Consider the following 56522-nt stretch of genomic DNA (forward strand, 5'->3'; position numbering starts at 1 on the left):
CACGTACTGTTGACTGATGACGTGGCGCAATCCTGAGCGTTCAAAATATTTTTAATCCAATGACCATGAATTACTCAGTGTATTTATAAAAAGGGGGGTCCCTAATTTGGCATCCCTGAATTCATTTTTGAGCTCCATTTTCTATAATTCCTTCTCCATCTTGTACTTTCTACGTATTTTAATAAATTCTCATTTTACCCCTAATTCAATTATGAGTAGCTAATTTTCTTTCAAGCTTGGGTTGAAGGTGAAGTCTCAACATGTGCCATGGGCTTTATTTGATAAATTTACTTTCTCTTCCCCTCTAATTATTGTGGATGTTTTGACTTTTCGTCAACAAATAGTAATAATCTTGTCTAGATACCGCACTGGTTTAATCGACTCCCTAATACAAGGTTATTACTATTTTGCACGATAAGCCCTTAGCACCATATTAATTAGAGTGTGGTTCATGAGGAGTGGAAACACCCCTCATGATTTAATTGACATTAATAAGGAATATTTAGCCCATGGTGCATGTTGATGTAGATCCAGATACCCAAGTACTCAATTTCAATAGTTTTCTCTTCAATTTATTCCCGCCATTTTAATTTAAATTTTAGGATAATCTAAGTCACTTTCACCACAAATCTAACCGCCCACTTAGAAAATTAATTCTACACATAATTAAAATCCACTTCTTCGTGGGATTGACACTCGTCACCATTAATCTATTCTACAATAGATTCATGCACTTGCGAGTTCAATAAAATTTGCACAACAAGTACCTAGGTCACTTTTGTAAAGAATTGACCGCAGTCGTCTTTTGAGAAGTTATGTCCTCAGCATTTTGTCAAAGACTTGCCTTTTGGGCGTTTTACAAAAAGTTTTTCAAAGTACCTTGGTCTCTCTTCTATGAATTGACCTAGGGCGTTTTTTTCTATAGTTACATTATTGGCATATTATTGAAAACTCGCCTTTAGGACATTTTGCTTAGAAATTTTTTCTAAGTACCTAGGTCACTTTTGCAAAGAATGTACCTTGGTTATTTTTTTGTAAAGCCATGCGCCTAGTGTTTTGTCAAAGACTACCCTTTTGGTGGTGTTACTTAGAAATTTTTTCTAAGGACCTAGGTCATTTTTGTAAAAATGGACCTAAATATATCATTCATGTATAATGAATTACACCTGAATATTTTGTCAACGACTTGCCATTTGGGTATTTGGCTTATAAGTACTTTCTAAGGGCTTAGGTCATTTTCGTGAAAATGAACCTAGATCATTCATGCATAATGAATTACGACTTAGAATTTTGTCGTCGCCTCGCCTTTTGTGCATTTTACTTATAAATTTTTTGTAAGTACCTAGGTCAATTTTGCAAAGAATGGACCTAGATCATTTGTTTTTTAAAGCTACACCCTTGATGTTTTGTTAAAGACTCGCCTTTTGGGCATCGTACTTAGAAATTTCTTCTAAGTACCTAGGTCATTATTGTAAGAATTGACCGAGCCTAACTCTTTTTTTTTTAAAAGTTACACCCTCGACATTTTGTTGAAGACGTGCCTTTTGGGCTTTTACTTAAAAAGTTCTTTTAACTACCCAGGTCACTTCTGTAAAGAGTGGGCCTAGGTCATTTTTTGTAAAGCTATGTTCTTGGCATATTCTCGACGGCTAGCACAAAGTGCATTTTACTTAGAAATTTCTTATATGTACCTAGGTTATTATTGTGAGAATTGACCTCGGTCCCTTCTTTTAAGTTATGCCCTCGACGTTTTCTTGAAGACTTGCCACAAGGGTGTTTTACTTAGAAATTTCTTCTAAGTACCTAGGTAATTATTGTATGAATTGACGTAGGTCATTTGTTTTTTTTTTTTTAAGTTATGCTCTTTGTGTTTTGTTGAAGACTCGCCTAAAGGGCATCCAGCTACCTAGATAATTATTATAAGAACTGACCTAGGTCATTTTCTTTTTAAAGTTACGCCTCAACATTTTATCAAAGACTCGTCCTTTAAGCGTTTTGTTTAAAATTGTTTTCTAAGAACCTAACTCTGATTTTTTTAAAAATGGACTTAGGTCTTTTTTGAGCATTTTACTTAGGAATTTTTTTTGAACTAAAGGGCATTTTACTTGGAAATGTTTTCTAAAGAATTATGTCATTTTTGTAAAAATTAACCTAGGTTATTCATGTATAAGGAATTATACCTTGAGTTTTATTGACCAGTCGCTAATTGGGCATTTGACTTGGAAATTTTTTCTAAGGACCTAAGCTAATTTGGTTAAAGTAGACCTAGGTCATTCATGCATAATTAATTATACCTTGGCATTTTTTTGATGACTCCTTTTGAGCATTATTCTTAGAAACATTTTCTAAGTACATAAGTCACTCTTGCAAAGAATGGACCTAGGTTGATTTTTGTAAAGTTATGCCTTTAGTATTTTATCGAAAACTTGCTCAATGGGCATTTTACTAGAGATTTCTTTTGAGTAACTAGGTCATTATTGTAAGAACTAACCTAAGTCATTCATGCTTAATGGATTATGACTTGGCTTTTTGTCGACCACTTGCCTGTTGGGCATTTTACTGAGAAAATATTTTCTAAGTACCTATGTCACTTTTGTAAAGATTGGACATTTATGTGTAATGAATTACACCTTAACATTTTGTCGATAACTCGCTATTTAGGTGCTTCAATGAGGCATGCTATTAAGCATTTTGTCAAGACCTCTCGTTTTTGTTGATACAGCTACTTGTTAGCTAAGGGTACAGTTACAACATGGGTTTTATCTCTCATTGGATAAAGGTCAAAATTAGCTGTAAATCTTTTTAAATTTTGTGGCTAACCTACCCTTTATCGTTAAAGTTAGGCTAGATGACCGCTTTCATGTTACATAGAAAAATTTGAGTTTCACTGGTGGGGGCAAACATACTATGACTATCAATTCATTACCTGACACAACCCATAACCATTTTTGCTGGAAATGGATCTTGGCATCACTTGACCTTTCATCATTAGCCTCATGATTAGAGTAGTTGTAATTATCATTCATGCTCAAGATAAAACCACTTTGGCTTTTTGTATATGCCCCACAGATGGTGCAAACCGTTGGTGCAAATTTTTGCTTACTGTACAATGATTGATTTATGTTCTAGACTTTCTTCTAAATCACGTTTTGTGGATTATTTTCTCCTTGAGCCGAGTATCTCAAATTATGCGTCTCTTTATAGTTAATTATTCTGTTAAAAAAACTTGTGAAATGGGGCCAATATTCTAGTGATAACCCTTCAATGCTCAAGTTAGTTCCTTTTACATTATTTTTAAAGAGAGAAAATCTAGACTGAGATGGACATAGTTTGGTATTCATTTTATGTATTCATTTTATACTTTTTTTATTCTTAGCTTTAAAAGGGGGGTCTTGGCCTTTATATAGGTATCTTGAATCAATTGGAGAGATTATATGACGCTTTTTCTCCTAACAGGTGTAAGTGAAAGTTCTTGCATGAAGACACATATTCATATTAGTACACTTTACTAAAAACTATAAGTATCTAGGTTATTCTTATAGAGAATGGACGTAGATTATTATATTCAAAAAGTTTTTACCGGGCCAGTATTTTTCGTAGGCTTTTAGGCCTTTTTTTAATTTAGTCTAACAGAGGTCCCCCAAGTCTTACTTTTTAATTTTGATAATTGAGACTTTTTTAAGTATTTTTTACAAGGCTTTTCGTGGGCTTTTCCTTCTATCAAATCTCAAAATTTGAAATTTCTCTAAAGCGCCTATGCCATTAGAATTAGTCCATAAGTAGTCTCACATACTTCATTTCATGCTTTTTTAGCTCTCTTGAATCTATCTTAACTTAACAAACATTGAAAAGTGTAAAGATAGGAGTTAGTAAAAGTACCTCTTTAATTAAAAGGGCAATTAACTTTCCAAATGGTAATTGAGAATTTTCTAACAGTTTTTTGGCAAGTTGTTGCAGAGGCTTTTCGAGTCATCGATTAGAGAAGCTACGTCAAATCTTTTCAATAAAGGTTGTTGATGCTGAATGATTAGTATTAAAAATTGTTTAATTATCAAGCGATAATATGTTATTTTATGCTTATGTTATAATTTATATTTGTGTTTATGTAATATATTATGAATTATTAATTATGTTTTAAATATATTTAATTTTGTGTATTTTTATGTGTTTATTAGGAAAATTATTAATTTCACGTACTTCGAGGCTTCAAACAGATAAACGGAGGTCAAATTTGGATTCCGGAGGTCCGAAAACCTTAAGATCAGTCAAGATCGGCTTAAAATTGGGCTTGTTTAAAAAAAGTTGACTTTTCCTGTTGACCGAGCACTGATTGGATGATGAAATGAGCTTACAATAGATATGAGTGCATGGGATAACTGGCAATCTTGACTAAATCTCAACCGTTCATGATTCAATGGCCATGATTGTGCCACGTGGCAATGGTTGGTGAAGCAAGTTGGAGCATCCGAATCTTTGTATTCGGGTCGACCCAATCCACCCATTAACCCGCCAAATCTCAACCGTTCTTTGGGTAAATCGGACGAGTCAAATGATGCCATGTGTGATGTTGACTTTGGAAGTTTGACCAGCCATTGGATCTTGATCTAAGGGTTGTGAGGAGCACATGCATGAAGCCTATGATGGACCGCAAAGCACTGGATTATGAATTTATTTTTCTATAAATAGAGCCTCATTTTTATGTTTTTATCATCTCTCTACAACTCTCTTCTTCTCAAATTCTCTCCATCTCCTTGTAATCTTGATTTCCAGGTGTGTTTTTAATATTTTGTATAATTATTTTCATTAATAAAATTAGTTTTATTTCCAATTTTAGTTGTTTTTATTTCTTTTAATTATAAGTAATTCAATTTTACTACTTTTTATTTTAATTATGCTTAACTAAATAATATTAGTTAGGGGAAGGTGAAACTCTTAAGAAATAAATATGATTTAATCAAATTCTATGTTTAATTTTATAAATTAAATTATTTTCTATTTAATTTTATACATGTTTTATATTTTAAAATTTTGATTTATTGTAGACAAACAAATGAATTTGGCACAATAAATTCTTAAGATCTTAATATAAGGCATGGTGAAATGATATTTTGACTTATTGTAGACAAATTAAATTTTGGCACAATAAATACTTAATCCATCATAAAATTAAAGGGAAAATAATAATAATTTGTATAATTAATCTTTTGGGTAATTAAGCTAAAACAAATTGGCAAAAAGAATTTATTAAGTTTTATTTATTTCTAAGAGTGGATCCATAACCCTAACTAGTTCAATTCCATAGTTTCATTTAAATTAAGTTGTTTATATTCAAGTTTTAATTTCAATTTTTAGATAAAATAAAATAAACTAATTAAATCTTTTCTCTGTGGATCGACCTCGGACTCACCGAGTTATAATACAACAAGACATTCTTATACTTGGGAGTTAAAATTTACTTTTAAGTTGTGTCAAGTTTTTGGCGCCATTGCCGGGGAAAAGTTTTTTATTTGGTTTGTTTTTCCGTTTTTTATTTTTCTCTTATATGTAAAATTTCGTTTGCCCCCTTTTCCTTTTCTTAAATTCTCTTTTGTCCCCATATCTTTCATAATTCTCGTTTCACCCCAACAATTTCCGTTTCTAGCCCAATCTTCTGGTAATTACGTTCGGACCTCGACATCTTTCAACTGTTTCACTTTCATCCCAATTGCTATTCTAAACTTCTAAAAATTACAGTTTGACTATAAAATTAAAAATAATTTGCAATAGAATCCCTAGACGAAATTCCTCAACGTAATCAAGACTTGGACATATTTGGACATACTTTGGATATATTTGGACATATTTGGACTTATTTTGGACCAAACTAACTTTAACTACTAACTCTAATTACTAACTCTTAACTTACTAACTGCTAACTCCTAACTTTTATTTAATTTCAGTTATTTAATTTTCTGCATTTATTTTATTTCGTATTTATTTATTTGTTTTTGCTTTATTGGTGGGTTTAACCACCAAACTAACTACTAACTCTTAACTTTTATTTTCAGTTATTTAATTTTCAGTATTTATTTAATTTTGCATTTTTTATTTTTTTAATTGGTGGGTTCAACCACCATTTTTTATTTATTTTGCATTTATTTATTTATTTATTTTTTACTTTGTTGGTGGGTTCAACCACCATTTTTGTTATTTAATTTTCTTTTGTATACTTATATTATTTGCTTATTTATTTATTTTATTTTATTTTGTTATCAATTTGTGTAAATATGATCTTTATAACATAACCCTTGCATGAGACATTGGTCTCGATCTTCAAGTGGCAGGTTAATTCGTAGATCTCAATCTCCACCACCAATCATGGATGAGAATGAAGGCGAAAACGTTTTGGGCGAAATTAATCCTCAAATTGATCAGGGAGACAACTAATCTCAACATGGGCATGATCAGAATCAACCAAGGACTCTGAGAGACTACATGAATCCAACCAGAACCGGAGCACCGTCGTGCATAGTATTTCCTCCAGAAGCATCTCGATTCAACTTTAAACCAGGTATTATCCAACTTTTACCAACATTTCATGGTTTAGAATCTGAGAATCCGTACTTGCATCTAAGAGATTTTGAGGAAGTTTGTAATACATACACGGACCAAAATTGTAGCATGAACATAATTAGATTAAAGCTTTTTCCTTTTTCATTAAAAGATAAAGCTAAAACTTGGCTACAAAACCTTAGATCTGGATCAGTAAGAACTTGGAATAACATGCAAGAACAGTTTTTGAAAAAATTCTTTCCACTCATAGAACAAATTCTTTTAAAAGGCAAATCACTTCTTTCACTCAAAAAAATGGAGAAATATTATACCAATGTTGGGATAGGTTTAAAGAGTTGCTTAACATATGCCCACATCATGGTTTTGAAACTTGGCGATTGGTCACTTATTTCTACGAGGGCTTAATACCCCAAAGTAGACAGGTTGTTGAAATGATGTGTAATGGTGAATTTAGGGATAAAAATCCTGAAGATGCACTAGATTACCTTGACCAATTAGCTGAAAATGCACAACATTGGGATACTGTTGGAACTTTTGAATTGACAAATAAGCAACAATCATCTCCATCTAGTGGAGGAATCCATAACCTTAGGGAAGATCATGATTTACAAGCAAAATTTGCATCCCTAGTTAGGAAAGTTGAAGCTTTGGAGCATAAAAAGAGTGATCAAGTAAAATCTGTTCAAGAAATTGCATGTAACATATGTAATTCGAATGATCATTTCACTCAAGAGTGTCCCACTTTGCCTGCACTTAAAGAATGTCTAAATGATCAAGCTAATGTCATTAACACTTTCAATAAACCAAACCCATATTCACAGACTTATAATCCTGGTTGGAGAAATCATCCGAATTTCAGTTGGAGGAATAATAATAATGCACAATCTTCACAAGCACCACCTCCACAAAATTTTCAAAATCCTCAGCCTTATGCACCATATGTTCCACCACCCTGGAAAAATCTGGAAGACACAATGCATTCATTCATCAGAAAGCAAGATGTTATTAACAATCAAAATGCACAAACTTTTTCTGATTTGAAAGATACTCTTGCTAAAATTGCTTCTGCACTCACCATTCAAGAAAAAGGAAAATTTCCAGCCCAACCACAACCAAATCCTAAAATTCAACAAAATCCACCCACAGACCAAGTCAAGTCAGTTATAACTCTTCGTAGTGGTAAGGTTGTTGATAGACCTATGCCTGAACCTTATGAAAATGATGAAAATTCAAAGGGTAAGGAAGGACTAAATGAACTTACACCTAGTGAAGAAATAACTAGTGTTCCACCTGAACCACCATTTCCGCATGCATTGAATAAACCAAAGAAATCAAACCACTTTTCTGAAATTTATGAAATCTTTAAGCAAGTGAAAGTTAACATTCCTCTATTAGATGCAATCAAGCAGGTTCCTTCATATGCCAAATTTTTAAAGGACTTGTGCACTGTTAAGAGGAAATTGAAGGTAAGAAAGAGTGCTTTCATGGCCAAACAGGTAAGTACAATTCTGTCTACTAATAATAAGTTGAAATATAAAGATCCTGGTTGTCCTACCATTTCTTGTATTATTGGTAACCACAGAATTGAGCATGCTTTACTAGATCTTGGTGCTAGTGTTAATTTGCTTCCATATTCAGTTTATCTTCAACTTAATCTTGGTGAGTTAAAATCAACTTCAACTACACTTTTGCTTGCCGATAGATCAGTTAAAGTACCAAAAGGAATAGTGGAAGATGTTTTAGTACAAGTTGATAAATTTATTTATCCTGTGGATTTTATTGTCTTGGAAACTGAACCTGTTGTGAATAATTACAAACCAATTCCTGTAATTTTAGGTCGACCATTTTTAGCAACTGCTAATGCTTTGATTAATTGTAGGAATGGTTTAATGAATTTATCCTTTGGGAATATGACTTTGAAATTGAATGTTTTCAACATGTGCAGGCAACCTAATGAAGAAAATGAGAATGAAGATGATACTGATGAACAAAAGGAATTGTTTGAATCTTGTATCGAGGAAAATATTCAAAAAGGGGATTTTTCTGAACTTTCTAATGTTTGTTTAGTTAATTCAATTGAGTCAAATAAGCAACTTGAACTTGATATTTCTAATATAAATTTGTTGCTTGATTCTATGCAGACTTCGCAAAATTATGATGACGAGCCAAAATTTGAGGAGCTTGGAAGTATTGAAAAGACAGAACAACAAGAAGCACCTAAAATGGAATTGAAACCTTTGCCTGAAGGATTGAAATATGCTTTTCTTGGAGAAGAACAAACTTATCCTGTTGTGATTTCTTCTACTTTAACAAGCGACCAAGAAGATAAGTTACTAACTGTTCTTAAAAAGCATAAAAATGCAATAGGATGGACTTTAAATGACATTAAAGGCATTAATCCCTTAATCTGCACACATAGAATTAATTTGGAAGAAAATGCTAAAATATGTCAACAACCTCAAAGAAGATTAAACCCACACATGAAAGAGGTAGTCAAAACAGTAGTCCTTAAATTACTTGATGTGGGAATTATCTACCCTATTTCTGATAGTAAGTGGGTAAGTTCTACACAAGTAGTGCCTAAAAAATCTGGAATCACTGTTGTTAAAAATGAAAAAGGTGAATTAATTCCAACACGAATTACATCTAGTTGGCGCATGTGCATTGATTATAGAAAATTAAATGAAGCCACTAGAAAAGATCATTTTCCATTACCATTCCTTGACCAAATCTTAGAAAGAGTAGTAGGACATCCATACTACTGTTTTTTAGATGGATATTCAGGTTATTATCAAATTCCTATAGCAGTTGAGGACCAAGAAAAGACCACATTCACATGTCCTTTTGGAACATTTGCATTTAAAAGAATGCCATTCGGGCTTTGTAATGCTCCTGCAACATTTCAAAGATGTATGTTAAACATTTTTTGTGATATGGTTGAACATTGTTTAGAGGTCTTTATGGATGATTTGACTGTGTTTGGGAATTCTTTTGATGATTGCCTTGATAATTTGGAGAAAGTTTTAAAAAGATGTGTTGAAAAAGAACTCGTGTTGAATTGGGAAAAATGTCACTACATGGTTACTTCTGGAATTGTTTTGGGTCATGTTGTTTCTATTAAAGGAATTGAAGTTGACAAAGCAAAAATCGAAGTCATATCTAAATTGCCACAACCAAAAACAGTTAGAGATGTGCGATCCTTTTTAGGACATGTAGGATTTTATAGGAGGTTTATAAAAAACTTTAGTGCCATATCTAAACCACTTTGTAACCTCTTATTAAAAGATGCACCGTTTGAATGGAATGATGATTGCCAAAAATCTTTTGAAAAAATAATTTGTCTTTTAACATCTGCACCTATTATGCAATCTCCTGATTGGTCTTTGCCATTTGAATTAATGTGTGATGCAAGTGATTTTGCTGTTGGTGCTGTTTTAGGACAAAGAATGGATGGTAAGCCTTTTGTGATTTATTATGCGAGCAAGACTTTGGATAGTGCTCAAATGAATTATTCTACAACTGAAAAAGAATTACTTGCTATGGTATTTGCATTAAACAAATTCCGTTCATATTTGCTTGGCTCTAAATCTGTTGTGTTTACTGACCATGCTGCTGTGAGATATTTGATGAGTAAACAGGATGCCAAACCGAGACTAATTCGTTGGATTTTGTTACTACAAGAATTTGACCTTACCATCAAAGATAAAAAGGGTGCTGAAAATGTTGTTGCTGATCATCTATCAAGACTCACATCCGAATTCTGCAATGATATAACACCCATAAATGATTCTTTCCCTGATGAATTTTTATTTTCTGTTACTTCAATGCCATGGTATGCTAATATTGTTAATTTTCTTGTTACAGGTAAAATGCCTTTGCAATGGAATGCTCAAGAGAAGAAGAAATTTTTTGTTGAAGTAAAGAAATTTTATTGGGATGATCCTTATTTGTTCAAATATTGCCCAGATCAAATTTTTCGGCGATGTATTCCTGATAATGAGGTAAGTAGTGTCATTAATTTTTGTCATTCTGAAGCATGTGGTGGTCACTTTTCTTCAAGAAAAACTACTGCTAAAATTTTACAGTGTGAATTTTATTGGCCTACCATGTTTAAAGACACATATGAATTTTGCAAAAGTTATGAAAAATGTCAAAAATTGGGATCAATTACAAAAAGAAACATGATGCCCTTAAATCTCATACTTGAAATTGAAATATTTGACTGTTGGAGAATTGATTTCATGGGTCCATTTCCATCATCTTTTGGATTTGTGTATATATTAGTTGCAGTTGATTATGTCTCAAAATGGATTGAAGCAATTTCTTGTCGAAATAATGACAGTAAAACTGTGATTAAATTTTTAAGAGAAAATATTTTAAGTCGATTTGGAATCCCTCGAGCCATTATCAGTGATGGAGGTAAGCATTTTTGTAATAAGTCATTTGAGTCTTTAATGAAGAAATATGGAATTACACATAAAATTGCTACCCTTTATCATCCTCAAACAAATGGTCAAGTTGAATTAGCAAATAGGGAGATAAAACAAATTTTGGAAAAAACGGTTAACCCAAACCGAAAAGATTGGTCTCTTAGACTTAATGATGCACTTTGGGCTTACCGCACTGCATTTAAAACATCATTAGGAATGTCGCCCTATCGGTTAATTTATGGTAAACCTTGTCATTTACCTGTTGAACTTGAACATAAATCACTTTGGGCTATTAAAGCTTTTAATTCAAATTTGGATGATGCTGGTAATGTGCGAAAATTGCAATTGAATGAACTTGAGGAATTAAGGAATGATGCATATGAAAATTCAAGAATTATTAAGGCAAGAACAAAAGCATTTCATGATAAAAGAATTTTTCAAAAAACATTTGAGATTGGTCAAAAAGTGTTGCTTTATAATTCTCGTCTTCATTTATTTTCAGGAAAGTTAAAGTCAAAATGGAGTGGCCCATTTGTTGTAAAAAATGTATATTCATATGGGGCCATAGAAATTGAGAATCCAAATAACGGTGTCACATTTAAAGTCAATGGTCAAAGGTTAAAACCATATCTGGAACATCACCCACGTGACGAGGACACCGAAATTAATTTGGATGACCCACCAGTTCTTGATTAAGTCTTTAATGATTTTTTTTGTTTTACTATTATTTTACCGTTTCATTGTTTGACTTTTTTTTCCTTAGATTGATGCACTGTACATAGTTTTTTTTTAACATTGTTTTTCTTGTGTAAGCGTGTTTGTTTGACAGTTGTACATTCTCTCATCAATTTTCATTTTACATCATGAGCACCTCAATGAGAAAATACATGTTCGCACATCTTAAAAGATTCCGGCGTATAAAATTTCACTTAAGAGGCCTGATACAAAGCTGTAAATCACATCCACTTTGGGATCTGCAACCACCAGAATTCGTGTCCTATGTTGAGGATCTAGAGGGACAACTCAGAACAGTAGAGAGTGGCATATATGAATTTCAAATGGAGCTTGAGGTTAACTCAATGAGAGGACGAATGTAAGTTCATTTTCCTTTTATATTGTGTGCTTCTTTTTACTCGCTTTCACGCTTGATTTGATTTTGCAGATTTGATTTTGGTGTGTTTTGATTTATTTTCCCGTAAAAATGGCGGATAACGGTACTCCGTGACTTCTTAAGTCGGTATCTTCAGTTTCCCACAATAACTGAAACCCCAAAATCAAACATGGAAGAAATACAACATAAACTCCATAAGCATTTTCCCTCTCTCCCTCAGAATGCCCTCAGGAAAATTTACAAAGCTCGTTGTAAACGACTGCGTTTGTTAATGATCAATGGCATTCCTTCTGACATTCGTTGGTTAATTGAAGCAAAGGTTCGATTAGCAGGTGAGTTTTCTGGTCAATTTGTTTCTTACATGCCTGGTTTTGGTAAAAGTACGTTTGCTAAGAAAAGGAGAGCTAAACGACTTGGCTCAAAATGTCATAACTGTGTAAGACTTGGTTGCAAACGGCCGGATTGTAAATGTTTAGGAATGGTTTATGATACTCGTGAAGATAAAATTAAATTCGTTAAAGATGGCATGAGTAAAGAATCGTTGGATGATATCTTACGATCTCTTGAGACGCATCAAAGCGGAATTGTGCAACGTGAGATTTACAATTTGTGGATACTATTCCAAAAACAAAGTGCACAGTTAAGTCTTGGGAATCTGACTCAAAAAGACCCTGTTTGCCAGTTTATAAGAAAACTGGATGGGAAGCCGATCCTCGACCCATAGAGGGCGTTCAAGCCGTTACTGGACGTAAAACCAGAGGAAGATGTGAGCCACAATCACAACTACCTGTAAATATCCTTTCACTTCACTGTTATTTTACTTTACTATTATTTTATCATTTGCATTATTGCATTTAGCGATGTGATTTTGTATTTATTTGGTTTCTTTTACTGTTTGTTTTTTTTAATTATTACTTTTTTTTACTGTTTGTTTTTGAATTATTGAGCCACGAGCTTTCCTCGTCATTTGACAAATATGCCAACCCATTTACAGCTGTTTCTCATTATTTATGTCACCAAGATCTTTAAATATGAGCTCATTTTTCAAACACTCACAACTTGTTTTTGAAAAATTAGTCCAATGGCAGCATCTTCGAGTAAACAATTCAAAAATATTTGTGTGCTTTCTGGGTTTCACTATGGAAAGTACAAAGAATTCATTCAGGTAGCTGTAGATCTTGGTCGTGTCATAGCAGAGAGGAAACTGCATCTTGTGGGAGGAGGTGAACGAGGGTTATCAAGACTTGTCTCAGAAGCTGTTTTTACCAGAGGAAGCCAAGTACTCGGCATTATCCCAAAACCCATAAAACCGCTAGTGTGCATGTCTGGCCCACCAATTGGAGAAGAATTAGTGGTATCAAGTATGCAAGAGAGAATATCTGAAATGATGAATCATGCTGATGCTTTTATTTTCTTGCCAGGAGATCTTGCAACTTTTGAGGCACTAATTACATTTGCATCTTAGGCCCACTTGAATATTCATAAAAAACCCATCGGTTTGTTAAATGTTAATAATTTTTATGACGGCTTGCTAACTTTTATTAACCATGCAATAAAGAATCATTTTGTTCCACATTCTGTAAAAAAACTCTTTATCTCTGCTTCTACTGCTAATGAGTTACTTGATCTTTTGCAAGCTTATACACCAGAGCCAAATCCACAGACTGTTGCACTGAATTGGTCAACTAATGACGGTAACGGTAACAGTAGCAGTAATAAAAAGTGCGATTTAGATTTAATTCTCCGTTTGTAAATATTTTCTGTTGTAGTGTTCATGTGATGTCTTCTACACTTTTTCTCTTTCCTTTTAAAACATTGAGGACAATGTCTTTTTCAGGTTGGGGGGAGGGAATAGTTGATAATTGTGGAATGTCTTAGTCCTGGTTATGTGTTTACAAAAAAAAAAAACAAACAAAAACAAAAACAATTTTTTTTTTTTTGTAAAGACTAACTTAGGACAAATTTGAGTCGAAGATGGCAGGATATAGAGAATGTAGTCTCTCTAGAAACGCATCTTCTTAATCTTAAGGGTGTTGTTAAAAAAAAAAATTGACTTTTTCTTCATCTTTGTTACTTACTTTTAAGCTTCTGCATCAAGTTCAGGTGAGATCTCCTCTTCTTCTTCTTTTATTATTCTCTTTTATTTTTATTTATTTTTTTTCTTTTTGCATATCTATAAAATTATAAACTGTTAAGATAATGTTTAGATTAGGTTGCGGGGTGGGGATAATTGACGTATGTTTTAAATATGTGTGTTGTTTTTCTCTTTTCTCTTTTCTTTTCTTTGTTAAAAAAAACAAAAAAAAAACAAAAAAAATTGTTTTTTGTCTAGGATGGCCGTGTAAAGAGTCACAACTTTTGAGACGCATCCTAATAGTCTTGTTGTATTATATTTTGATTTTGAGATTCATAGTAAGTTGTTTTTGTTCCCTTTTCTTTGAATTACTCAAATTTGTGAACTCTCCACTTGGTTATTAATTTATTTAATTGTTTACTCATTTAACAGGTATTATTGAATCATTCTTCACACACACACTATGACACATACTAGTGGGTTGTAAGTTAAAGTTTTACAGCATTTAGTTCTTTTGATTTATTAGGAATAGTATCTAAGGTAGTAGACAGTGTATATTTCCAAAAAAAAAAACAAAAAAACAAAAAAACAAAAAAAATCAAAAAAAAAGAAGGAAAAAATGTTTTTAATTTTGTTATATCTAGAAACTCGAGTAATTAAGTCCGTAGGGGTGTTTCAACACCTAGTGCCCTAAGGTCAACCGGTCTGGGAGTCACTGGCCTAAAGCTCGCTACATGGGTAATAGATATATTGTTTGTTTATTAGAAACCCGAGTAATTAAGTCCGTAGGGGTGCTTCAACACCTAGTGCCCTAAGGCCAACTGGTCTGGGAGTCACTGACCTAAAGCTCGCTACACGGGTTAGAAATGTAATATAAAAAAAAATGTATGAATAATCTATTGCCTAAAGATATAATTTCTAATGAATTTTAGAACGAAAATGTTGTTTTTCTTTTAATGAAGCCCCATAAGTATTGTGTTAATTACTTGAGCACAAAAGAAGGTTTGATGATATTCTGGATAATGAGTGAACATCAATGTGGTAAAGGAATTTGGGAGAGTTCATTTATTTGGTAATTTAGAGGATAGATGAACAACTATTAACTTGCATGTGAATTTTATAAATCTTAATATAACGCTTTAATTGCTAGAGGGCTAGCAATAAGCTGGTTAGGGGGTGTGATTAGTATTAAAAATTATTTAATTATCAAGCGATAATATGTTATTTTATGCTTATGTTATAATTTATATTTGTGTTTATGTAATATATTATGAATTATTAATTATGTTTTAAGTATATTTAATTTTGTGTATTTTTATGTGTTTATTAGGAAAATTATTAATTTCACGTACTTCGAGGCTTCAAACAGATAAACGGAGGTCAAATTTGGATTCCGGAGGTCCGAAAACCTTAAGATCAGTCAAGATCGGCTTAAAATTGGGCTTGTTTAAAAAAAGTTGACTTTTCCTGTTGACCGAGCACTGATTGGATGATGAAATGAGCTTACAATAGATATGAGTGCATGGGATAACTGGCAATCTTGACTAAATCTCAACCGTTCATGATTCAATGGCCATGATTGTGCCACGTGGCAATGGTTGGTGAAGCAAGTTGGAGCATCCGAATCTTTGTATTCGGGTCGACCCGATCCACCCATTAACCCGCCAAATCTCAACCGTTCTTTGGGTAAATCGGACGAGTCAAATGATGCCATGTGTGATGTTGACTTTGGAAGTTTGACCAGCCATTGGATCTTGATCTAAGGGTTGTGAGGAGCACATGCATGAAGCCTATGATGGACCGCAAAGTACTGGATTATGAATTTATTTTTCTATAAATAGAGCCTCATTTTTATGTTTTGATCATCTCTCTACAACTCTCTTCTTCTCAAATTCTCTCCATCTCCTTGTAATCTTGATTTCCAGGTGTGTTTTTAATATTTTGTATAATTATTTTCATTAATAAAATTAGTTTTATTTCCAATTTTAGTTGTTTTTATTTCTTTTAATTATAAGTAATTCAATTTTACTACTTCTTTTTATTTTAATTATGCTTAACTAAATAATATTAGTTAGGGGAAGGTGAAACTCTTAAGAAATAAATATGATTTAATCAAATTCTATGTTTAATTTTATAAATTAAATTATTTTCTATTTAATTTTATACATGTTTTATATTTTGAAATTTTGATTTATTGTAGACAAACAAATGAATTTGGCACAATAAATTCTTAAGATCTTAATATAAGGCATGGTAAAATGGTATTTTGACTTATTGTAGACAAATTAAGTTTAGGCACAATAAATACTTAATCCATCATAAAATTAAAGGGAAAATAATAATAATTTGTATAATTAATCTTTTGGGTAATAAATCTAAAACAAATTGGCAAAAAGAATTTATTAAGTTTTATTTATTTCTAAGAGTGGATCCATAACCCTAACTAGTTCAATTCCATAGTTTCATTTAAATTAAGTTGTTTATATTCAAGTTTTAATTTCAATTTTTAGATAAAATAAAATAAACTAATTAAATCTTTTCTCTGTGGATCGACCTCGGACTCACCGAGTTATAATACAACAAGACACTCTTATACTTGGGAGTTAAAATTTATTTTTAAGTTGTGTCACTGAAATCTGCTCGCCCTTTGCCCGACCAGATTTTTACACCAACGTTATGTTATCAACAATGAAGATGTCAATCCCTTCTTGCTTCAACGATCGCTCTAGCCCCTGAAGTTAAAATTGTCCTCCTTTCTCTCGTTAAGTCTGCGTTCACAAAAGTGGATCAGAGACGCCGGTGGTTTTACCAGCGTAAACCCTCTGATGCCTAAGTTAGCACAAGGTGTTTACGGGAAAACGATACAATTAAGGTTTGAATAATTGCTTAGAATTGGCTCACTGTTTGTATTGAAAATGGTGCCGAGCTGGTACTCTTATTCACTTAACACCAGTCCCCCAGTTTCTGGTCTTGCGAGTGCAACGAGTTTAGAGTAGAAACTGATAATCGAATCTTATCGGCCTGGGAAACTTCCCATCTGGTCTTCTGTTTATTGGGATGGACCTTAGGTTCCCTCTTTCGTCCGAAAAGATTTTTATCCGTGTATGGGCCCTTACGAATATATCTCATATATATTTGGGCTTATGTCTTATCAGGCCTTTTATAACGGTGAGTGACATGGCGCTTCCTGACTCTTCGTATTTAAAATTTGAAACGACGGGCTATCCATCCTCGATATACATTGAGTGAGCTGGCATTCCCATCACTTAAATGCTTCCATTTCCCCTTTTTCGTTTCAAATCCCTAGATTGAAACCGTCATTGTTTTGCTATTCGTCTCTTTGTCATTAACCGAATCCTTCTTTAACTTTGCTCACCCTTCCCGCGTCCAGAGTATCCACTTGCTGGGTATTTTTCTGTCACGGCAGCGCCATCAGTGCCAGTTTATTCCAGGTATAGTTTTTAACTTCTTCTCTGGTTGTTGTCGATTGGGTTCTTTGTGGCCCCTTTTGTATCCGTATACCCGAGTTTGCTTTGTTTTCTTTTGGGATTTCGATATGTCAAATCGAAAAAGGAAGTTAATCGCTGATGAGAGTGACGAAGAAACAGGGGATTCAGACTTTAACCTGTCAATACCCACTGATGTTTTACACCCATCTAGTAGTATAGGCCCCTCTCATGGCAGGGATACCCTTGAGTACCCATGTCCCCTGACCATTTCACCTTCCCCTGAATTAGAGCTTGTAGGAAATAGAGAGGGACCTGCGTCGGGCTTGGGTGAGAACCACGGTTCTGGTGGGGTTAGGGTCCCTAAAGAAGTGAGTGATGGTAAGGGAAGCAGTTCCGAGCCGAGCGGACCCGCTAAGAAAAGGAATCTTGGCCATAGGGTGGAGGCGGATTCTTACTCTATTGATCTCATAGCTTGTGCCACCACCCCCACTGATCTATTTAAGCTTAGGAACCTCTACAACATTCCCCCGGAGGTTCTCCTTGTAGTTCCTGGGAAAGGTGATGTTCCTAGTCGGCCTCTGAAGGGGTATGTGACGATGCACTTGGAGAGTTTCAGACTAGGAGCTCAGCTACCCCTTCAACGATATTTTGCCAAGATACTGGGCGGTATGCACCTGGCCCTAGCTCAGCTACACCCAAATGGGTGGAGGGTTCTCTCGGCTATGTTTGTGTTGTGGGAGAGGTGCGGGTCAGAGGAGCCTTCCCTTGTTGAAGTGAAGCATCTGTACCAGCTGCGGAGTAGCCCAAGGGAAGCAGGCTAGTACTACTTCATGTCCAGTTCTGCAAAGAGGAAATCGATTACTGGGTTTCCTTCTTCATGTAAAAATTAGAATAACAAATTCTTCTTTGCTAGAGGAAACTAGTGTCCAGTTGTCCGGTCGCTTGGTGGGATATTTACCTTCCAACGCATTTTGTCACCCCAGGTCGTTCATTTTTGCCTATATTCTCAATCAAATTGCCACTTATTGGGTTCTTTAACTTTTTTTGCTATTTCAGAGTCGTGGGGTTTGATCGGGGGGCTTGAAGAACGACCTTTGCTTCAGGTTGAAACTGCTCTGGTGAACGCGTCTACCTGCCAAGACCTCTTGTCACCAACAAGCCTGGTCGATTCGGGTTTAGTGGACATAGCTGCCGAAATGGATAACAAGATCCTCAGCGCAATGAGTAGAAAATGTGGTCGAGCTCCAAGCAGCTCCAGCAACCCTCCCTCTCCTCCAAAGAAAACCAGCGTCGGTCCTTCCAAGGCTCTTGTTCTTGCTCTGCCTCCTCCTCCACCTCGTAAGAGTGGTGAGGAGTAAACTTCCGATAAGAGTCTTGAGGTCAGCATCCAGTCTGGGGACCAATCCTCTCCTATTCCATCTCGGGATCAAGGTGACTACCTGAGCCCGTATCAGAAGGATTACAGAAAATCGGTAGGGCCCAAGATGGTGAAGGACATCGAGAGTATGGACCTCTCCGAGCTAGCTGGTTTTGTTCAAAGAGTCTCCTTCAGGCTGGCCACCTTGGTTTCGTGTTACAAGAACGGGTCCACGCGCCAGGAAAGAAGGCTTCAAGCTGACAATCAGGAGTTGAAGAAAAAAGCTGAATCTGCTGATCGCTTGAAGGAGAAGCTGGCTGAGCTGAACAAGCAGATCACGGATCTGGAGGAGAAAGTTGCTGTTGCCGAGTCCACCACCTCCAAACTTGAGGGTGAGTTGGGTGCCCTAAAGTCTGATCTTCAGGCTACTCAAAGTGAGAGAAATACTTTGAGGACCGCTCTCGAGGGAGAAATTAAATCTCAGAGCGAGCAGCTGGCTGAGGAGAAAGGCAAATCTGCTGATGTGGATGATCGGCTGGATGCCGAGTATGACTCTGGGGTTGCTTTCTCGTATAAGTGCATCATGTCTGTGCTTAAGGAGGAATATCCCGAGCTGGACATGAGCAAGCTGGAGGCTGGAGTGCAGCGGTATATGGCAGAGGTCGGCCAGGCAGATAAGGAGCGGGGTGAGCAGGATCAGGTGGAGGCCCCTTTAGATGGGATGCAGGAGGGGGAAGCTGGGGGTCGTGCCTTGGAAGTGGGTCAAGGATCCATGCCTCCTCCTTCCGGTGTTGCTGATCTTCCACCTCCCGAGATTGCTGATCCTTCAGCTGCTGGAGCCGTTGACTCTCCTAATCTTTAGGTCTATTTTTGTGTAAACTCTAGATTTTTATTTGTTTTGTAAACATTAGAACATCCATAAATTTTTAGATGCTCTCTATTGGCTTTCTTGCCTGGTTTTTGCTAATGGATCGTTTCTGTAAAATAATTTGACAATTTATCTGATTTTGCCTACTGGTTCTTTAGTGGACCGAGTAGGATAGGCGTCCGCTTGCCTTAGTCGAATTTCGCAAAATGTCCTGCTGGTCTTTTGTTGACCGAGCAGGAGTAGGCATTTACTTGTCTTAGAACAATTTTCGTAACATTGCCTATTGGTCTTTCGATGACCGAACAGGGACAGGCATTTACTTGCCTTAGTAAAATTGTCGTTAAATTGCCTGCTGGTCGTCCGTTGACCGAGCAGGAGCAGGCACTTACTTGCCTTGGTAAAATTTTCGTAAAATTAGTTGCTGGTCTTTCGTTGACAGAGCAGAAGTAGGCACTTACTTGCCTTAGTAGAATTTTCGTAAAGTTAGCTGCTGGTCTCTCATTGACCGAGCAGAAGCAGGCACTTACTTACCTTAGTAAAATTTGCGTAAAATTAGCTGCTGGTCTTTTGTTGACCGAGCAAAAGCAGGCACTTACTTGCCTTAGTAGAATTTTCGTAAAGTTAGTTGCTGGTCTCTCGTTGACCGAGCAGAAGTAGGCACTTACTTGCCTTAGTAAAATTTGCGTAAAATTAGCTGCTGGTCTTTCGTTGATCGAGCATAAGCAGGCACTTACTTGCCTTAGTAGAATTTTCTTAAAATTAGCTGCTGGTTTTTCGTTGACCGAGCAGAAGCAGGCACTTACTTGCCTTAGTAAAATTTGCGTAAAATTAATTACTGGTCTTTCATTGACCGAGCAGAAGCAGGCACTTACTTGCGTTAGTAGAACTTTTTAATGGGCTTGCTAGCAGGGGGATTTTATGCTGAATTCTTCTTTATTGAAACTTGAATGTGTTACAGAAATACAGAATATATGCATGTGCAACAAGTCATCATGCACTTAACAGATATAACTTATCAAAATGAAGATTTAGTAGAGCGCTTTGCTTACTGGAAATACTTCTTTAAGTGCTCGGCGTTCCACGACCTCTTCACGTCTCGTCCGTCTGGGTACGCTAGCTTATCAGCTCCTAGTCCAGTCGCTTGTATCACTCTATACGGGCCTTCCCATTTCGGGCCAAGAGCACCATGGTTAGGATCCCTAGTGTTTTGATTCACCTTCCTAAGTACCCAATCCCCTGTTCGGAATTGCCTCATGCGTACGCTCTTGTTGTAATAACGTATGACCCTTTGTTGACACTGTGCCACTTTCTGCGAGGCCCCTGCTCTTTTCTCCTCCAGCAGGTCCGGCTCAAGCAGATCTGCTCCCTATTTTGTTCCTCATTGAAGTATTCCATCCGATGTGTTCCTACTTCAATTTCTGTTAGGACTACCGCCTCATGACCAAAAGTTAAAGCAAACGGGGTTTCCCCTGTAGCAGTTTTGTGAGTTGTCCGGTAAGCCCACAATACCCCTGGTAGCTCGTCAACCCAAGCTCCCTTCTTCTCTCCCAGTCTAGTCTTCAGGAGTTTCTTTATCACTTTGTTGGCTGCTTCCACTTGTCTGTTTGCCTGGGGGTGTGCGGGGGTGCAGAACTTCAAGTCCACCCCCAAGTTCTGGCAAAATTCTTTGAAATTGTTGTTGTCAAATTGCCTCTCATTGTCTGTAATGATGGTATAAGGGATTCCGTATCTGCAGATGATATTCTTCTAAATAAAATCCGTTGTCTTTTTCTCCGTGATTTGGCTGAGGACCCCTACTTCTACCCACTTGGTGAAGTAGTCTATTGCTATAATTGCATGGGTTGCCGCTCTTCGGCCTTTCGGTAACGGACCAATCAGGTCGATTCCCCATTGAACAAAAGGCCACGGGGATGTCATAGTGGTCAGCTTTTCTGGGGGTTGTGCAGGAACCTCTGAGAAGTTTTGACAAATTTTACAACTCTTTGCCATCCTTTTCGCATCCTGGTGCATGGTTGGCCAAAAGTATCCTTGCCGGAGTGCCTTGAAGGCTAAAGTTCTTGCTCCTAAATGATTTCCTCATATTCCTTCATGAATCTCCCTTAGTACATAATCTGCCTCTTCATCATCCAAACACCGCAAAAGGGGCAAGGTGAATCCTCGGCGGTAGAACACCCCATCGAGTAGTGTGTACCTCGCTGCTCGGCATTTTAACCTTCTTGCTTGCCTTTTGTCCTCTGATAAAATGCCATCGCGGATGTATGTGAGAATCGGGTCCATCCAGAATTCTTCAGTGCTTACTCTCATTACCTCTACTTCCTCCCCTATACTCGGCGAGGTTCTCACCTCTAGTGGAACTGACTTAATTAATTTAGGATCTATAGTTCCGGCCATCCTAGCCAACATGTCTGCTCGGTAAATTTCATTCCGGGATATCTGCTTCACCTTTAGCTCTTTGAAGAGTTCAACCATTTGCTTCGCCTTCTTCAAATAAAGCCCCAATTTCTCTTCCCTTACTTGGAACTGATCGCTGAGCTGATTACATACTAGCTGGGAATCTGCTCGGATTTCTACTCTTTCTGCCCGTAGTGCATGTGCAAGCCTGAGCCCAGCAATGAAGGCCTCATATTCAGCTTGGTTGTTCGTAAGCTAGAACTCGAATTTTACTGCATAGGATATCTCGACCCCTTCTGGGCTTCGTATTATAACTCCTGCTGCGGATCCCTGTTCACTACGTGATCCATCAACCATTACCAGCCACACCCCCATTGGATCCTCCTGTTCCACTGGTTGTTCCTCTTGGACCTCTTCCCCTGGTTCAACACGGTCAACCATAAAATCAGCCAAGGCTTGGGCCTTGATTGCTCCTCGGGGCCTATAGGATAAGTCGAATTCGCTCAGCTCCACGGACCATTTCACTAACCGCCCTGATGCATCTGGTTTTTGAAGCATTTGTCGAAGAGGCTGGTCAGTCATCACAATTATCGGGTGGGCCTGAAAATATGGTCGTGGTTTTCGTGTTGCCGTTATTAAAGCCTGTGCCCATTTTTCCATCAATGGGTACCTAGTTTCTGCGTCTACCAGGGCTTTGCTAGTGTAATACACAGGATGTTGCTTCCCTTCTTCTTCTCGGACTAATACTGAGCTGGTAGCCCGTTTTGAGATTGCCAAGTACAAAAACAGCTGGTCACCTTCTCTCGGAGTTGATAGTAACGGGGCGTGGGCCAGATATTCCTTCAGCTGCCCAAACGCCTCCTCACATTCTGATGTCCACTCCATCTTTCTCTCTTTCTTTATGGTTTAGAAGAAAGAGTGGCATTTATCTGTGGCCCGCGAGATGAATCGGTTCAATGCTGCCAATTTCCCGGTAAGGCTCTGCACCTCCTTAACTGTTCGTGGGGACCTCATTTCTGTTACCGCCCGTATTTTTTTCGAGTTGGCCTCGATCCCTCGGTGGCTTACCAAGAATCCCAAAAGTTTGCCCAAGCTGACCCCAAATGCATATTTCTTCGGGTTTAGCTTCATTTCATACTCCCTCAGCAATTCAAAGGTCTCTTCCAAGTGTTTCACGTGATCCCTAGGTTCTTTGGACTTTGTGATCATATCGTCCACATATACCTCCATAGTATGACCGATCAATGGCTTGAAGATCTTGTTCACCAACCTTTGATAGGTAGCTCCTGCATTTTTCAGGCCAAATGGCATCACCCTGTAGCAAAACAAACCCATGTTAGTTATGTAGGTGGTGTTTTCCTCATCCTGCTCGTCCATAGGTATCTGGTTGTATCCCGAAAAAGCATCTATGAAGCTTAGCAGACTGTGACCCGCTGTTGAGTCCACCAATTGATCGATCATTGGTAAGGGAAAACTGTCCTTCTGGCATGCCTTATTAAGATCTGTGAAATCCACACACATTCTCCATTTCCCGTTGGCCTTTTTTACCAGTACTACATTGGAAATCCACTCCGGGTACTTGGCCTCCCTTATAAATCCTGCTTTCAACAGCTTCTCCACCTCAGCGTTTATGGCCTCGTACCTTTCCTGGTTAAAGCATCTCCTCTTCTGCCTCACCGGCCTCGCCTCCTTCTTGATTGCCAACTTGTGGCAAGCTACCCCGCGATTAATTCCTGGCGTGTCCTCGTGGGACCAGGCGAATATATCTGCACGAGACTGTAGGCACTTCACCAGCTTGCCTCTTACTGCCCCAACCAATCCTGAACCGATCTTAACCACTCTGCTCGGGTTGCTTTTGCTTACCGCAACCTCTTCCAGTTTCTCAACAGGTTCTTGGCGGCCCTTTTTAGAATCTCCTCGGTTATCTAGAGAAGTAACTTGTAGTGTCTCCTTAGCCGCTGTAGCATAACAACTCCTTGCCATCCTCTGGTCGCCTTTTACTACGCCAACCACTCCATTTACTCTGTATTTCAGTGGCAGATAATGCGTGGATACAACGCATTGGCTTATCCTCATAAACGGTCTCCCAAGTATTATCTCGTAAGGGCTTCTTTCCTCTACCACGACAAAGTCCAGCATCATCGTTCTTTCAAACGGCTTTGTCCCCACAGTAATCGGGAGTTCGATGATCCCTATAGGAGTTAATCGTCCCCCTCCAAATCCCTTTAAGGATGTATTTGTTCGTTCCAATTTCAAGTCTGCAATTCCCATATCATCTAGGGTCGACTTAAACACGATGTCGACCGAGCTGCCCATCTCTATCAGTATTCGTCGCAATTCTGTACCAGCCACCATTGCCTTAATCACCAGTGCATCCTCATGAGGATATAAAATACCCTCTTCGTCGTCATCTGTCCACATAATGGGAACTTGCCGCATTTTTGCCTTCTCGGCTGCTGGCAAATTGAAAAGCACTTCTTTGCTGGTCATGGCGTATCTCCCATAGTTCTTCCGTGCCCTGTTCGAATCCCCAGCCACTGTTGGCCCTCCTACTATAACACGGATAGTCAGCTGCTCACGTTCCAGGCCCCTCTCAGCTCCTTCATCCCGCGTGTATTGTGATTCAATGACGGGGGACACCCCATCTACATATTCATCCAAGTAACGGTTTCTCACCAAATCCTCCACCTGAATCTTTAAGTCACGACATTGGCTGATAGTGTGACCGTGAGTGTCATGGAATTTACAGAATCTGCTCTTATCCCGTCGGTGCGCAGGTTTTGTTATAGGGGCTGGAGGGTACAGCAGGCCTCGTGCCTCGATTCTCTCATACAACTCCTCCATAGGGACTTTTAACGGGGTGTACTGTCTGTATGCCAAGTTGTAGTTAATCAGCTGGACTGCTTGGCTATCATGAATATCCTTTCGAGCGGGCATTGAGGGTAGCTGACCTGATCGCCCAGTTCTGGAGTTGGCTGTATGTAATGCTCTGGGAGTGTTGTGATAAGGATGGTTAGCCAACTGCCGGAAGTCTCGTTGCCGCTCCAGGAATGGGGGTCGCGGGGGCTGAGCTCGATTGTGTTGGGCCTGTTGCGGTCTCTGAGCCATGGGGTAAGGGCGAGACCGAGCTAATACTGCACCCATCATTAAGGATTCCCCAGCTCGCTTTACCGACCCGCTCCCACTTTGGGTTTTCCTTTCCTTTCGTCTTAGCTCCTCCAGCTGTTCACTCTTTATCCTTGCCGATTTTTCCTCTTCGATTTCAATGTCTCTCTTCGCCTGCTCGTACCCCGCTTAATAATTCTACACTAGGGGACTTCTCAGGTTATACCATAGCCGACCTATCGTCACACCCTCCTTTAATCCCCTCAAAGCCTGCGGGCGATTGAAAGCTCCCAAATCAAGTACAGCCCGGTGGTATCATTTTACAAAATCCCGAAGGGATTCTTGTTCCTCCTGTTTCATCCCTATTAGTTCCATCATATCATCTTCTGGGGCCATTGCTCCTCAGAACTGCTCGGCCAACTCTTGGCATATCTGCTCGTACCCTCTGATACTTCCTCGTGACAACTTGCGGTACCATTCTCGGGCTCGCCTCTCCAGTGACAATAGGAACACCCTACACCTCTGAGCTGGTGTCAACCCCTGAACACCCGTCATGTCGTTGAAATGCTCAATGTGCACCAGCGGGTCACTTCGCCCGGAGTATTTGAGGTCGGGAAAGCAGAAGTCTCTTGGGATTACGGTACCCATGATCTCGGTTGATAACAGAGACTCTTCATCTAGCATTATCCTCCAGCTCGGGGGCTTTCTCTTACCCTGTATCTCCTCCATCACCCGTGCCAATCTGCGCACCTCTACCTCCAATTCTACAGCACGGTCAGGATCATGCGCAGCTATCTGATCTCGTTCATGCTCGGCGTTATGCAACCGCTGTCTAAGCTATCCTGCATCAACATTGGCTGCTCGCCCATCAATTTCCAGTACCCGTCTGGGGCAAGGTTGGTCTCTCTCTTCATCCACACGTTCTGCTAGAACCCGACCAGTACTTCTGTGGGGATGAACCCCATTAGGTTGGTCTGCCGGCGGAGGGATTTCCTCGACCCTACGCCTCCGGAGGCTGCGTTCTGCTCCAACTTCATCTCTTCCCACGGGGGTTTCACAATCCCTTCTACGCTCATCCCTTAGCTCACCCAGTATGGCCGCGAGAGTCTCCATTTATTTCTCCATCCGCTCCAATCGATCTTGCATCATCCTCTCTCGGGCTTCGTTTACAATTTCCTGGAGAGTGATTGTCTCCACAGTTTCATTGTCCTCCCTCAAAGCATCATTCCTTGGCACATCCATATCTAATTGTTCGCTGCTTCTTTGGTAACTACTAATTTGGTGGTAGCTTTTTATTCAAATCCCCACAGACGGCGCCAAATGTTGATGCCGAAATCCGAACGAGTTGGTTAGTGACTCAATTTCAGATCCCTGCATCATCATTAAATTTGTTTGGTAGGAAGCTGCTGGTTGATCTCTAAGAATATTCTCTGACTATGAGCAGAACATTCATGAGCATATAATCTTCAAGCTGACAATCAATAAGTACCTGAAATTACAGAGAATGGTCAGAGGTGCTGGAATTTTTTCCGACATAAACCCTCTGACGCTCAAGTCAGTTATGGGGTTTACAGGAAAAATCAAATATGTCATTTCTCATATGGCTTAATCAACATTGCCTTAAAACCAAAAGCTTTTTGAATAATTTGCAGAGAAGTAAAGTAGAGTATCCAGAAAGAATTTCTCAGTAAGATCCCCCGACAACCCCGCCCCCTTGGCGTGGTTTTCTCGGGATTTTTATAAAAACCCCACACCCACGACCTTAGATCGTGACAATAACCATTAATTGATCAAATTCGTGCTCTGATTTTTCAGAAGAGCTTTGCGGTGGTTTATTTTAACTGAGTCTTGATTCCTGGTCATCACCTGGTCGAGGTGATCTACTCAAGCTCATAAGTCTTGATTCCTAGTCATCATCTGGTCGAGGTGATCTGCTCAAGCTCATACCACCTGGTCGAGGTGATCTGCTCAAGCTCATACCACCTGGTCGAGGTGATCTGCTCAAGCTCATACCACCTGGTCGAGGTGATCTGCTCAAGCTCATACCACCTGGTCGAGGTGATCTGCTCAAGCTCATACCACCTGGTCGAAGTGATCTGCTCAAGCTTATAGCACCTGATCGAGGTGATCTGCTCAAGCTCACAGCATCTGGTCGAGGTGATCTCCTCAAGTTGATAGTACCTGGTCGAAGTGGTCTGCTCAAGCTCATACCACCTGGTTGATGTGATCTCCTCAAGCTCATAGCACATGGTCGAGGTGGTCTGCTCAAGCTCATAGCACCTGGTCGAGGTGATCTCCTCAAGCTCATAGCACATGGTCGAGGTGGTCTGCTCAAGCTCATAGCACCTGGTCGAGGTGGTCTACTCAAGCTCATAACACCTGGTCGAGGTGATCTGCTCAACCTCATAGTACCTGGTCGAAGTGGTCTGCTCAACCATTTGCTCATTTTCACTTAGAGGAGATCATGGTCGCTCTATTTAATTCCTCAAACACTAGTCCCCCAGTTTCTAGTGTTGAGAGTAAAACAAATCAATACTGAAAACTATAAGGTTTATAATTTTGGCAACCCTATGCCTTAGGAATATTTTTTGTGAATTTTGCCCAATTGTCCTCACACGACTGAGCAGGTTTGGGCACCATGTGCCTTAGAAAATTTTAGTAGACTTTGGCTGCTAGTCCTTTAGACGACCGAGTAGGAATAGGCACTTGCTTGCCCTAGTAGAATTTGTAAAATAACCTGCTGGTCCTTTAGGCGACCGAGCAGGAATAGACACTTGCTTGCCTTAGTAGAATTTGTGAAATAGCCTGCTGGTCCTTTAGGGGACCGAGCATGAATAGGCACTTGCTTGCCTTAGTAGAATTTGTGAAATAGCCTGTTGGTCCTTTAGGCGACCGAGTAGGAATATGCACTTGCTTGCCTTTTCATAAATCATTCTCATATTGAGCAACTTTCTAGATATCAAGTTGATTGAGTTATATCACTAGCTTTAATATGACCTTTATCAGTTTGACATGTACAAACTATCCTCATTTGATAAATTACTAGTAGGTAAATACTATAGCTGTAAATAAAGGCCGCAAATGCATGTTTTCATGTAGACATCAAGATATAAATTTGTTAAAATTTCTAACCTGATTAAGATGCAACTTTTTGCATCAATGTCTCCTTCCAGGTGCATAGCTTGCCTCATTCGCAAATGTATCAAAATTGACATTTTGTAGTGAAATTGCATAACAGAATTCCCTGCATATTCTTCAGACGAAAATGAGCCGTCTGATTCCTGCAAACGTGTGCAGCCAATATGCTCTCATTTGAGGTTTTTTATTCAAATCCTTGAATATGAATCTGTTCTGTAAAAGAATTTGAAAAACTTGTCTAGCGATCTGAGCCAAATCTGAATTGGCCATAATACTACAAACTAACTGCTCCATGATCATTAAAAAATCACTGCACTCATAAATATGACTTTATAATATTATTCCCATGTAAAATTTGGGATTGAATACTTAAAAGAGCATGTCCAATTCTTAAATTAATAAAATATCTATATATCTATTTTATACATGATTGGTTATGTTATCACGTTGTGAAATCAAGTACTAATTCCTCGCATTCCCATATGACTGCAGGTTGTACTTCTGACATTCCAGGATCGTTGTGGAATCAACTCTTAATATTTTGAAATCATCAATTTTATAAATGCACTATCAATCTACAGTTACATGTCTCCACAAGAGATTTATGCTCATGAATGCATTATTGATGCTAAATATACGTTTGATGATAAAAAAAAAATATTCAGCTAAAAATAATTTCTTAGTTAAAAAATGGGATGCATTTGCAAACTAATCTGATTAGTTTTAATGTGCATAAGATAGGCAAGTTGCAACAATAGCAGTATCACAATTTGCAAAAATTGAATGATATAAAATAATCAAGGAAGTGGTTCGAGTGCACCTGTAATTGACCATTTGAAATATGGCTTCTGACCTTTGGTCAATTTTTTTTTTTTTATGAACTTCGTTCTGCTCTATTGTTGTGACTATACTTCCCCTACAGCTTCTGAGCTTCCTTTCATTGTCACTGCGAAAACCTTCATACTTGCTTGATAAATGCTCATGGTAACTGAAAAAAGCTAAGAAAGAATTTCTTTGTTCCTGAATGGACAATCATTTGCCTTTTTCCCAACTTATTTTTTATTATTACTGCTTTGCCTTCCTTGATTCTGATCTAGCTTACTCAGCATATCATTTTATAAGCTTAATAAAACATTTAAATGATCTATAACTTATGAAAATTGTGAGTAGAAAAATAACATAACTCGTTTAGACTTTCTATCAGATAACTGGTGGGCTTAACATCATGTCCTGATTATGTGATTATCTTCCTTATGATTTTACCCAAAAATTTCACAATAAAAAATAGTTAATCTAAGGTAGCTTAAGCAACAAAGGCATGGATATGTTCTTAAACATAAAAGCCAAACAGGTAATTCTGAAAACGATAAGTGTGCAGCACATGCTTTCAAGTGATTAAAGTAAGCATGTTGTTCTGACAATTGGATGGCAAGCACATGATTAACTAAAGACAAATGGCAAGCACATGATTCCTGTGAGTTCTCATGCCATGCATTGGACTTCAAATCCTAACTCTGTTAAAATTCACTTCAGTTCTAATTACTGGAGCTTATTCTTTATTCTATTTCGAGAATGTAGAACTTATTTAGCAATAAACGAGGCATGCAGTAAATGAATATTTGATTCCAAATCTTAATCCACGTGAATGGTAATTTCAACTAGTTGGTCTTTGTGATCTAATCATGCAAGGCCATAAAAGAAAATTTCCTATTTTTAAATTGGATTTATGCTCACAATTACCAAAATTGTGCAATCAAATAAACTGATTTTCATAATTTCATATTTTAAACCGCAAATTTTTTTTTTTGATGAAGACGAGAATCAAGTTCTCGTCAAGCTAATACGTGAATTAAAGTGAAAAGCTGATGACTTACCGATTAAATGAGCAAATTCCTTTAATACCCAAATTTGGTCATTGGGCTCTGGGCAGTGCTTAATCAAGAATCATTCCCAACAATTTAATTTGCAGATTACTTCTGCTTCGGCCAAATCCAAATTGGTAGAGACAATATGACTTTTTGTATTGATCCCCACAGACGGCGCCAAATGTTGATGCTAAAATCTGCTCGCCCTTTGCCCGACTAGATTTTTACACCAACGTTATGTTATCAACAATGAAGATGTCAATTCCTTCTTGCTTCAAAGATCGCCCTAGCCCCTGAAGTTAGAATTTTCCTCCTTTCTCTCGTTAAGCTTACGTTCACAAAAGTGGATCAGAGACGCCGGTGGTTTTACCGGCGTAAACCCTTCGATGCCTAAGTTAGCACAAGGTGTTTACAGGAAAATGATACAATTAAGGTTCGAATAATTGCTTAGAATTGGCTCACTGTTTGTATTGAAAATGGTCTGGATACAATTTGGCAGAGTTTTCCCTTCTCTCAGTTTTTTTCTCCCTTTTTTCATCGATTTCTCCCTCTTTTATAACCGTTGTCCCACGTTTCCGTTTACCCTTCATCCCTCCTTTTTCGGGTGGTGGCAGCCCCTCACGGGACTCTAACTGCCATATTGTGGGTAATCGTGGAATCTCGTGTCTCCCTCAACGGTTCTGGGAAAAGCGCAACGATCGTGATTCTATGGGATCGTGTTCCCTCTTTTTTGGGGGATGGGTACCAGCTCGGTATATGTCTTTGGTCGGTATATTCCCCTGGCTGGTATTCGTCTCTGCTCTGCCCATATCTGTAGAGGGCTTATTATCAGTGTTCTGCTCATACCATTCGGTCAAGATCATCCACCCCGGGGTGGGGATGATGGCATGGCCGAGCTGGTACGCTTATTCACTTAACACATGGCCGAGCTGGTACTCTTATTCACTTAACAAAGGTCATCCTTTGAAGTTGAATTATTTCGAAGTAAGAAATTTTATAGATACTAGCCCTGAGCAATTCTCATAGATACTTGCTCTTGGGCATTTTGGTCGAGAACGGGCGGAGCTTTAATTAACACTCACCCTTGGGTGTTTTAGTCATAGCTGCCCTTAAGAGCTTTAGTCAATAGTTGCCATTAAGCTTTTTGACATTTGCCTAAGGGCACTTTAGTCAACACAAACTCTAAGGCATTTTATTTAAGATATACCTCTAGGCATTTTAGACAATCATTTGCCTTTTAGTATTTTACTTAGAACATTTTCTAGGTACCTAGATCATTTTTGTAAAGAATAAATCTATGTCGTTTTTTGTAAGGCTACACCCTTGGTGTTTTTTTCAAGACTCACCCAAGGACATATTACATAGAAATTTCTTCTAAGTACCTAAGTCATTATTGTAAGAATTGACTTAGGTAATTTTTTTTTTGGTTAAGTTACACCCTCAACATTCTATCGAAGACTCAACCAAATGGCCTTTTACTTCGAAATTTCTTCTATGTAGCTAGTGATTATTGAAACTGGCCGCATTTCTAAGCTTGATAATCTTGACAAAGGTAACAAGTATTGCACCATTTTCATAATCCAGCAAGTGAGAATTCAATTCTCACTCACTTACACTTGCGTGACATCAAATTCCCATTCAAACTTGTCAACAAAATGAATTTAGCTCATCGACATTCAACAAACTAGATCACGAAATTGTGATTTTATGGCATTTTAATGAGAAGCTATTGAGGGAACAACAAAGGTTGGAGTCTGGCGGTGAATACGTTCCGTGCCAGCTGTCATAAGAATTCTAGTGGTAATTGAGAGCAAGATCCAGTTTTAGGGTCTTATTTACATGGAGCCCGATGTGCGTAATTCTTATTTTTCTTATTTTGCATATTAATTTTTTAAAAAGTTTGTTTGAATGGGGTAAATTTATAAAGAAATTTTTGATATTAGGTTCAATTTTATAAATTATTAATTTTTATTATAATTTTACTCCAGTGAATTAAGTTTTTAGATCCGCCCTCAAGGTTTATGATCATCTCATCCAAACTCTAAACATAAAAAATAAAAGAACAAAATAAAGAAGGTTGAGCAACAGAAAAAAAAAAACAAAAACAAAAACAAAAGGACGTGCGTGAGGCAAGATATTGATTAACGTAATGAAGGAGGGCAAGCACCGCTACTCCTCCTTGTTTTTAATTATTAATTAGTTGTTAATAGTGCTTCAGTAAGCTAAATTAATTTTAAACTAATCCAGTTTAATCCGATTATCGATAAAGGAATATGAACTATCGTTTTATAGCAAATATTTTCTATTTATATTGCTCTCACGTACTACATCAGTTTCAAGCCCGAAGATATGAAAGCGACATACTTTCTCTCTTTTGTTTTGTTTGTTGCTTGCAATATGATCTCAGATTCACTTCAAAACTCGTCGACCAATCATCATCAATTCCTGCTCGTGCTCATGTGGCCACCAGGCTACTGCAAATTCCAAACCTGCAGAGCCAATATCCCTAGATCATTTGTTATTCATGGCCTCTGGTCAGTAAATGAAAGCGGAATACCTCTAAACTATTGCAGTGGAAAAAAATTTGACATTAACAAAATGGTACAAACCAAGGTCTTAGTGTTTTCTTTGTTGTCCTTGTACATTGGTACTTTGGTTACTTTCTGATCTTTTCTAATTTAATTGCTTCTGCAGTTACGAACGGGTAGTAAATCTATTATAGCAAACGTGTTTACTTCACTCACTTGAACAAGAATTAAGCAACCCACAAAATCAGAGTTTGCAGAAACAAAATTAAGAAATGAACAAAAGAAGAATCAAGCAATCAAAGATTCACTACACCAAGAACTAACGTGGTTCAACTCCACAAAGGAACCTACATCCACGGCTGTAAAACCCAGCAAGGGCAGAAGTTTTATTGAACAACAAGAAGAAGATGGTTACAACTTAGTTACCAATTACAGATTAAACCTTCTTGAATCTTTTCTCTCTGTAAAACCTCTCTGTTTTTCTCTATATCTATCACCAGCTTAGAGACAGCTTATATATTATGCTTCTCACGTGTGTTTCCGCTTGCAATGAGTCAGTCTGTTAATTAACTCACTATGAAACTCTTGACTGGGATCCCACTTATGCCAGCTCATATGACACCTCAGCATGTCCATAACAGATTATAACTAATCTCGGCTTCACAAATCTCCACCTTAGTTCTAATCTGATTATGCTTCTCCCTTCACTGCAACACAGCACCAGTAAGCTTGATTCATAAGCTAACACTTCCAATCAGATTCAGTAAGTCCCTGAACCTGACTGATGGCAAAGGCTTGGTTAACATGTCAGCTGGATTGACTTCAGATGGCACCTTAACCACATTTACCACTCCTTTGCTGATTTCATCCCTTATGAAATGCATCCTAACATCAATATGTTTAGTTCTCTCATGATATTTAGGATTCTTACTTAGCTGAATAGCACTTGAGCTATCACAGCTAACTTCAACAATTTCTTGCTTAAACCCCAATTCAGATACCAACCCTCTCAGCCATATTGCCTTTTTAACAGCTTCTGTAAGGGCAATATATTCAGCTTCTGTTGTAGAGAGAGCAACTGTTGAGTGTTAGAAAATGCATATTTATAAAGGAGAAAACCGTCATTTTACATTTTAAGTCTTACTAACAACCCTTACTTTTATATATTTAACCTTCTTGTGATTTAATTACATGTGTTTTATTTTAATTAAGTATTTTATGTATTTTAGGGGCATTATAGTCATTTCACAATAAAGGAGAAATCAGACGGCAAAACGGACATCACTTTTGAACTCAGGACGGTCAAAAACCTTAGGAGGAGCATAAAAGGAAAAATGGCACTATTCACATGTACGGTACTATTCACGTGTACGGTACTGTATACGTTACTGTTCACGACACTGTTCACATATACGGATGATGACGTGGCATTGACCGATGATGTGGCATTGACTGATGAGGTGTCACGATCTTGTTGGACTAAAATTCTTATGTACTGTTGATGGTGACGTGGCAGCATATCAGTGGACGAAAAATCTCGCGTACGGTGCATGCATCACACAGGATTATTTTCAACCAAACCGCGTTACTGTTCATCCGGGTCAAACCGCGTTACTGTTCAAAGTCGGGTCAAACCGTGTTACTGTTCATCCGCGTGGTCAAACCGTGGACTGTTGACTGATGACGTGGCGCAATCCTGAGCGTCCAAACTGTTTTTAATCCGATGGCCATGATTTACTCCATGTATCTATAAAAAGAGGGCCTCCCCCCCCTAATTTGATATCTCTGAATCCATTTTTGGGATCCATTTTCTGTAATTCCTTCTCCATCTTGTATTTTCTTCGTATTTTAATAAATTCCCATTTTGCCCCTAGTTCAACTATGAGTGGCTAATTTTCTTTCAACCTTGGGTTGAAGGTGAAGTCTCAACATGTGTCATGGGCTTAATTTGGTAAATTTATTTTCTCTTCCCCTCTAGTTTTTGTGGATGTTTTGACTTCTCGTCGACAAATAATAATAATCTTGTCTAGATACCGCCTTAGTTACACCGGCTCTCTAGTATAAGGTTATTATTATTTGGCACGATAAGCCCTCAGCACCATATTGATTAGAGCGTGGTTCATGAGGTGTGGATTCCCCCCTCATGATTTAATTGGCATTAATAAGGATTATTTAGCCCATGATGCATGTTGATACGGATCCAGATACCCAAGTACGTCATTTTAATAGAATTCTCTTCAATTTATTCTCGCAATTTCAATTCCAATTTTAGAATTTATTCTCGCCATTTTAATTTAAGTTTTAGCATATTCCAAATCATTTCCACCACAAATCCAATCACCCATTTACAAAATTAATTCTACACATTTAAAATCCACCTCCTCGTGGGATCGACACTCGTCACCATTAGTCTATACTACAATAGATTCGTGCGCTTGCGAGTACATTAAAATTTGCACAACAAGTTTTTGGCGCCGTTGCCGGGGAGGTAAGTAATTTTAATTCGTAAAATTAATTTTTTGTGAATAATTTCTTTTATTTGTTTTCTTGTATTTTTTTTATTATTAAAAAAAAGAAAAAGAAAAAAAAAGTGAACCTACATTTAAAGGTTAGTATTTCTTTTCTTTTTCTCTTCTTTAAAATTCTGTAATTTAATTTTCAATTTATTTTTCTTTGTAATTTTTCTTTATCTTATTAATTTATGTTTATTTAATTTATTTCACGTATTTGTTTTTGTGTATTTTTATAGAAAGGTTTTAATAGCGCAATAAGGTTAGTATCGTAATTTCTCCCTCTTATTTATTTTTATTTGTTTTGTTCCCATCTTTATTTTCATTTTATTTGTTTTGCATGCATGGTCGTAGGTCATTATTACCTAATCTTGAACCTATAGACCTTGAATTAGAAAAAACACTTCGCACACACAAACAAATTAAAAATAAAATGGATTTACAAGCACCACAGGAGAGGCCATTTAAGGACTACTTCAGTCCCTTAGCTAATTTGAGCACATCATGCATAAGATACCCAAATGTAGCTGCTAGGAGTTTTGAATTAAAACCTAGTGTGCTAAATTGTCTCCCCACATTTTATGGCCTAGAAAATGAGGACCCATATAATCATTTGAATGATTTTCATGCCATTTGTCAAACATTTAAATATGAGAATTTTTCAGATGATGATGTTAAACTTAGATTATTCCCATTTTCTTTAAAAGATAGAGCTCGTTCATGGTTAAATACTTTACCTGCTAATAGCATTTCATCATGGGAACAAATGGTAACGAAATTTTTGAATAAATATTTCCCAGTGCATAAAACCAATGCTATTCGCAGGGAAATCTCGGAGTTTACCCAGAGAGAGGACGAGCAATTTTTCGAGACATGGGAGCGATTCAATGGGCTACTCTTGAAGTGTCCACATCATGGGTACGAGAAATGGCACCAATGCCAATACTTTTTGGAGGGATTATTGCCAAATGTGCAAGAATGGCTAATGGCAACAAGTGGAGGAGAGCTAATGTCAAAAAGTGCATCAGAGATTTGGGAATTCTTCCAGCGACAAGCGGATAATTCCCAACAACGGAGTCGATCACTCAGGAATACTAGAAGAATTAAGGGAGTAAATGAGGTTCACATTGGCGAATCAAGTTCAGAAATTAAAGAAGTCAAAGCGATAATTGAAGGTCTCTCTCGACAAATAGCATCATTATCGACTGCTAAATCAACAGAGCCACATGACCATGACTCATACTCAGATCAAGCCAATGCCATAGGTGTAATGAGAAAGCCATCAAATTACAACCCATACTCCAACACATATAACCCTGGATGGAGAGACCACCCCAATTTTTCATGGTCTCAAGGATTCCAACAGAATGGACCAGCAGCTCCAGCTCCACCAATGCAACAAATTCCTCAAGTTCCTCAAGCCTCTCAGCCACCATTTAGACCATACAATCAGAACCAGAATTTCTCTCAACCCAGACCATGGGAGGATGCATTCCAGAATTTCAAAAATCTTACTCACTCCACGATTGAGCAACAAAATCGCACCATTGATGGACTACGAAATGAGTTGAGAGCAGGCTTCAATTTACAAGCTCAATCAGTTTCAAGCCTTGAGAAAATGGTGGGACAGCTTGCTTCTTCAGTTCAGACCTTGGCAATGACTGTTGAGAAAGGTAAGTTTCCAAGTCAACCAGTGCCTAATCCTAAAGGAGTGCATGAAGCAAGTACCAGTTCACCACAGCAGCATGGAGAGGTCAAAGCAGTCATGACCTTACGAAAAGGAAAAGAAGTCGACAACAAAGTGGAGATGCCGGTGACAAAAGAAAATCAAATCGTACCTGTGAATGTTGAGGACTCACCACCGGAGGAAAAAGAAGAAACCAACCCACGAGAGTATGTTCCTAAAGCTCCATTTCCTCAGAGGTTAGTGAAAGGAAAGAAGGGAAAATCCACAGGTGAGATTCTTGAAATCTTCAAACAGGTAAGTGTTAACATCCCTTTGCTAGATGCTATTAAACAAGTTCCATCTTATGCCAAGTTTCTTAAAGACCTTTGTACTAAAAAGAGAAATATGCATGTTCAAAAGAAGGCATTTTTAACAGAAAACGTTAGTTCGATACTCCAACATAAAATTCCTTTAAAATACAAAGACCCAGGCTCCCCCATTATCTCATGTAGCATAGGGAACCACACAATTGAGAATGTTTTGTTGGATTTAGGAGCTAGTGTAAATCTGTTACCTTATTCAGTGTTTGTGAAACTTGGACTTGGAGAATTACACCCAACTCCAGTGGTGTTACAGCTTGCAGATCGGTCCACGAAAATACCTCGTGGTATTGTGGAGGACGTGCTTATCCAGGTAGACAAGTTTTATTTTCCTGTTGATTTTATTGTAATTGACACTCAACCAATATAGGATTCAAGGAAGCACATCCCCATTATTCTAGGCCGACCTTTCTTGGCAACTGCGGATGCTCACATTCAATGCAGGACTGGAAATATGCAATTGTCCTTCGGCAACATGACTATGGAGCTGAACATCTTCAACATTGCCAAACAACCTCACAGTGCAGATGATGGAATTGTTGATGTAGATTTAATTGAAGCATTAGTTGATGATATTTTTGTTTCAAACCTTAGTGATGATCCTTTACAAACATGTTTAACTCACTTTGGTTTGAATTTTGATATTGACAGATCGGTCGATGAGGTCAACGCCCTGCTTGACTCCGCACCATCCTTGGACACTAATAAATGGAAATCAAGAGTTGAACAACTAGCACCATCAGAGAAGAAACTCATCCCATCATCAGAATCACCACCGAAACTCGAGCTCAAACCATTACCCAACACTCTGGAATATGCATTTTTGGGAGAAGAAAGCACTCTGCCGGTAATCATCTCAGCATCCCTCAATGACGAACAAAAAGGTAAGTTGTTGGATGTTTTAAAAGAGCACAAAGGAGCATTAGGATGGACCATAGCAGACATTAAAGGTATAAACCCAGTAGACTGCATGCATTACATTCACCTTGATGAAAATGATAAATCTACTAGGGAAATGTAACGTCGGTTAAATCCTAATATGAAAGAAGTTGTTAGAACCGAAGTGCTTAAGCTATTAGATGCAGGTATCATTTACCCAATTTCTGATAGTTCATGGGTCAGTCCTGTACAAGTTGTCCCCAAAAAGTCAGGAATCACAGTAGTTACGAATGCTGATAATGAATTGATACCCACTAGAGTAACTACAGGATGGCGTGTTTGCATTGATTATAGAAAGTTGAATTCTGTCACACGTAAAGACCATTTTCCTTTACCATTTATTGATCAAATGCTTGATAGATTAGCATGCCATGAATTTTATTGCTTTCTAGATGGCTACTCAGGATATAATCAGATTCCCATAGCACCAAAAGATCAGGAGAAAACTACTTTCACTTGCCCTTTTGGCACATTTGCATATAGGAGAATGCCATTTGGATTATGTAATGCACCTGCTACATTTCAACGATGCATGTTGAGCATTTTTTCTGATATGGTTGAACGATTCCTTGAAGTCTTTATGGATGATTTTTCTGTCTTTGGTGACTCGTTTGATCAATGTTTACATCATCTAACACTAGTTCTGCAGAGATGTGTCGAGAAGAACTTGGTCTTAAATTGGGAGAAATGCCATTTTATGGTAAAACAAGGTATTGTTCTCGGTCACATCATTTCGAGCAAAGGTATTGAGGTTGACAAAGCCAAGGTAGATCTCATTTCTAATCTTCCTCCACCCAAAACAGTCAGAGAAGTAAGATCTTTCCTTGGGCATGCTGGTTTCTATAGACGTTTCATTAAAGATTTTAGCAAAGTTTCTAGACCCTTATGCAATTTACTTGCTAAGGATGCACCTTTTGTCTTTAATGATTCATGTCTTGTGGCATTTGAAAAATTAAAGCATTTGTTGACATCATCACCCATCATTCAGCCCCCAAACTGGAGCTTACCATTTGAGCTCATGTGTGATGCATCTGACTATGCAGTAGGAGCAGTATTAGGACAAAGAGTTGATCTAATTCCCCACGTTATTTACTATGCTAGTATGACATTAAATGATGCACAGTTGAACTATTCAACTACTGAAAAAGAAATGCTAGCAGTAGTGTTTGCATTGGAAAAATTTCGATCATATCTCATTGGTTGTAAAATAATTATATTCACGGATCATGCTGCTCTTAAATATCTTCTCACAAAGAAAGATGCAAAAACTAGACTAATTCGTTGGGTGTTACTTTTGCAGGAATTTGACTTGGAATTCAAAGATAAGAAAGGGACAGAAAATATTGTGGCGGACCACCTTTCTCGTCTCCATTTTGACACAACTACAGAGCCCTTACCATTAAATGAGTCATTCCCTGATGAACAATTGATGAATGTGGAAGTATTACCGTGGTATGCTGACATCGTGAATTATCTTGTTACAGGTCAACTTCCAGAGCATTGGACCAAGCAAGATAAAGCTAAATTCTTTGCAGAGATAAAGAATTTCTTTTGGGATGACCCGTATTTGTTCAAGTATTGTGCAGACCAAATTGTTAGACGATGCGTCCCAGAAAGTGAAATTTCAAATATCCTTTCATTCTGCCATGAACAAGCTTGTGGAGGCCATTTCAGCGCTAAGAAAACAGCGACTAAAGTTTTACAATGTGGTTTCTATTGGCCAACTATATTTCGAGATGCTTACACTTTCTGTTCTTCATGTGATAGGTGTCAACGAATGGGGAGCATTACGCGAAGGAACATGATGCCACTAAATCCAATTTTAGTGGTTGAGATTTTTGACGTATGGGGTATCGACTTCATGGGACCCTTTCCCCCGTCTTTTGGTCATCAATACATATTGGTTGCTGTTGACTATGTATCAAAATGGGTAGAAGCAATTCCATGTAGGACCAATGATCACAAGGTGGTGATAGCATTTTTGAAAAGCAACATTGTTTCACGCATTGGATTCCCACGAGCGATAATCAGTGATGGTGGTGCCCACTTTTGTAACAAAGCATTCAAAGCTCTTTTGACAAAGTATTCAATCACACACAAAGTGGCAACTCCGTATCATCCGCAAACCAGTGGCCAAGTTGAGATATCCAATCGAGAAATAAAGCACATATTAGAAAAAACGGTGAGGCCTGACAGGAAAGATTGGTCATTAAGACTTGATGATGCATTATTGGCATATAGAACAGCTTTCAAGACCCCGATTGGGATGTCACCCTACAGGCTAGTGTATGGAAAAGCTTGCCACCTACCTGTGGAACTCGAGCATCGTGCATATTGGGCCATCAAGAAATTCAATTTTGACATGCAGCAAGCCAGCTCAAAAAGAAGATTACAGCTGGCAGAACTTGAATAAATTCGCAATGATGCATACGAAAATGCCAAGATTTACAAGCAACGAATGAAAGTCTTCCATGATAAGCAAATTATGAGAAAATCGTTCACTCCAGGTCAGAAAGTGCTTTTGTTCAATTCTCGCTTGCACCTATTCCCAGGTAAGTTACGCTCTCGTTGGTCTGGTCCCTTTATTGTTCATACTGTTTTTCCACATGGGGCAATTGAAATTAAGGACCCAAAGAACGGTGTCACGTTTAAAGTTAATGGTCAAAGATTAAAGCCATATCTAGAATACCAACCACGTGGAGAAGATACCGAAATAAATTTGAGTGACCCACCAGATTTGAATTGATTTTTTTTCTTTCTTTTCGTTGATTTGATTTTGTTTTCTTTCTTTATATTATTCTTTTGCTAATTGAAATTGTTTTTGCATAAGTGTGTTTATTTTACCATTAAGTTTTCTCTTATCATTTTTAATCATGAGTCTCATACTTAGACCGTTCCTCCTGAACATTCTTAAACCACTTCAACGTGTCAAAACTCATCTCAAAAGGCAGATTCAATTTTGTAAAACACAACGCATTTGGGCTCTACAGCCACCAGAGTTAGTAGCCTATGTTGAGGGTTTAGAACGCCAACTCAGAGACATTGAGAGAAGTGTTTACGACATCCAGTTGGAGCTTGAGGTAAATTCAATAAGAGGATGATTTTAATTTTCTTTGTGTGTTTTAATTTGTTTTTCTATTTGTGTGCTTTAGTTTGTTACCCCGGTGAAGTGGCGGATAACGGTACTCTGTGACAATCAAGTCGGTTACTTCAGTTTCCCATAATAACTGATATTCTGAGGCGAAAGTATGGACAGAAATGAGATTCTAGCAAAGCTTCACAAGCGATTCCCTTCACTTCCTCAGAATGCCCTCCTTACGATCTATAAAGCTCGGTCCGAACGCATGCGATTACTCATGAGGAATAACATACCTGCTGACATCCGTTGGTTAATCGAGGCTAAAGTACGATCGGCAGGTGAGTTATCTCCAAAATGTATTGCATACATGCCTGGTTGTGGTAAAGGAAATTATGCAAGAAAACGACGAGCTCGAAGAATTTCTGTTGCTTGTCAAAAGTGTGCCAGAATGAGTTGCAATAAAAACCCATGTTCTTTAGGAATGATGTCTGATAACAGGGAAGATAAGATTCAATTCATTAGGGATGGCTTGAATAAGGAGTCATTGGATGATATCCTTTTGTCTCTTGAAACGCATCCCAGTGGATATGTGCAAGGAGCGATTCTCTAGTTATGGCCATTATTCCAGAAAGAGCATGCACGATATAGTCTCGGGAATCTGACTATAAACGACCCTGTTTGCCAGTTTATAAGAAAACTGGATAGGAAGCCTATCCTCGACCCATAGAGGGCGTTCAAGCCGTTTCTGGACGTAAAACCAGAGGAAGATGTGAGCCACAGTCGCAACTACCTGTAAATATCCTTTTACTTTACTGTTATTTTTGTTTTATTGTGTGCATTATTGTCTTTAATAATTTTATTACTGTTTGCTTTTTTTTCCTTATTACTGTTTACTTTTTCCTTTTTACTGTTTCCTTTTTGACTCGCGAGCCACGTGCTTTACGCGTTATTTGACACTAACATATTACCTCTACTTCTTTCCTTTCAAACATTGAGGACAATGTTTCGTTCTGGTTGGGGGGAGGGAATAGTCGACAATTGTGGAATTTTGGTTAAGTTTTTACTAATTTTTGTTGTAGAAACTAACTGTTGCTAACTTTTTGTGTCGAAGATGGCTGAATATGGAGTGTAGTGACTCTAGAAACGCATCTTTATCGTAAAAAAAAAAAATTAAAAAACTAAAAAAAAAATTTCAGACATTTTCTTTTTCTTTATTATGTTTTTATGTTTATTTTTCTTCTTTTTAATTTCTCCTCTATAAATATACATTTTCCAACTTGTGAGTCGAAGATGGCTGAATATGGAGTGTAGTTCCTCTATAAACGCATATTCTTTAAAAAAAAAAAAACATTTTTGTTTTCTATCATTTTACGTGTAACTTTTCTAATTAGTTTTTATGCATCATTTTCACATTTCTGCATGCATATTTTCCTTTCATGCTTAGAATAGGTTGGGGGGTAGAATGTTGTTTAAAAAAAAAATTGTGTGATTTGTTTTAACATTGGATGACATGATTAATTTCAAATTTTAGTATTTGTATTATCTTTGGTCTTAAGTGATGTTACATTATGTTTGCTACTCTACATGTTGATGTCAGAGACAAATATAAGTTGCTTGAAGGAATGAACATGTCATAATAAGTACCAAGTGAGTTTTTGAGCCTATTATTTTTCTTGGAGAATAACCCTTTTGCCCACTCTTTATAGAGCTTAGCAGTTTATTATTTTACACACGATCTCTAAATTGCTTTTGAGTTAACCCTTAAAAAAATTGTAAAATAAAAAAAAAAGAAAAAAAGAAAAAGAAAAAAGAGTGTGTTGCTACATTTGGAGGCCCATCTAACTAGTAGATATGGAAGATTATTTAGAGCTCTAAAAGACGATGGAGAGGCCATCTTTGATCCGTTTGAGCCTTTCAGGCCATCCCTTTTATTAAATATCCATAGTTAACCCTTTTGAGCCTTTAAAAAATAAATAAATAAATAAATGAAAACCTTTTCTTTGTCAACTTATCATCTTGACCCACTCCGATTTGGAGTATTACCCGATGTCTTATAAGGTCCATCACCTATTTATGTTTGAGAAAAATGTAAATAATTATTTTGTTCAGTGAAGTTGTGCCAAATAAAAGCAAAAAAAAAAAGAGAAAAAAAAACAAAACAAAAGTTGTTGTTTCAAAAGAATAAAAATAACAATAATAGGTGAAATCCACCTTGCAACTTCCAAAAAAAAAACAAAATTCTCTGCATTTTTCTCAAACATACACTTTGTTTTCCTTATTTCCCTTCTTTGTTAACCATGTCCCTAGCCTACATTATGTCCTAATAAAAGTCCTTCTTGATTTTAGGGAACTATAGTCCGAAGTAGAAGGTAATTATATGGGCTAAAAAGATGTAGTGATGCATAATTAAAAAAAAAATAAATAAATAAAGTGGGTTGACTAACATTTTATTTGACTTGAGATCGTATTATTTCTAAGCTGAGGGCATATTTATTTCATCTTGGTGAGAGCATGTGATATCACTTCTTTATTATTTTCTCTCTCAATTACCATTCATTGGAGTGACTATTTTTATTGGGTTTAATTTATTTGTGAGAATGTCACTACTTCCAGTGAGATTTTGGGGTTGACATGTCATTCTTGAAAGTAGCTATAACAAAGTCTACTGGGCTAATTCATGTGGATGGTTGATGTGGGTGTGATGTTGCTTTAGACTGGAGATAATGCTTATACTTTTATTTGATTGCTATCATTAATCTGATTGAATAAACACGAGTGTTTCTAAAAAAAAAAAAAATCATTTTGAATTTGAATTTTGTTTTCGCTTTATTTGCTAGGGACTAGCAATAAGCTGGTTGGGGGGTGTGTTGAGTGTTAGAAAATGCATATTTATAAAGGAGAAAACCATCATTTTACATTTTAAGTCTTACTAACAACCCTTACTTTTATATATTTAACCTTCTTGTGATTTAATTACATGTGTTTTATTTTAATTAAGTATTTTATGTATTTTAGGGGCATTATAGTCATTTCACAATAAAGGAGAGATCAGACGGCAAAACGGACATCACTTTTGAACTCAGGACGGTCGAAAATCTTAGGAGGAGCATAAAAGGAAAAATGGCACTATTCACATGTACGGTACTATTCACGTGTACGGTACTGTATACGTTACTGTTCACGACACTGTTCACATAGATGGATGATGACGTGGCATTGACCGATGATGTGGCATTGACTGATGAGGTGTCACGATCCTGTTGGACTAAAATTCTTATGTACTGTTGATGGTGACGTGGCAGCATATCAGTGGACGAAAAATCTCGCGTACCATGCATCACATAGGATTATTTTTAACCAAACCGCGTTACTGTTCAAAGTCGGGTCAAACCGTGTTACTGTTCATCCGCGTGGTCAAACCGTGGACTGTTGACTGATGACGTGGCGCAATCCTGAGCGTCCAAACTGTTTTTAATCCGATGGCCATGATTTACTCCATGTATCTATAAAAAGGGGGCCTCCCCCCCTAATTTGATATCTCTGAATCCATTTTTGGGATCCATTTTCTGTAATTCCTTCTCCATCTTGTATTTTCTTCGTATTTTAATAAATTCCCATTTTGCCCCTAGTTCAACTATGAGTGGCTAATTTTCTTTCAACCTTGGGTTGAAGGTGAAGTCTCAACATGTGTCATAGGCTTAATTTGGTAAATTTATTTTCTCTTCCCCTCTAGTTTTTGTGGATGTTTTGACTTCTCGTCGACAAATAATAATAATCTTGTCTAGATACTGCCTTGGTTACACCGGCTCTCTAGTATAAGGTTATTATTATTTGGCACGATAAGCCCTCAGCACCATATTGATTAGAGCGTGGTTCATGAGGTGTGGATTCCCCCCTCATGATTTAATTGGCATTAATAAGGATTATTTAGCCCATGATGCATGTTGATACGGATCCAGATACCCAAGTACGTCATTTTAATAGAATTCTCTTCAATTTATTCTCGCAATTTCAATTCCAATTTTAGAATTTATTCTCGCCATTTTAATTTAAGTTTTAGCATATTCCAAATCATTTCCACCACAAATCCAATCACCCATTTACAAAATTAATTCTACACATTTAAAATCCGCCTCCTCGTGGGATCGACACTCGTCACCATTAGTCTATACTACAATAGATTCGTGCGCTTGCGAGTATATTAAAATTTGCACAACAGCAACCACTGATTGCAGAGATGACTTCCAACTTATGGCACCTCCACACATAGTAAACACAAAGCCTGTTATAGACCTCCTTCTATCATTGTCTGCTGCATAGTCTGAGTCCACAAACCCAGCCACTTCAGGTGATGCTCCATTTGATCTACCAAACATGATTGCAGTGACAGCAGTTCCTTTAAGGTACCTCAGAACCCATTTCACTGCATTCCAGTGATCTTTACCAGGATTCCCCATAAACTTACTAACGACTCCAACTCCATGTGCCAAGTCAGGTCTGGTGCATACCATGGCATACATGATGCTGCCAACTGCACTAGAGTATGGTATTTTTATCATATAATTGAGATCCTCATTAGTTGTAGGTTCTAGAGCTTTTGATAGCTGGATGTGAGCTGACAGGGGTGTTGTAACAGGTTTAGAGTCTTCCATCTTAAACCTGGCTAATACTTTCTTCACATAGTCTGCTTGGGATAGATACAGAGTCCTGGAGTTCCTATCTCTTATTATATGCATGCCTAGAATCTTTGTGGCTGCACCCAAATCCTTCATTTCAAAATCAGTGCTGAGCTCCACCTTAAGCTTCTTTATTTCTTCCTTGTGTTTACATGCAATACGCATGTCATCCACATATAAAAGCAAATAGATGCCTCCACCACTTGATGAGAGTTTATAATACACACAGTTATCAAATCTACTTCTGCAGTACCCATGGCTTATCATAAACTCATCAAACTTCAAATACCATTGCCTTGGGGATTGCTTGAGACCATACAGGCTCTTCTTCAATAAGCACACCTTGTCTTCTGATCCTTTCTCAATGAACCCTTCTGGCTGTGCCATGAAAATCTCTTCATCAAGGCTGCCATGTAAGAATGCAGTTTTAACATCCATTTGTTCCAGCTCCAGATCATGATATGCTGAGAGTGCCAACAGCAACCTAATTGAGCTGTATTTGACTACAGGTGAGAACACTTCATTGAAATCCACTCATTCTCTCTAAGTGAATCCCTTTTCCACAAGTTTGGCTTTATGTCTTGGTGGTTCATTCTCTGAAGCTCCAGCCTTCAACTTGAAAATCCACTTACTGCCAACTAGTTTCTTGTTAGATGGTCTATCCATCAAGATCCAGGTATTATTCTTCTTTAAAGAGACTATTTCATCATGCATTGCAGCATACCATTTCAGCTTATCCCCACATCTCATAGCTTCTTTATAGCTCAAAGGCTCTCCACCATTCACCTCATCAGCTACTGTCAGTGCATAGGAAATAAGGTCAGCTATGCCATACTTCTTTGGCATTTTGATGGCTCTCCTCTCTCTATCTCTAGCAAGCTGATATATTTTTAGTTCTGATGGATTCTTTCTTTCCTTGGAATGGTCTGATGGCTGCTCAGAAGTCTTACCACTATCAGAATGCTCTACCTTCTGTCCAACACTATCCTCTTCCTCTATTTCAGTAGCTTCAATCTCAGTTTCTACCTTTGACTGAAGCATATGCTCCTCATTAAAGGTGACATCCCTGCTGATCAATATCCTAGATGGTTTACCATTAAGGGTCCATATCTTGTATCCTTTAATGCCCTCAGGATAGCCCAAGAAATACCCTTTAACAGCCCTTGGTTCAAGCTTGCCTTGCTTTAAGTGTGCATAAGCTAGACACCCAAAGATCCTCAAATTGCTCAAGTTTGGTGGCTTTCCAGACCAAAACTCCTGAGGTGTCTTGAAACCTAAAGCTGAGGATGGGCTTCTGTTTATCAGATAAGCAGCTGTAGTTACAGCTTCAGCCCAAAAACCTTTTGATAAGTTTGCATTCAGCAGCATACACCTTACCCTTTCTATTATGGTTCTGTTCATCCTTTCTGCTATCCCATTTTGCTGTGGAGTGTAAGTGACAGTTCTATGCCTTGCAATGCCTTTTGGTTTGCAGAAATCTTCAAATTCTTTGCTGCAATACTCCAGCCCATTGTCTATTCTGAGCCTCTTTATTTTCTTACCAGTTTGGTTTTCAATGAGAGTAACCCATTCTTTGAACTTCCCTAGTGCTTCACTTTTGTGCTTCAAAACATAGATCCAAACCTTCCTAGAGTAGTCATCTATGAAAGACACAAAATACCTAGCTCCACCTAAAGATGGAACTTGTGATGGCCCCCAAAGGTCTGAGTGAATGTAATCTAGAGTCTGTTTGGTTTCTTTTCTCCCTGAACTGAATTTCAGTCTTGTGGCCTTCCTAAACACACATTTCTCACAAAATTTTAAGGAAGTAACTTTGTCACTACCAAGCAAACCTTGATTGCTTAGCTCCTTGAGCCCCTTCTCACTGATATGAGCTAGTCTCATGTGCCAGAGCTTGGTTTTATCTTTAGTCACACTAGCTGAGATTCCTTGCACAGGTGAGGAACCAACCAGTATGTACAGCCCATTCTTTCTAACCCCTTTCATTACAATTTTACCCTGATCCAAGACCTGTATCTCTCCATTTTCAGCCTTAATAATACACCCTGATTGGTCAACCATTCCTAGATATATCAAGTTTCTTTTTAGTTCAGGGACAAATCTCACTTGGTGTAAGTCTCTGGTGACACCATCATGCAGTTTTAAGCTAACGGTTCCTTTCCCAGCCACCTTGCAAGCTAGGTTATTTCCCAACAACACCTTTCCAGCATTTACACTTTCAAAGGTCTTAAAGAACCTTTTATTTGGACACATGTGGAATGAGCAACCAGAGTCCAGAATCCACTCACCAGTTGGGTGCCTCTCTGCAGCCACCAAGACATCTGCTTCATCATAGTCACATTCATCTTCAGAGGCAACATCAGCCTTTCCATTTGATTTATTTTGCAGTTCTTCTAATTTCTTTTTCTCGAAGCAATCTTTAATGTAGTGTCCCTCTTTCTGACAGAAGTAACACTTCCTCTTCTTCTTTTTCTTTTCAGCTTTATCTTTCTTGATGCTGTTCTTTGTTTGCTTATTGTGTTTCTTTTCTGGCTTTCCTTTGACAACCAAACCTTTTGCATTGTTTTGATCTTTCATGTCTGATCTTTTCTTCAAATCCTTGGATTCCAAAGCATCTTTGACATCTTTCAAAGAGAGGGTTTGTCTGCCATAGAGGAGGGTATCTACAAAATGTTCATAAGATTCTGGAAGAGGACTTAAGAGGATGAGTGCCCTGTCTTCATCTTCAAGAATTATGTTGACATTCTCGAGATCAAGAATGAGTTTGTTGAACTCATCCACATGATCTTTCATGGCTACTCCATCTTTCATCGAGAATGTGTATAACCTCCTCTTCATATACAGTCTCTTTGCCAATGATTTCTTCAGAAACATTTCTTCTAACTTTGCCCACAAACCAGCTGCAGATCTTTCTTTGGATACTTCTCTCAAGACTTCATCTGAGAGGTGTAAGATAATGGTGCTATGGGCCTTATTGTTTATGATCCTCTGATCTGCACTAAAGCTTGAAAAGCCTTCTCCCTTCTTTTTCTTGGCCATCTGATCTTCTCCATCATCGAGGGCACTGTCCAGCCCTTGTTGAATAAGTATTGCTCTCATCTTCAAACTCCAGAGATAGAAATCATTGTCTCCATTGAATTTTTCAAGATCCACTCTGGTGCTTGCCATCTTTGAGTCTGATCGCCACCGATACCAGGCTCTGATACCAGTTTGTTATAGCAAACGTGTTTACTTCACTCACTTGAACAAGAATTAAGCAACCCACAAAACCAGAGTTTGCAGAAACAAGATTAAGAAATGAACAAAAGAACAATCAAGCAATCAAAGATTCACTACACGAAGAACTAACGTGGTTCAGCTCCGCAAATGAACCTACATCCACAGCTGTAAAACCCAGCAAGGGCAGAAGCTTTATTGAACAACAGGAAGAAGATGGTTACAACTTAGTTACCAATTACAGATTAAACCTTCTTAAATCTTTTCTCTCTGTAAAACCTCTCTGTTTTTCTCTATATCTATCACCAGCTTAGAGACAGCTTATATATTATGCTTCTCACGTGTGTTTCCGCTTGCAATGAGTCAGTCTGTTAATTAACTAACTATCAAACTCTTGACTGGGATCCCACTTATGCCAGCTCATATGACACCTCAGCATGTCCATAACAGATTATAACTAATCTCGGCTTCACAAATCTCTTAAGAATGATATGATAAATACTGGAGCAGTATTACTCCTAGGAGATTTAAAGCATTTTGGTCACATGAGTGGCTAAAGCATGGAAGATGTGCTGAAGATGTACTAAACGCACGAAGCTATTTCAAGAAAGCGGTCTCGCTGATGAAGAAGTCACAAGTAAATTATCAACTTTCAAATAAATTTTTAGAAGCCAACGGAACTAATTATCGGACAGATGATTACCATTCCATTATGGAGTACAAAATAGGTTCTAGAAGTGTAATAATTAACTATAAATGGAGGCCACATACCGTCCATCATTTGACGAAGATAAGTATATGCGCTGATGCCTTAGCCGATGACTTCGTTGAATGCAATTTCAAATATAGGTATTGCATAAAGGATCGTATTGCGTTTGCTCACTAGCAGCCTGTGATATTTTCAAGATTTTTTCTTCAAAGGGTAATTCTATAATAAATATAGCTTATTGTAATGATTCTTTGATGAATTGCATAATTAATGGTATCAACGTCTCGATTAATTTTAAGTTTTTAGTTTTGTGTATTTTGGTGGGTTGAAATAGCATCACCTTTAATTATATTCTAAGTTATTAATGGTCCAATGATTCACATTTTCTCACCCATTTTCCTTTCTAACCCTTGAATTCTCAAAATAAAAAATCCCCAAAATTTAAGTCTTTATTTGTAATTCTCCTTTTCAGTTCAATCTTCAATAAAAAAATCACACTTTTTATTCAAATGAATTCATTGTTGTTCCATTCTTTGAGTGCCAAAATCTCACTTTTTTTTTGTCCGGTTGCTTTTGAATTCATTGTCGTTACATTTTTTGAGAAGGTAATTAGACAGAAAGCTTCAACTAAAAATCAGTCATACATGATTTTGTTAAAGTCAGCACCGAATTCGGGGCTTGAATTTGGTGCTGGTGGCACACCGATTCAATGCTGTAATTTATAACCCACCATTCTTGATTTTTTGGGCATTACTTGGCCTATAAATTGGAGTGCAAAGGAAGAACATTTATCGCATCCCATTTATATATAAGACAAAGCCAAGAGTTTAAGATATTTGAAAGATTAAAATTATAAAGCGTTTGAGAGTTCAATGAGTGAGACTAATTGGGTGTATTGGGGTCTTAGATTGTGACTCAAAATGTCTCAATACTTGTATCTCTAAATCACTAATAAAAATATTTCTTTCTATATCCCTCCATGGACGTAGGTGAAAAGTCAAACCACATAATTTCTAGTGTTCTCTTTGTGTGCTTATTTTTTATTATTCTCTAATTTCATTTTAACTGTGGCCCTACTTCAAACATACATTTCCTAACAGATTTATGTTCCTTAAAGGATGCAAGTTTAAGAGATTGTTATTCCTTGAAGGATTATTGTTTGGGGAGAAATAGAAAAAAATTGTAATAGAACGCCACGTGTCAGGGAGGCGCCATGACTCTAAGTGATAACTGTACGCCAGGGTAGCCGACCTACCCCTTATAACTTGGTACCTAGGGTACCCGACCTACCCCATAAAACTCGGTATTTGGGGTACCCGACCTACCCCATAAAACTCAGTACCCGGGGTACCCAATAGATCAGATACGAAACAATCGAGAAAAAATCCCTAAAAAGTCAGTCATGAGAAATGTCTCCATCGCCTATAAGATGATGTTTGATTTTGTGAAAATTAAATATGAGAATATCATGCTAAAAATATGGCAACAACCGACTGTCACCTCTACCAAAAAAGGACGTTGTCCGAAGGATAGTGGCCCTCAGCCACCTTACTAGACAACCTCTGCTAAGGTATCCTGGACCACTTTCCAGCGTACTCCACGTATCCAAAAGGATAAAAATATGCCATGAACGCCTTCTTACTCCCCAAGCAAGCTCCAAACGGCCAAAAAATCGTGAAAAAGGTAAAGGGATAGAAAAAGCTTGAAAAAGGACAGCTAATAACCATAAGAAATACGCCATGTGGCAGCTAGGGTACTCCATATATAAAGGCGTCCAGGTTCTATTTTCATCATTCACCATCATACACACACTCCACAAAAAGCCTTCTTTAACCTTAAAACACGATTTTAAGGGCTGGCAAGCTCTCATCACCATAAAAAAAAACTTGAGTTGCTGACTTGAGCGTCAGAGTGTGAACGCCGGGGCGCCCCGGCTTCACCTCTAACCTCATTTCTATTGTTTTCCAGGTTAAAAGCTCACTTTAAGAGACATCCTCTCTAGATTCCTACCTCTCACTGTCATCACCATCACCCCATTCTCCTTACCTCCCTTTGAATCTTGAAAATATTGCACACAATGACCTAGTGAGGTACCCTGGTTTCCCCATAAAATAAACTTATTGTTCTAGATAGGTTTTCCTCTTTTCCTTTGCACTCAAAATCTGTCTAAAACAATTATCTTTGCAGTTTTGTTTGTTTACTTAACTAGATTCTTTGATAGGATCTACTTGTATTGCTTTTTTTTGGGGGGGGGAAGGACCGGGGGGAGGGGGGGGGGGGCGGCACTCTTTCGAAAATGCTTTTGTTGAGCTTTTATAATAACTGGTTGAAGAACGTTACAATGTTTATCGATAATACTTTAAGAATTGTGTTTGTAGGATATTTGATACTCTTCAGCAACTTCAAATGCTTTGATAAGCTTCAATATGTATATAGTACGTTCACATATATAATAAGTTAGATTTACATGAAATATATTTACTACAAAAAATAGCTATATTATTGACCAAACATTTCCAATGGTAATTCTTAATAATTAGTACTTTTTGCAAAGGTATAATATAGCCGCAGATAAATATAAAAACCAGTATTTATTTTTCCAAGGGTAATTTGCCCCTCGGTGATAATGGATATTTTGTCGAAAATGCATGTAAGGGTAAGTTAAAATTACTCTGATTTTTTAAAAAGTAATTTCATTTTTCTTTTTGAAATAATAATCAATAAGAAACCCAATTTGAAAAAAAAAATTACTTTAGTGAGCAGACGGATGCGACTATTTTGTGAAACCATTATCTGTCTCAAATATATAATATTTAGGAAAACAAACTCGGTTAAAATTAAAAATTACAAATCAATGAAGATACCGTCTCAATTCTATCTTAACTAAAAATTATTGATAAGAAAACTCTAGAAATTCTATCTCAGTTCCCATCGTCAGCGATGGCCTCTCATTCACACCGGCACTAACCTCGCACTCATGGGGGGCACTGATCTCTCATTCTGATATCAGTGTATCAAAACTCTTTTTATTTGATTTGAAGATTCCGAATCTTCTTATTGATTTTCATTTTCAACTTAAACTTATTCGATTCGTCTTCAGTTTGCCGCCATTCTCAGCCATGATGGTAGAGTTGCTTTATGTTTTCTGTAAGGTTGCCAAGAAAAGGAAAGATATGAAACAAAGTTTTCAGTTTTGCTTTGTCCTTAACAAAAGGGAATGAATTCAATGGGCTAAAAACTCAAGTGTACTAACATCTAGGATGCTTTATTAAACCTAAAAACTCAAGTCAGTTTCTTTTTTGTACTTCTCTCTCACTTTTTCTTGCTTTGTACAGGATATTGTTTTACTGGATGAAGACGAGGATGAGGATAGAGAAATTGACGATGAGGAAAATGTTTCATAGAACGAAGATGGAATTTCAGAGGATGATTGACATTTGATTGCAAGTGTACTAACATCTAGGATGCTTTGTGCAAAACAATCATCAGATAGAGCTTTAGTTGTACTTCCATTGATAGCAAAAATATGATTTCTATGAAATTTTCAATGAAACTGCAAAAATTGTATTTTGTAGTATAGTATTTTGTTGGAAATATTGAACTTTTATTATATTATTTTATGTTATATAGATTACTGCAAATGAAATATTAAATAAGAATGAATAAAGGAAATATTGAAAAAAAAAAGAATTGACTATTTTCGACAGCTTTTTAAGTATTTCCAAAGGACAAGTTGCAGTTGGAAATATGTAATTTTTTAGTTTTGTGGAAGTTCTTTCCGAGGGTAATTGATGTCATTTCTAATGGTGTTGCCGCCGAAGATAGAATTTTTTTCCTCCCATAGCTCATCGGAAATTGTTTTTTCCGATGAGATTTAATACGATGATGGTCGATGGCATGACTTTCATGGAAATAATTTTTTCCCAGAGCATTTGTGTGTTTCCGATGGTATTCGCCCTGGGAAATAACCTTTTTTCTTGTAGTGACACAAGCAAAATAAGCATGCATGCATGAAAAACAATACAAGAACAAAAGAAATGCATATCAACTAAATCTATATGCAGGGTACGTAGCCATTTGCACCTTTTTATGATAAAACTAATGACCGTACTTTTTATGACTTATAGCTAATGAAGCACCAGAGAGTTGTTGGGCAAAACTAACGACTGTTGGACCATTTCTAAGTGTTGACGTACACTTCAATTGTGGAAGAATGATTCATTTTTCTTACAGACTTAGCTGGTCTCATGAAGTCATGTTGACGTAAAGGAGGAGAGGATTTCCACTTCCGCTTGGCTTTCCTTTGTTCAGTCGGCAAAAGTTCATCAGAAATCCAATTCCATTCTATCTCCAGTTTCCATCATTTGAGGATTTCACTTTCTCTGTAATGAGCAAGGAAACCTGATTTCTCTATTTTACCCTTAATAAAATGTTGATTTCCAATTTCATCCTTCAATAAATGAAACAACCCTAATTTTCACTTTCTTCTTCCATTTTACGACTTCACAAAATCTCTTAAAATTGTTGTTGATCCATTCGAAACTTTCGGCAGCTTTGACCGAGGAAGGCTGAACATTCTAGCAATAAAGCTGCTCATGATGAGGGGAAGAAGAAGAAGACTCATTAAGTTCGATAGAACATGTATCCAGGAATAAGGCAGAGGCCATGGGAAAATGGGCAACTGAAATTGTAGACCCTAAGAAGGGAGTTCGCGTTTGTCTCGGCACTTTCGACATAGTCGAAGAAGTCGCAAGAGCTTACGCTGAAGCTGCCAAGCGTAACCGCTATAACATGGCCAAGCTCGACTTTGCTGACCTGCTGCTGCCAATAACTCCAGCTCCAGCTAAGAAATGCTGCATGCTATTCCCTGAGTTCACTTAGCCGAGTTTTGAAGATTACTCTTTTATTGATTTATGGATTTCATTGGGTTATGCATTTGAGTTTATAAACAATTAGTTTTTTGTTAAAGCACTCTTGATTTTAAAAATATCAAAAATCTAGTGAGAATGAAATATTATCACGGTGGCTAATTTAACAGCAAATATTAAAATCTAAATAGATATGGCAGATAAAGAAAAAATGCAGTTACTTTCCTCAATTAATTTTATGTCCAACCGAATAAGGGACACTGAACTCCCCACCCTTTTCTTCTCCTTTCCCCTACTCTCCTCTCTAATATTTTCTTACAACTGAACATGATATAGAGTTAAGGTATATTAGGATTGATTAGATTTCATTCAACTGGTTCCTCTCCTGGACAGTGTTGAAGGTAACAACATTTTTTTTTTTGGGTGGGCTGATTTGTTTTTCACCAAATAACTAAAGGAAGACATAATGAGTTTTGTCATACAAAATATTTATTCTAAATATTATTTGAGATTATTTAGATAACATATTTCTCTACCTTGACAAAATTAGAATTATGATCAATCTCCTCTTCCTAATTAATCATTCTCTGAAACCGGCATTTACGCGCTACACCAACACTAAATGATGCAAATAGGTTGAAGAGATTCTTGACCAGCATGGTATGTTGGAGATTGCCCTCAACATGTTCAATTAAATGGCTGATCGAAAATGGAAGTGGATATCGAGAAGATTTGGGAAAGAATGGTGAATAAAAATATTGGGTTTTCTATTGGATGGTTGATAACTCTATGAAATGAGAGTTATCATGGCACTTTTAGACTTAAATCATGATTACTTAGACAGTAAATGACATGTTTTTATTGCATTTTAGTAATGTTTTGCATAAACATCCATTTTAGTTTACTTTTAATAAGTTTTGTTTGATTTAGAATAAATTGTATGCTTAGATTATATGCATAATTGTAGATGACCGAAAGCTCAAATTTCAAAGAAGGAATGCAACTACAATGGGCTTGTAAAGATAAAGAAAACCCTTAATTAGAGAAGAATTGAAACAAGTCTGGAATAGTGAAGATGTTGAAACAAATGTTCATTGTTGCTGTAGCAATCCTGGAGCAACGACAAAGAAGATTTCGTGTGAGATACTTGGGAGATAGCAATCTGGAGTTTCCTAAACTGGAAGATACGCGCCTTAGGCTTTTGGTTGCCCTAATTCTAAGCTATAAAATGAGCACACACGCAAAAGATAGGAAGAAGCCGTCATTAGAGAAAAAGAATACAGAAACAAACAAGAGAACAACAAAGATCAAGAGAGAGAATTAGCGATTGCAATAAAGGATTCAAGAAGAATATCAAGCGGATCTCACTCTTATTTCTTGTTCTCTTGCTTCTATCTCATTATGATGAATTGTTTAATGGCTGAAACTATTTTGCTTCTAGTTTTATTCCAAATTATGAACTAAATTTATTTGTAGTTAAGTGAGAAACAAACTTGATGGTTAATTGACTCATATTCTATGTTGCTGCATGTTTGCTATAGCACGTTGTTTTGATATTACTTATTTCAATTCACTATTTTGGATGACCACCCATTTAGTGATACTAGTTAA

General features: G+C 37.5%; 5 protein-coding genes and 1 non-coding gene across 6 annotated transcripts; 3 read left to right on the top strand and 3 right to left on the bottom strand.

Annotated features, from left to right (window-relative positions):
• The first annotated feature begins 6474 nt into the window (after positions 1-6474).
• Positions 6475-12817, top strand: LOC112099055. Its single transcript, XM_024186156.1, has 7 exons — positions 6475-6599; positions 6878-7788; positions 7948-8052; positions 8986-10551; positions 11056-11585; positions 12314-12425; positions 12570-12817. The coding sequence occupies exons 1-7, from the start codon at positions 6475-6477 to the stop codon at positions 12815-12817; spliced, it is 3597 nt and encodes a 1198-aa protein (XP_024041924.1).
• On the bottom strand, positions 6808-6916 carry LOC112099458. The gene has a single exon (XR_002906259.1). It is a non-coding gene; the product is annotated as a small nucleolar RNA R71 (small nucleolar RNA).
• Positions 12818-17723: 4906 nt separating the features above from the next.
• LOC112099056 lies at positions 17724-18974 on the top strand. The gene is made up of 2 exons (XM_024186157.1): positions 17724-18432; positions 18673-18974. Exons 1-2 carry the CDS (start codon positions 17724-17726, stop codon positions 18972-18974), a joined length of 1011 nt encoding a protein of 336 aa, XP_024041925.1.
• A 126-nt stretch (positions 18975-19100) lies between these two features.
• LOC112099057 (myosin heavy chain, striated muscle-like) lies at positions 19101-19835 on the top strand. The gene has a single exon (XM_024186158.1). It carries the CDS (start codon positions 19101-19103, stop codon positions 19833-19835), a length of 735 nt encoding a protein of 244 aa, XP_024041926.1.
• A 2082-nt stretch (positions 19836-21917) lies between these two features.
• LOC112099058 lies at positions 21918-23117 on the bottom strand. Its single transcript, XM_024186159.1, has 2 exons — positions 22593-23117; positions 21918-22487 (listed from the first exon to the last, which is right to left on the bottom strand). Exons 1-2 carry the CDS (start codon positions 23115-23117, stop codon positions 21918-21920), a joined length of 1095 nt encoding a protein of 364 aa, XP_024041927.1.
• A 3698-nt stretch (positions 23118-26815) lies between these two features.
• LOC112099059 (balbiani ring protein 1-like) lies at positions 26816-27744 on the bottom strand. The gene is made up of 2 exons (XM_024186160.1): positions 27384-27744; positions 26816-26826 (listed from the first exon to the last, which is right to left on the bottom strand). The coding sequence occupies exons 1-2, from the start codon at positions 27742-27744 to the stop codon at positions 26816-26818; spliced, it is 372 nt and encodes a 123-aa protein (XP_024041928.1).
• Positions 27745-56522: the final 28778 nt, after the last annotated feature.

Source organism: Citrus clementina, unplaced genomic scaffold (genome assembly GCF_000493195.1).
Source record: "Citrus clementina cultivar Clemenules unplaced genomic scaffold, Citrus_clementina_v1.0 scaffold_4, whole genome shotgun sequence".
NCBI classification, from domain to species: domain Eukaryota; kingdom Viridiplantae; phylum Streptophyta; class Magnoliopsida; order Sapindales; family Rutaceae; genus Citrus; species Citrus x clementina.

Excerpts from the sequence above, each read along its gene's own strand:
- LOC112099059 (XM_024186160.1), bottom strand. The coding sequence starts at position 27,744 with ATGAGGTTGAGCAGATCACCTCGACCAGGTGTTATGAGCTTGAGTAGA.
- LOC112099056 (XM_024186157.1), top strand. The coding sequence starts at position 17,724 with ATGTCAAATCGAAAAAGGAAGTTAATCGCTGATGAGAGTGACGAAGAA. Across the intron at positions 18,433-18,672 it reads GAGTAGCCCAAGGGAAGCAG|AGTCGTGGGGTTTGATCGGG; the intron begins GCTAGTACTACT and ends TTGCTATTTCAG.
- LOC112099058 (XM_024186159.1), bottom strand. The coding sequence starts at position 23,117 with ATGGAGTGGACATCAGAATGTGAGGAGGCGTTTGGGCAGCTGAAGGAA. Across the intron at positions 22,488-22,592 it reads ATCCAATGGGGGTGTGGCTG|CTTACGAACAACCAAGCTGA; the intron begins GTAATGGTTGAT and ends TTCGAGTTCTAG.
- LOC112099057 (XM_024186158.1), top strand. The coding sequence starts at position 19,101 with ATGGTGAAGGACATCGAGAGTATGGACCTCTCCGAGCTAGCTGGTTTT.
- LOC112099055 (XM_024186156.1), top strand. The coding sequence starts at position 6,475 with ATGAATCCAACCAGAACCGGAGCACCGTCGTGCATAGTATTTCCTCCA. Across the intron at positions 10,552-11,055 it reads GCGATGTATTCCTGATAATG|AAACAAATGGTCAAGTTGAA; the intron begins AGGTAAGTAGTG and ends TTTATCATCCTC. Across the intron at positions 12,426-12,569 it reads AGCAAAGGTTCGATTAGCAG|GAATGGTTTATGATACTCGT; the intron begins GTGAGTTTTCTG and ends GTAAATGTTTAG.